Genomic DNA, 72,089 nt, shown 5'->3' on the forward strand with positions numbered 1-72,089 from the left:
ATCAAAGTGCCTTTTGCTAGGTTGTCACTAAGAAGATCATTTTTTCAGGACATTTTTCAAATTTTAGAATTTTTACAATATATCATTTTTTTGGATTTTTTAAAATATATCAATTTTTTTGGATTTTTTTTCAGGATCAATAAATATGTACAAAGATGCCCCTAGATAGAATGGGCATCAAACTCTCAAGAAGCAAGATCACATCATGCAGTCCCAATGTTTAGCAAGGTAGAGGACATGATGGAACAACAATCTAGTGGATATGATGGATAAGTAAGGAGTGTATGAAGCAAGTGAAAGTGATCTTCAAGGACCGAATCCTCAAGAGTACCCAAGCTGTCATGCAAAGCACATTTGGACAAGAAATGAAAGGCCAGCATATGATAATTCATGAAAGCATAATGTAAAGGTGGGAAAGATGCAATCCAAAGGAGTAGACATGTCAAGAGACTTTATAGCATCATATTTTACTCTATTTTATTAGATCAAGACCAAAGGGGTAAATGGGAAAAGGGTAGCGAAAGACTAGAATGAATGGAGGAAAATAGATATGAAGGCTAAACATGAAAGGAATGAAAACAAGATCATCATAAGATATCTCACAAGATAGCCAAATGATTTTCTATAGGTTAACATTGTCAAGATCAAAGAGTGAAGACAAAATGAATGAAAGATGTAGAAGAACTACGCATGATGCCTAATTGTTAGGTTTTCATCATGGTACTTATCCAAGGCACCACAAGGGAGTGGTTTTCACCATAGGATGAATTTATTTCTCTTTACTTTTGCTACCAAGGTGCCTGATTACCAAGTTTTCACCAAGGCACATTTTCAAAAAAAAAAAAAAATTCTTTTTTTTTTTTTTTCAATTTTTAAATTTTTTTTTTGGATGAAGTCAAGCTTTTGAGATAATGCTCCTTGAATGTTTAAACCATGATAGACAAAGGAATTGAAATGACATGCTCAAAGATGCTAATAGGGAAAAGAGGATGGAAGACAAAAATGGAGGATATGGCTTTATGCAAAGTGAGTGAGATTGGAAGATGGAAATGAAGGCAAGATCAATGTCAACACACACCTTGAAGGATGGCGAGAGAATGGAGAAAAAGTGAATGAAGGAATAAGTGAAGGAATATATTGAGTGGATAGAAGAGGTTGTTGTTTAGGTGCATGGAATGGAAGAATACTTTTGGAAGAAGATGAAGTGGAATTCTTTGGAAACTTGAATGTCAACTTCAATTGTTGTTCAACATTAGACTCTCTCTAGAGAGACTTTGGAATCCATATAGCCATAGGCCTCTTTTCATTTATTTTTGATGATTTAGAGATAATATCTTCAATGATAGATTTTGGAATCCATGCTTGTCTTATAATTTTTTTCTTAGATATCTCTTTTGACTTTATGCCCCCATGTCGATTAGATGAGACATGGTGGTCTACCTTTTTATATGGATTCTTGAATTGCTTCTTTTTCTTGTATTGAACATTCAAGTTACTTCCAAAAGACTTAGGAATTGTGGAAGAAGAAGGATGATATGACTGGTTTAGGTGAGTGGGTGGATGAAAAGGATTCAAGGATATGCATCTACGTTGATCTTGAGGAAAGATAGGAGAGGGAGGGACATAAGGACCCAAAATGGATGAAGAACTAGGAGAATTGGGAGGGGAAAGTGAAGGGACATAAGGACCCAAGATGGAAGGAAGATATGAAGCATTTAGTATTGGTGGGGGAGGTCCAAGGATGGATGTGGAAGATGCAAAAGGATAATCAATAAGTTCATTAACATCTATATTACAATCAAGGACATCAGCATCTTTAGAGTGAGCATCAGGATTTTCAATAGGAACATAAACATCTTTAATAGGAGCAACTTCGTTGATAGGAGAACTTATAGCTTGAGAAGACTTAGGAAGAGTAGAAAGTGGAAGGGAACATGGAGTGGTAGAACAAGAAGATGGAAGACTTTGATCTTGACAAGGATCTTTGGATAACATAAGCATAGAATTGTTCTCTTGATTTTCAATAGGCTCAACATTGGAAGTGGCAACATCATTTTTAATAACCTTAATGGAAGTATCATCTTTGGAAGGAGTAAGTGTACTAAGGTCCTTTTTATTGTCAATAAGCTTAGTGCTGCAAGCAGTATCTTGATCTTGCTTAGGAGAAGACTTAAGACATGGTGGACTGAATGAGAAAGGGCGTAAGGGATCAAAAGAACCATTAAACGTATCAGAGACATTGTGAAAATAATTGGATGAAAAGGAGGGTTCTTGATCTTGATCTTTCTTTATATTTTTTTCTTTATCATTTTTACAGTCCTCTTGACATGAAACCACTCCTAAGGAGAAGGAAGCATGTTGGAATTGTATGGAAGACTTTGGAATAGATGATGAAGGACTAGCTAAAGTAGGCATTATAGCACATGAAGGCTTAGGATCTTTAGATTTAGCATTATCAAAAGTATTTGCAGCCAGGTGAAGGTTAGCTTGAGTTTCTTTAAGAGGTAGCCCTTGAGGATAACTATAGGGAACTGCATGAAAAGCATTAGGATCTTTGTTGGATGAAGGATTGGTAGGAGATTTGAAAGACTCTGAGTCTTTAAGAGATGTATGGATAGTGGAGGAAGTAGAAGATGGAAGGGGAGCATTAGAAGACAAAGGTTCAACATTAACATGATCTTGCTCAAGAGTGTAATCTTTATTTTCAGCATGAGGGTTCTTAGAAGAGAAACTCTTACCCCATTGATGTTGTATTTCAGCACAAAAAAATGCTTTCTCTTCGTCAAAATATGCAAATTTATCATTTAGGTATTGTTCACAAAATTTATCAATGTTGTTTTCAAGATTTGATTCATGTGGATTACCATCAATATCTATCTGTGACTCATCCCCTTTAAGCACAAGCATAGGAGTAGGAGGACTTTTAGGAATAGTAGGAATGTAATAGTCATCATCATCATAATCATTGTCATTACAAGAATTATAGATAGGCATATCATAAGACTGTTCATGTTGTTCATTATGATCTATCTCAATAAGAGGAATAAGACTCTTGGTAGAAGTAGAAGAAGAATGATATCGTGAGGAAGAGGTAGGTGAAGACCTACATGAATAATATTTAGAAGAATCATCATAAGACTTAGAATATGAAGAATGAGAATGATATTTAGAAGAATCATGATAAGACTTGGAAGATAAGGAATTTGAACGATATTTAGAAGAATCATGATAAGACTTGGAAGATGGAAAATATTTGGAAGAAGGATATTGTGATTTAATCTTGCACATGATCCTAGCAAAAGTGTCTGACTTATCCATTTTTTAAATCATTTTTGTTGCAACGTTAGCATCTGTGCATCTATTGGAGTGACAACACTTTTCAAATTCAAGAAGGAGGTGGATTTCATCTAAGCTCAAATGAAGATCCCTAAAAAGATATCCAAGATCCATGGTTCTAGAAGAAGAAGAATCAAGTATGGAAGAAGAGAAAGAATGAATAGAAGAAGGTAGACTATATGATAATAGGAGGAAAAGAATCAAGAAGACATGAAGAAGAGGAATGGAAATGAGAGACTAGAAAGACATGGAAGATGAAGAAGAAAGAAGACCAAGAGTCATTTTGAGAAATTTGATACCATTTGAGATCATTTGAATGTTGAGCAACATGTAATAGCACTTGTAATCAACATGAAAGAAAAGGTACTAGTTGATAGGATAACCCTAAGAAACGTTGGTACCAAACTAGGATAGTAAAAGCTCTCACTTGTCCAAAATAGATGTGATAAGATAGAATTTTGTAATAGGTGTAAACCAACACTGCCATAGAGGTGCTCACAACTTTGGGTGAATACCCTAGCACATATGGACCAGGAGGATGATTGAACCAAATTTTAATTAATTAAAATTGAATTTTGATGAAAGTGAATGGACAAGAGATTACTAAGACTCTCCAAGTGCAATATCAAAGGATCCAAGTGTATATCTTTCTCAATAAGGATGGTTTCTAACTTACCAACTCCAAACAAGGTCTCTTGTGAAATCAATTATTACTAATTCAAGAGGTCAAAGCACAATAACCCATAGTGCAAAAAGGCTTTTAACAATGAAAAAAGTAGCCTAATCCAAATAGGACCAACCTAGGGAGACTAGAAATAATGGGATAACAAAGTTATTCGATCGTAAAGTCTCAACTCAAGAACTCAAATTTTTCTCATTTTAAATATCCAACTAGACGTATCAATAGATTCTTTATCATAAACCAAGCACGCAAGATAGAAAACAGGGATTTCAAGCAAATAGTCTTCAAACAATGAACAAGGGGCAAAGCAACCTTGCGCATGAGCAATCAAGTGACTTAGTTTATGGTAATCCCTAGGAGAGCTAATTGTGTATGTTCTCAAAGAATTTCACAATCATTGCATACATCCCTAAAAAATAAAAGTTGGCCTCTCTAAGGTTTTTAGTAATGGTTTGACTCTGCAACTTTTATGATTCACAGGGGTGACCTCCAATCCCGACGCACCGAGGTTTTGACACAGTCTGAGAACTTAATCTTCAAGAGCTGCTAGGGAGATCTAACAACCCACAATGAACCATACCCCATGGAGATTTCTTCCACGAGGACATTTATATAGTGATTGTTGCAACCACGGTAGAAGTGGCTATTACCGCTTGAGGTTCCGTCCGCAGTTTTCCCTGTATAGGGATTGTCTGCTATGGTTAACCCTCTCTAAAGGTGACCGACTCACAATAGTGGACCACAAGGGGACTTAGCTTTCAGATCCAAGGTTTTGACACCTTTTCACTTTTAGCCCAATCAAAGCAAGCAGATTAATCCGACATGCTAACTAAGATTATCTCAAAATCTATGATATCAACCCCTAGTGATCTATCAACCTCTCTGGAGAAAGGATGCCTCAATCACCAAGTTGAAGATCCATCTATCTAAGAGATTCTCAAAGTATCCTCCCCACCTACAAGGAATCCATCTTTGAGAGGAGTTTCACTAGGAACTCACTCCCTCAAGATCCACGAATAGTATTCATGGGCCCTAATTACTATGTGTGTACAGATGTTAATTCCCCAAAAGAAAATCTATCCAAGAATAATCAAAAAGCACAAGGTGGTACACTTAAGGCTTTAACTAATGCAAGGTGAGTCCAAAGATGTGGAACACTTAACCCCTCACACAAGCCCAAAACGAGTCCACAACTCAAAGATTAGTGAGTTCTAGAAAGCACAAGAGGGTTGCCAATTGCAGCACTTAACGCTTCTATCCTGTAGACCCCTCCCCTTTAATGTGGCACTGATCTTGCAATCACGGGGTGGAATGAGGGGTCGGCGGATTCAGCGAGTCCAATAACCCAATATAGCTATCTAAATCTATCACTAATAATCAAGCTTGCTAAATAAAAATCAATGGAGATTACAACCTAGTATCAATTATGCATATGTTTGAAAAATAAAAGCATAAGAAAAACACACAAGCTAGACACATGAGAGGTTCATTTTAAGGTTCCAAATCAAAGTGTTATCAGCCAAAGAAGAATACCTGAAGTCCTCACAACGCGCTTAGTAGATCTTACCTATTTTTAACAACTTTAGCACATTTTTCCAATGAAATCACAACTTGCTGCTATGTTGTTCCAAAAAAATCAGAAAAGACAACAAAACCCAAAACAGTGAGCAGTTAGCAGAAAAAACTAGAAAAACACGAAAATTCGTGCAAAAAAAATATGAATAACCTAGTCAACATGATTAGACCTTTTTTTTGCTATGATTTCGGACCCAAAAATAGAAATGAAAAGAAGAGACCCCTACTAAAAACTAAAGAGCTTTCCAAAAATGTAAGAAATTCAAAAAAATCTCTTCATTTGTGCCCTAGGGACCCAATTTTTCAAAATAGGCCAGATTCATCAAATTGAGTTTTTGATCCTTAATACGGCCTCAAAATTCAAAACACAAAGAAAGAACCCCCCTTAGAATTCAAAAATCTTTCTGAAAATGTAATTTTTTTCAAAAAATACGCTGATTTGCGATAAAAAATGGCTTTTTATGAAAAATAAAGAGAAATTCATAACTCACGCAAATCATGTCAAAATGCTCTGAAAATCGAACTGGGACATGTTGGGCACATACCCAACCCACAAAAAATTTTTTAGAACCAAAATATTAGTGGTTTAAAAGATATGATTGAATCTTTAAACCAACTAGATTTTTTGCTTGCAAACCAATCTATATATGGGTTGGCCTTAAAACCAAAGTGAAAAATTTACAAAAGCACTTGATTAGATCCAATATGCTGCTGTAAAAAATCAGAGATGAAAAATAAAAGCAAATGGAGCTAGAAATTTGATTCAAGCCCCACAGTGGGCGCCAAAAATGTGTGCTAAAATGTTGTCACACTTCTATGAATCATTACATGTAAGAAAACTCAAAAATGAGCCCTCACAAATCGATCCATAGCTCTCTACTCATAGAGTGCAAGGGTTTGCAATGGAGGCCCTCAGTTTGACCTATTTTTGTGCCCATGCAAGTACACCATGAGATGAGAGATTCAAAGAGGAAAAGCAAGAATGCTAGTCTCCATGATCTTCAAATATGCATGAAAATAAGATCTAATCTATGAAAGCAAAATCTAATCTATAAATGCAAGATCTAAGCTAAAAGCCCATGATGGGTGCAAGAGAGAAAAAGACAAGAAAATAGAAGTTCTCCACAAAAAGCTTTTGTATTCAAACTCCTTCAAAAATTGGTCTTCAAACCTGCAGCATAACGATAGCATAATCATGGGTGTCTACCATGAGGAGAGGGCTCTCCCTTATAAAGGAAATTATGGAGGTGAGAGGCTTCTCACAACCAATATGGGATAATAGAGCTTGATTCATGTGAGACAAAATTCCACCAATGAGAAAAGAGGAGTGGTTGAGAAGAAAGTGGTGATCCATGTGAGACAAGATTCCACCAATTAGAAAAGAGGAGTGGTTGAGGAGAAAGAAAACAGACAAATCCCACTTAGATCACATTTTTAAGTGTAGAGAAATTAAATAAAAAGAATTTATTTTATTTCCTTTTTTCATCAAAAGAGATATTTAAGTGGGATTTTTATTTAATTAAAAGGGAGCAAGTTCTTTTTAATTAAATAGAAGATATTTAATTAAATTAAAAGAGAGGTTTTTCTCTTAATTAATTAAATGTGGATGAACTGTTTAATTAAAAGAGAGGTTTTCTTTTAATTAAATGGGAATTTTATTTTATTTAATTAAAAGAGAAGATTTTCTTTTAATTAAATAAGACTTGGAATAAAATGATCAATCTTAGAAATGAAATAAATCGAATTTGATCAAGGAAATTGATTTGAATTGATTTAATAAAATATTACAAACTATTGATTCAGAAAATTTGATAAATTGATAAATTGAATAATGGGGGCCCATAGTCTAGGCGACCATTTTTGGGTGCATACAGGAGCCACATCAATCTATTCATCAACACATGATTTCTGCCATTTTTTTTTTTTTGGGGGGGGGGGGGGTGCTATGGAGTCTCAAGCCTCTATCATGGGGGGTTTCATTGTACTTATGGTTTTGAGAGAATCTCTTGAGACATATCATTTGTACTTTTTCTTTCTATCTCTTTTTGGAGTAGGTTTTTTCCCATGTGGTTTTCCATATTTCTCTGTTTCATAGAGATTTGGTTGTGATTGGGTACCTCATCAGGCCTTGTTATCTAAACCCAAGTTTTGCTTTCAATATTGTAGTTTCCTTATTTTTTCATGCATTGTTTGTAGTTACATTGTTGGTCATTAATGGGGAGTTTCTCACACTTAGAGCCTTCTTTCTCTATCTAAGGCTTTCTCTTAGCCTTCCTAGGGTTCTTACTTGACACCCTACTTCAGAGGATCTTTTCCCAGTCCTCTCCAACTTAGAAACTCACTAATTAATTTACATTCCACTCCTAGTCATTTAAACCACAAATATGCAACTTTGTGCTTATCAATTAGAAAAATTCACCAAGGGCTCTCAATAAGTAAAATTAATGTTTTGATCATTCTCTCAATGTTCTTGATCATTTCCCAACCATCTGCACCATCTTTCCAAGTCCTAGACTTCAAAATCCCAATATTGCTCTTTTAGGCCTTGTAGCCCTATGAGCCCCAATTAGGCCTCCTACAAACAAGGAAATTGAAATAACATCAAAAAATATTTAATAAGCCCTAATGATGTCTTCTAGACTTTGTATCACAACAATCTAGTCTCAAATATTTTCTAGGTTTTAGACTCCCATAGTGTCCGTACGACAGTTTTCCAAAAAACCCTATTTTTGAGGGTTTCTAGTGCAATGATATCAAATTATTCATCACATGCTAGTTTCTTCTTCTCAAACTTTCTCCTTTGGCCTATGGACATGTTATTTATTCTACTTCATCTCCCCTAGCAAGATCTTCTCATACAAATTGAGCAAACTCATCAAAGACTTCTTGCAAGCATCTCAGTTCCTAGCCAAACAACTCCAAGCTTGCCTAGGGCTCTCTTGAAAAAATAAAAAACTTGTTCTCAAAACCTCCAAAAAACATATTTACATAATGTACAAAGGCTACTTCTTTAATCCCAAAGGCCATCGGGTTTTAAGCATGGGCATTCAAGTTATTACCATTCTTGTTTAGACTACTATGTACAGACTGACAGGAAATACAAAACAAATTAATTACCAAAACCTATTAAAATGAGTTCAAAATCCTTAAACAAGAGCATAAAAATCAGTCACATGTTATTAGGTAACTAATTCATGCAAAACAATAGTAGTAGCAATCCAAAACAATAGGTCTTATGCCAAAATGATATTTTTTGTGTATTTTCCTCTTCTTTTCTCATGAACAGTTTGTACAATATAAAATCCAAACCTTAAAAAAATGGTTGATCTATCCTTATATACCTTGTCTATAACTGTCCAAACCCTCAAGTTGAATCCCAGACCTCTTTAGTACTTATTCCTAAATTTGAGGAAAAGTTGTCATGAGCATTTTTTTGCAATTTTTGCAAAGGTGACTTTTAAACACCTCAAACCTATCTAGTTTGATTCAATTCCACACAAATTGATCCAAAAAAACCTATGGACCACATTTTAACAATAATTTCTCAAGTTTAAAGTATTTTTCAACTTTGACCATAGTTGACCCTCTCAGGACCTTATAGCACTAACTAGGTCTTAACAACTAAAACATGACCAACACTTGTACTCAATCTACTTTCACACACTCCAACACACCTTTGGACTTTATGACTAGTCCTTATTTGGTCAATGTTTGGCTAGGTCATTTAAAAGCCAAAACTCCTATTAGGGTTTGCATTTCCTTAAGGTGTTCTTGCACCATACTCCCCTACAAGGAAAATACTAAGTTGTGGGGATAGGAACTCTAGGTTGATTCCATGTTTCTTGAGGTCACCCTTTGCAATCCATATTATTTCAGCTTCATCGGTGTCCTTCCATTTGATTAGGTGCTCTTTGTAGACCTTGTTTTTAGTACTATTTTTAACCTTAGAGTCTAATATTCCATCAGCTTGAGGCTGCAACTTTTTAGGTACTTTTAGCTCTGCCACATCCTTGTTTAGCCTTGTTTGATACTGTGTCTTATCAATATCTGGACCTCTATATGGTGTTAATCTTGAACATTGAAGCTGGGTGAGATTGACATGTCCTTAGGTAGATCAACTTTATATGCATTTGCGCCATACTTCTCCAACACCTTACATGGTCCAATCCTCTTCATTCGAAGCTTAGTTGGAATGCCCTTCTTCAATCTAGACTTATTTAAGAACACCATTATCGAGTCTCCTATTTGAAATTGTAATTCTCTTCTTCCCTCATCTTTCTTTTCTTTCAACTTTTGATTGGCCTTTATTAATGTTTGCTTCACTTGATCGTGAACCTCCTTCATTGACTGAGTAAAATCATTTGCATGTCCACTGATCTTATCTTGTCCTAGTAGCTCTCTAAGCTCTATAATACCCCTTTGATGTGCACCATTTACAACTTGGAAAGGACTTTCCCCTGTGGTTTTGTTTTTGTTGTCATTATAGGCAAACTCTACTTGATGAATAACTTGCTCCTAACCTTGCCCATACTCCTTAGTCAAGCATCTCAGTAGATTGCCTAGAACCCTATTGATTACCTCTATTTTACCATCTTTTTGAGGATGATAGGCAAGGTTGTGAGTTAAATTGGTGCCTAATCTTTTCTAGAGTTTTTTCCAAAAATGCCCCATGAACTTGACATCTCTATCTGCAACAATGCTTAATGAAAACCATGTATCCTAACTATCTCCTTGAAGAATATGACTAGCATCATGTGTGGTTTTGTAGGGTATAAAATGAATCATCTTACTAAATCTGTCAACCACAACAAATACACTAACCAATCATGTCTTTGTTCTAGGTAGGCCAACTATGAAATCCATGCTAATACACTCCCAAGGCCTATTAGGAATGGGTAATGGTCGAGAGAGTCTTGCATTGGATGAAGTGCCTTTAGCTTTTTAGCATGTTCCACATTGTTCTAGGTACCTTCTCACATCCCTTAGCATCTTAGGCCAATAGTATAACTTTTCTACTAGATCTAGGGTCTTATTAAGGCCAAAATGACCACTCATACTACCATTATGTTTCTCTTGAATGAGGTTTTCCCTCATAGACCTTCTTAACACACAAAACTATCACCCTTGAAACAACAAACCATTCTATAAACTAAATTCAACAAATTGACTATGAAAGTGGTTTTCAAAATTGCGACGTACCTTATATGCCTCTGCAAAATCAATATCTTCTCCATATAGTTCTTTGAACTCTTCAATATTTATACTCTACAACTTGACCTCTTCAATAGTCAACAACCTTCTACTCAAGGCATCAACCACCTTGTTGTTGAGCCCCTTCTCGTGCTTTATGGTAAAAGTATAAGATTGCAAGATTTCCATCCACTTGATGTGCTTAAGGTTGAGTTTCTCTTGGGTGTTGATGAAACTAAGTGCTTGATTGTCAGTATAGACAACAAACTCCTTGGGTAGTAGATAGTGTCTCCATTTCTTGAGGGCTTGAACTACTGCATATAGCTCCAATTCATAGGCACAATACCTTATCTTTGCCTCATTGAGCCTCTCATTGAAAAATGCTAAAGGCTTTCCCTCTTGGCTTAACAATACTCCAACTACAGTGTTGCTTGCATTACATTCCAAAATAAACAACTTTTCAATACTTGGAAAAACCAATATTGGTTGAGTGGCTACCTCCTTCTTTAGTCTTTCAAAACTCTCATCAACTACTTTTGTCCATACAAATTTTGTCTTCATGCCTCCTTTTATTGTGTCATTCATAGGAGCACAAATTTCATTGAATCTCCTCCCAAATTTTCTATAAAATTGGGCTAACCCATGAAAACTCCTCACTTTAGTAGCAAACCTAGGAGTAGGCCAACTCAAAATTTCCTGCACCTTACTCTTGTCCATTTTCAAATTGCCTTGTGACACTACAAAACCTAAGTAAACAAGTTCCTCCTTCATGAACTCACTCTTCTTGAGGTTTACGGTCAACTTTTCTTCTCGGAGTCTCATCAACACGATTTCCAAGTGTTTCATATGCTCTTATTTTGTTTTTCTAAATATGAGGATCTCATCCAAATATACTACCACAAACACTCCAATGTAATCTTTTAGGACATCATTCATCACCCTCATAAATGTACTTGGTGCATTGGTAAGACCAAATGGCATTACCAACCACTCATAGAGTCCTTAATTGGTTTTAAAAGTAGATTTCCACTAATCACCCTCTTTCATCCTTATTTGGTAATATCCACTCTTAAGATTATTTTTTAAGAAATATCTAGCTCCGCCAAGACAATCCATTTAGTCCTTTATCCTAGGAATAGGAAATCTATACCTTATTGTTATCCTATTTATTGCCCTGGAATCTATACACATTATCCACTTAGCTCTCTTTTTAGGGGCCAAGAAAACTAGAACAACACATGGAATTATGCTTTTTCTAATTAACCCTTGGTCAAGCAGCTCCTGGACTTGCCTTGTAATCTCCGTGTTTTGCTCAGGTGTCATCTTGTATGCAACCTTGTTTGGCAAAGAGGCACCTAGTATGAAATCAATCTAATGACTTATCTCTCTCTTTTGGGGTAATGTAGGTGGTACTCCATCACATATGATGTCCTTAAACTAATCTAACAATTATTGTACTTCTGCAGGTATAGATGTTTGTTTTTGTGACTCCTCCTCCTTTGGTTTCACCATGATTGCATAACCAATTCCTTCTCTTGGTTTCAAATCTTTTAAGAACTCTTTCACACTCATCAAGAATACATTGGCCTTTAACTTTTCCAAAATATCCTCTTCTAGTAATGAGTGAATCTTATAGGTGACTCCATTCTTCTTGAATGAGTACTTGTTCTCCTTACCACGATGAATTGCTTCCCTATCGTATTGCTATGGTCTTCCAAGCAGCAGGTGACATGCATCCATTGGTAGAACATCACAGAGTATCTTGTCTTGATACTTGCCTATGGTAAACTCAATCCATACTTGCTCATTTACTAGTATGTTCTGCCCTTTGTTTAACCAAGTGACTTTGTAGGGACACACATGAGGTATCTTGGCAAGTTTCAACTTTTGAACTACTTCTTCTGAGATAACATTATCAGTGGACCCTAAGTCAATAATGACTCTACATACCTTGCCCAATATTTTGCATTTGACTCTAAAAAATGCCCTCCTTTTCTTATGTTCTTTCTTAATAAGTTCTTTTATCAACACTCTTCTAGACTTCAGATTATCATCTTTCTTTGAGTCCAAACTTACCTTTGAATGTTTGCAGTCCCCCTCTTGCACATAAGTGATCTTCTTATCTCCTTGCGAGGATGATGGCTTGTCAGGACACTTGTAAGTAGGGTGCCCCAATTGTCCACAATTATAACATTTCATTGAAGCAAAATGTGAGCTTCTACCAAATCCACCTGATCTGCCTCTTCCACCACTAGAAAAACCTCTGCCTCTACTATAGCCTCCTCTATTATTAGAGTCATGAGACTACTCACCTGATTGGAAGTCCTCTTGGTCTCTTTTTTCATTGCCTCTTCCACCAAAGCCTCCTTTATATCCACCTTTGGAATCTCTACCTACCCCTCTACCCTTGTTACCATATTCTTGTTTCTTCTTCAAATTTTCTTCAACCTTGAGGGCTATTCGATAAAAACTATGTAGTGTTATAAGGGAAAAGAGACTCAACTCCTCCTATATGTTTCATGTAATCCCATTTAGATACCTAGCCACTTTGATACTCTCAACTTCTTATATCCTTGACCTAAGGCTTAGTTTTTGAAACTCCTATGTATAGGCAGACACATCTAAGTCTCTTTGTCTCACGTTTTATCTTTTCTTGTGTAACTGAATATCACAATCTCTTGGTAGATAATTTTCTTTTATATTGGCTACCATAGTCTTCCAATTGGTTATAGGCTTCTTGTTTTCTTTCTCTCTTTCCTCTTGCAAGAACTTCCACCAAGTTAATGCATGTCCTCTCAATCTTGATTTACCTATCTTTACTCTTTGGGCCTCTGAAATATCATCACATTCAAAGTATTTTTCCATGGCTTCAATCCATTCCATAACTGCTTCTACATCCATTTTACTAGTGAAAATAGGTATGCCATCCAATGCCTTACCACTTAATGCATTCAAAGCTTTGAGGAAAGGTTCCTCTCCTAATGGAGGATATTGTGTGGGTGCTACTTCCTCATCTTCTTTATCCTTGCCTTTGTCTTTCTCTCCTTCTAACTATTCTTTCATCTTGCTTGCAATCTCTACCACCTTCTCCAATTTGTACTTCATTTCATCAATAGTTTCTTCAAGACCTTTGTTATTCTCTTGCTACTCTGACAGATCCCTTACTAGTTCTTCATTATTCACCATGGCATTTTCACCTATGGATTCTCCTTCTACTGACATCCACTACTCACTTCCCAAGCCTTTCAATAGCTCTAATACCACTTTGATGGGGAGTTTCTCACACTTAGAGCCTTATTTCTCTATCCAAGGCTTTCTCTTAGACTTCATAGGATTCTTCCTTGATATCCTACTTTAGAGGATCTTTTCATAGTCATCTCCAATTTAGAAACTCACCAATCAATTCACATTACACTTCTAATCCTTCAAACCACAATATGCAACTTTGTGCTTATCAAGTAGAAAAATTCATCAAGGGCTCCCAATAAGGAAAAAAAATGTTTTGATCATCCTATTAATGTTCTTGATCATTTCCCAGCCATTCTACACCATCTTTCCAAATCCTAGACTTCAAAATTCCAATATTGCTCTTTTAGGCCAGCCCTATGAGCCTCAATTAGGCCTCCCACAAACAAGGAAATTGAAATAAAATTAAAAAAATCCTTAATAAGCCCTAATGATGTCTTCTAAACTTTTTTTCACAACAACCTAGCCTCAAATATTTTGCAGGTTTCAGACTCCCATAGCCTACGTATAAGACTTTTCTAGAAAGCTCTACTTTTTAGGGTTTCTAGGGCAATGATAGAAAATTCTTCATTACATGCTAGTTTATTCTTCTTAGACCTTATCATCTAGCCTATGGAAACTTTATTCCTTCTACTTCATTTCCCTTGGAAATATTTTCTCATACCAATTGAGCAAACTCATCAAAACCCTCTTGCAAACATCTTAGTTCCCAGCCAAACAACTCTAGGCTTGCCTAGGGCTCGCTTGAAAAAATAGAAAAATTGTTCCCCCAACCTCCAAAAAGCATTTTTACATAATATAAGAAGGCTACTTCTTGAATCCCAAAGGCCATTAGGTTTCAAGCATGGGCATTCAAGTTATGGTCATTCTTGTTCAAGCTACTATGTACAAACCAACAGGAAATACAAAACAAATTAATTACCAAGACCTATTAAAATGAGTTCAAACTCTTCAAACAAGAGCACATAGACCAGTTACATGTTATTGAAGGATTTGAGTAGTACATAATACAAATCCACAAAGCCCTTGAATACTTGCATGTAAAAACCCGTCATAGAGAAGAAAAAGACAAGAAGAGGCGAGGGTTTGCTCTAAAAATATGCAAATTGTATTCTTAGAAATGAAAAAGGTGTAAGATAGTTACAAATGATCTATCCTTATAGAAGGAAACCAAAACCCAAAAAGGGTAGCCTAAAAGGTAAAAGGGTAACCTAAAAGGTAAATGTTATTTAATAATCACTAAATAATTATTAAATGAGAATGCAAAAGGCGTATAAAGTGAAATATTAAGAAGGGGGTAAAGCAAATTTAATAAATGAAATGAAATTAATGCTTTACTCTAACACCCTTCCTTAAGATGAGCAACAATGCAGCTACAAACAATGCAGAAAGAGAAAGGAAACCACAAAGCAATGCTAAAAGCAAACTTGGGTCCCGACAACAAGGCTTGATGAGGTACCCAATCAAAATCAAATCTTTGTGAAACAAAAAAATAGAGAAAACCCAGTGGGAAAAGCTCTACTCCAAAAAGAGATAGAAAAGAATGCAAAAATGAAACATTTTAAGAGAATCTCTTAAGACCATAAGTACAATGAAAGCCTCCATTGTAGAAGCTCGAGACTCCATAGCCCTCCCAAAATGGAAAACTCACATGTCGATGAACATACCAATGTGGCTCCAATCTGAAGGAAGCAAAGGCAATAGACAAGGATGATAAAACCCATGTATGTAAGCTGCAGCTAGAAGTCCTAGCTGATGCTTAAAGGAGAAAGTGTGAGAATCCTAAAATGGAATCTCTAATGGAGGTGGAATAATAGGTGTGTTGAATCTGTCATCTAAGAGGAGATGTTTGTCCTTTGATATATCCTTAACAACTATAGTAGGTGGCTTGATGACTAGAGCTGCAATAGTAGGCAATGTTGAAGAGTAATCTTGTGTAAGAGATGGAATTTGAACAAGAGGTGGAGGTGTAGAAGTAACAATACTAGTCTTAGGAACAACACATAAGTTCAAGCAACCTGACTTCACCTCAATAGACTCGTGAAAAAAGAGAATGAGTCTCTGGTAGTGGAGATGGTGGACCAAAAATGTGAGAAGGAATATAGGTGGGAAGCATGATCCACAGTCCCTGTAGCAATAATATTTCCTGTCACACTATCACTGATGTGCATTGGATCCTATACAAACTCAACTATCTTCCCTGTCTCACTTTGTGTAATATGATACATAGAGAGAAGGTTAGAGGACAAAGATGGAACACAAAGTACATCATGAAATATATCGTCATCAATGTCAATAAAACCTTTCGCACATACAGTCATAACAATGTTATTCCCATCAAAAAGTGTGGAGTAGGAGAAGCCTCAAAAGAAGAGAACAAATCCTGAGAAGATGCCATATGGTGTGAAGCACCTGAATCTAGTAACAAACCAAAAGAATGAATGATAGTAGTTGTACATAGTGCATGAACCTTTCCCATATCTTTAGCATCTGATTGAAGTGATGATGATGAAGAAGGTCTATAACAAGTAGAAGGAATAACAATGTTGCTCTTCTAAAGGAGAGTGGTCAAATCTGAAACCCGTTTTGCATAGCCATCTAACTTATTCTCATAGCAATGTGACTCATCATGATTAGGCTTATTACAATAAGCACCCTTTGGTCTTTTTGACTTTGATTTGCCCCTTTTAGGAGGAGGTGGCCCGGATGAACTATGCTAGAATCAATTTGAGACTCTATAGAATGAAATTTTTGAGTCTTCTCCCCTGTCCTTGAAGATGGCTAAGCTACCAATGCATGAATTTTTGATCTTGTGAGAGAATCCAACTGAGAGAGCTTAACTTGCTCTCAAGTCAATTGATCACAAAAAACCTCAAAGGATGGCATGGTAAATATATTACCCAAAGCATCTTTGGTGGAATAGAAGGTAGAAGAAAAAATTTGAAATTTTCCACAAAGTTTAGAAAGAATCAGGTAGATACACTTAGTGTCAGTCTTCATCTTTCCGCAACCCTGCAATAAAGATCTCAGTTGTTTGAATTTCATTAAGAAGTCCTTAATTGGGGAAAAGAATATGGTATAAAAGAGGTGAGCTCTATCTCAATCTAAAGTTCCCTAAACTCATTCACTATACCAAACAATCCTTCAAGCTTGGTCCACATAGCTAGAGAGATATTGCACCCATCAAGATGAAACTATAGACTATCGAAGACTTGTAAAACAATCAATTTTATTGCTTCATCCATCTTGTTCTTGTGCTGGATGACCTCAAAAGGCCTTTGTAAAACTGGTTGCACTGCATCTAAACAAGACCACAACCCTTTTGACCGAAGAAGTTGTGCCATTAAGGTCTTCCATGTGTGATAGTTATGAGGGGTCAGAAGTTAAGATAAGAAGAGGTCTCGACCATTGTTTTAAAAGGTGTTATATTGTTTTTGAATGAAGTTTTGGTTTACATAAGTAAATAACATAAACAATATCAAAAAACACCCACCACAATGCAAAAAACTGAATCAAGATTTGTGTTTTTTCAAAAAATTAAAAAATAGAGATCACAACCAACCTGCACCAATGTGTAGAACAAGAAATTCTACCCCAAAACCAAAAAAATTGCTCAAAAAAGGAGTCCATATGAGTGAGATATCATATTTTGAAAATCACCTCTATAATTATTTATTTTTAATCGCTGTCGTCGCACCTTCAAAAATCAAAGAAAAATGCCAAAAAAATGTGAGATCTATTTTGTTAAACCCTTGTTCTCCTTTTTCTCCAAATACTGAACAAGCTACAACAGATTTGGCTTCGATACCATGAAGGATTTGAGCAATATGCAATACAAATCCACAAAGCCTGCGAATACCTGCATGTAAAAACTTGTCATAGAGAAGAAAAAGACAAGAAGAGGCAAGGGTTTGCTTTGAAAATATGAAAATTGTATTCTCAAAAATGAAAAATATGTAAGATAATTACAAATGATCTATTCTATAGGAGATCGATACTCGAAAAAGGTAACTTAAAAGGTAAAAGGGTAACCTAAAAGATAAATGTTATTTAATAATTACTAAATAATCATTAAATGAGAATGAAAAAGGTGTATAAAGTGAAATCTTAAGAAGAGAGTAAAACACATTTAATAAATGAAATTAAATTAACACCGTACTCTAACAATTATTAGGTAACTAATCCATGCAAAACAACATGAGAATCAATAAAAAATAATAGGTCTTATGCCAAAATGATGTTTTCTATGTATTTTGCTCTTCTTTTCTCATGAACAATCCATACAATACAAAATCCAACCCTTCAAAAAAAAATGGTTGATCTATCCTTATATACCTTGTTTATAACTGTCTAGATCCTCAAGTCAAATCCTAGACCTCTTAATGCTTATTCCTAAATTTGAGGAAAAGTTGTTATGACAACTTTGCAAATTTGCAAAGTTCTCATGAGCAACTGTTTGCAATGGTGACTTTTAAACACCTCAAACCTATCTAGTTTGATTCAAATCAACCCAAATTGATGCAAAAACACCTATGGACCACATTGTAACAACAATTTCTCAATTTTAAGGTATTTGGCAATTTTGTTTTCAGGACCTTGTAACACTAACTAGGTCTTAACAACTAAAACATGACCAACACTTGTACTCAATCTAATTTCAAACACTCCAACACACCTTGGGACTTTATGATAGTCCTTATTTGGTCAATGGTTGGCTAGGCCATTTACAAGCCAAAACTCCTATTAGAGTTTGCCTTTCCCTAAGGCACTTCTGCACTAGTCATCTTAAGGGGGGTGGGGGGGTGGGGTTGTGTAGTTGGCACCCTAGAAAGGCCCAAGAACTAAACCAATTGCTAAAAGTGATTTTAATGTCTTTGCATAGGTTTCAATCCACATAACAAGAGCAAGAAGGAATTTATGCAAATTGAAGATTAAACCACTGTTGAAATAATATTAGTTCTCAAAATGATAAAATCAAATACATAGTAATGTATTCCAAAGGCCAAACCCCAAGGGAATGACATCTAGAATGTTACAAGAGAGGATGAACGTCCTCTAATGCCAAGACAAAATCTCTAACTCACACCTCCAAGCTTTTATCAAATGCAATTCACAATCATCTGATGCCAAACAAGGAAGTTCCCACCTCTATTTATACTTTTCCTTCACCATTCTAGAAGAAAATCAAATATTAATTAATTGCAAGTACTTGAAGCTTCCCCCTTCCAATAATTATTGCACTCTCTAGAAACTCCTCCCTTGCAATACAATAATTAATTATGCTTCTAGAAAATTAAATTACTAGAGGCTTCCCCCTTTCCAATAATTAATGCACTGTCTAGAAGCTTCTCCCTTGTAATACCATAATCAATTAAATTAATTAAATATAAAGTCATCTTTTAATTTTTTATTTATTTAATGACTTTATAGGAAATTAATTTAATTTCCTCTTATGCTCCACTTAGCCTTTGGAGAACGTGAAGGTTAAGAACTCCACTTGATTGCTAAAAGATGGGGACATTACAGTACGCCCTCCTTGAAATTGCTTGTCCTCAAGCAATCCAACAACATAATGAACTCCAACCCCCATCCGGATCCCAATTGAAGTAGTATGTGACATCCCTGTGGACACTAATTCAACTACAAACTAGCATCATCAAGATCAACCACATCTCTTGCAGCCTAGCACCCAAAACTTGTGCTGATGATGTAGAAGTTAGAATGCCACTAGAAGGCAATTCCGTAGAAGATCTATGAAACCGCTTTTGACCTGTATCCATATATTTTGGATTAGAATCCTAATCATCACCAACATGCATTGAAAAAGATGTAGCTATAGGTGAACCATATGCACTCATGCTAATTGTATCAACAATAGGTGCAGTCGCATCGAAATATATGGACATAGGAACAACACTAACTACTGCAACAAAAAATTGAACCGAGTCTATGGTTGATGAAAACTCATAATCAACATGTGTGCCATCATTAGAACACACATCAACCACTTCATGCATACTGCTAAACTTCTCATTGGATGGTTCAACTAACACAAAAGTGGTTGCTGATATGACAATATCCCTACATTCTTCTAATCCCACTATTGCTTCATTGCCATCCCCCAACAAAGCCTCATATGTGGACTCCTAACTCTGCACAGATGACTCGATGCCAAAGTGTGCATCAATAATACTAGAGCACAAACCCACATCTATTGACTCCACTGAAACATCCACGTCACCGACATAATAGCTCTGGGTGGCTCTATACGTGTCTCGATCCCACCTGAGGAATCAAGTACTTCTTGCATTGGAGCAACATACAGATCATCAATATTGATGCCCATCTATCTAGCCATAAGCTATAACATCATATCCATTTGTCTATTCTGCTCATGTTGCATCATATCCATTCGCCTATTCTGCTCTTGTTGCATCATATCCATTCACCTATTCTACTCTTGTTGCGTCCACTGCCCCTCCTATAATGTACCCAGTAACTTGAACATTACATTTTCCTGATCTGGATTGGTATTCCTATCATCTCGGTCACCCATACTATTGTCTTGTTCAAAGAATATCTCCTCTGTGTTTGTATGACCCTCTGCATGGATGAACTACCCTTTTCATTCTGCAAGTTTGAACTCCTACTTTGTCTTGCTCTAGTATTGTAGAAATTATAAAGCCCCTGTCGCATGCTCAAACATAAATGCTTAAGATCTCCGTAGGATGGTAGGACTTATAGCTCTGATACTATTGTAATGGGCACCTTAGATTATAACTTCTTGTTAAACACTTTGTAACTAGGCTCTGATACCACTGTAATGGGCACCCTAGAAATGCCCAAAAAACCAATTGTTGAAAGCGATTTTAATGTCTTTGCACAGGTTTCAATCCACATAACAAGAGCAAGAAGGAATTTATGCAAATTGAAGATTAAACCGTTGCTGAAATAATATTAGTTCTTAAAATGATAAAATCAAATACATAGTAATGTATTCCAAAGGCCAAACCTTAGGGGAATGACATTTAGAATGTCACAAGAGAGGATGAACATCCTCTAGTGCCAAGACCAAATCTCTAACTCACACCTCCAAGCTTTTATCAAATGCAATTCACAATCATCCGATGCCAAACAATGAAGTTCTCACCTCTATTTATACTTTTCCTTCACCATTCCAGAAGGAAATCAAATATTAATTAATTGCAAGTACTAGAAGCTTCCCCCTTCCAATAATTAATGCACTCTCTAGAAACTCCTCCCTTGCAATACAATAATTAATTGTGCTTCTAGAAAATTAAATTACTAGAGGCTTCCCCCTTTCCAATAATTAATGCATTGTCTAGAAGCTTCTCCCTTGAAATACCATAATTAATTCAATATAAAGTCACCTTTTAATTTTTAATTTATTTAATGACTTATAGGAAATTAATTTAATTTCCTCTTATGCTCCACTTAGCCTTTGGAGAACGTGAAGGTTAAGAACTCCACTTGGTTGCTAAAAGATGGGGACACTACAGGTTGTTAGAGTAAAGGGTTAATTTAATTCAATTTATTAAATTACCTTTACGCCCTTCTTAAGATTTCATTTTATGCACTTGCACTCCCATTTAATAATTAAATATTAATTGTTAAATATCATTTACCTCCTAGGGTTTCCTTGTTAGGCTTTACAATCTCATTCTATAAGGATTGATCAATTGTAAATTTCTTTCATTCTTTCAACTTGATAATATAATTTCCAAATTTTTTGAGAAAAATAATAATGGATAATGGAATGCCTAATATTTAGATGCGTACAATGTACATGTGCCTGAATATATAGGCAATGCTTTATAACTAGGAGTGATGCAAGTAATAAGCATGACGACTAAGCACATGTTTACTAAAGGTAGATTATCCTCTATTGCACATAAAAGTATGTGCAACATTGAGATGAGAAGAATGCAAAGGTGCATTAGAGAAAGAAACGTATGAGACAACATGTGCTAAAATAAATTGCAAACTCCTAGGTGTCTACATGATGACTAATATAAAAATGCATTATCTTAAGTAAACTTAAGTAAAGTGCAATTAGTAATATTTAATTAGACCAACATAAGTAATAGAGTTAGAGCTACAATTAGGGTTAGTATTAGACTTTTCGATAACACTTATTATGATTATCATGAAGGACTGCATGTAGCCTTAGTTAATATTATTATTAAGGTCTCTTTATGAATTATGTTAATCTTATTCCAAAAGTGGTTACACTTATGATGTGTATTAAAGTTTAGATTCATGTAAAAGAAAATGTTCATAATGATGTAAATACATCACATAATCTTAAATGATGAAGAGGGTATTGCGATATTTATTCGATGAATGATCACATAATCCTCAACAATGAAGAGGGTGTTGCAACCTTGATTTGAGGACACAATTAATGATAATAGTTAAATTTAGAAATTACAAGAATTAGTATGATGAAATTTCAGCCAAATGAATATAGCAACCATAAGAAAATTAAAATAATGAGGTAATCATGTTAGATTGAACATATGCAATTTTACTTGTCATTTAGAGTGGAATAACATATATGTATGTGTGTAATAAGATTAATGATATAATAATTGAGGATAATTATAACATAATGTATAATGAAGCTCTGGCTATCATCAACGAGGAAACGAATGTCCTCCAAATCTTAGTTTGAGCCTTTATAAATAATGGTGATATTTTAGTAAGTTGTGAATCCAAAATAGCCATGTTTGGAAGATGATGAATGTCCCACTACATTGAATTAATAGGGGCCATAGATCTGGTGATACAAATATGACCAAGAACAATTAAATATAGAGATTGGGTTTCGATGCAAGGATCAAGATTTGGGATATAATTCTTTAAACTATTAGAACATGAAAGACTTGTGATATACTCAAGCTTCTCCAAACTATCATCGTTAAAGGGTATACAATTTGAATGTACAAGGGGAATGAAATAGCTGACAATAGGATCCTCTAGGATTGGAGAGATATGAGGTCTCCGCACATATCCCCAAGTCTAGACTATACTGTGTGGGGATAATTGATGTCTAATACAACACATATAGTGTCAATATTAACTCTCAAACAAATATTTCTTATAACATAATCATTAGTAATATGTCAAATTGATCTACTCCCTAGTGTAGCTAGTTTGAGTTTGAGTTCACAAAGATATAGTAAAAGATTAAGCCACTTGGATGTTAAAGGATGTCATTTTGCCAAGACCAAAGGTATTCTTTGCTAGGATGAAAATATACGGACGAAAAGAACCTCTAATGCCTCCTCTAATGAAAAATCAAAGATCGATAAACCCAATGCATGCAAAGTAGATAAGAAGTCACCACACACAAATAAATTCTTTCTAGGTGCCAAAATAACCAAGTAATCGATGAGAATGTGAAGATCAAAAAAATTGAATTAAGTTTATCTAAGACAAATTACGGAACATCGTAATTCATGGAATTAAAGAGCTCTAAACTACTTTTTCAACATTGCAAGAATCACAAAAATCACAAATAATGTAATAAATGTTGTGAGTGTGGTAATAAAATAAGATCATCTCACTTCAATCCTTTTCTACTCTCAAAGAGCTAAGCACTAAGAGACTTGACCAGTATTGCAAATTTAATCTTTAAACAAGCACATTCATAAAAATTCAATTAGAACAACAAAAGAGAAATATTAAACCTAACACAGAATAGTTAGTGTGTACAATTTAAGATGCTTCAACATATAATGAATCCTTTAACATTCGTTGTAACTACCAAAAGGCTAAGGCTAAAACAATAGCTATATTCGCTTAATTATATATAAAATACATATTGTAAATCAAATTCCAACTTAAAATGTGTAAATTCAACTTTAGCCACTGTTCGTATGCTTCCCCTACTTCCTTTCAAATACAACAAAAATTCAATTAAAAAAATCTCCCCAGTCCCCACAAATGGATTATTACTTACCACGTTAGCACGTGCAAGAATGCAAATTACAACCACCATTGTAGAGCTATGTTCATATAAATTATTATGTCCTAAAATGGAAAATAGTATAACCCCCGTTGTGAACACGCTATATGAGGCGTGCGTTGGCGTTCCTTGGACATCAAGCAACAGGCTATGGCAGGTCGATTTTTCTGAGCATTTTGTAACTTTTTTCGCTAAGCAATCCAAATATTCTTCTTCTTTTGTACGTAACGAGATCAGATATTCGAATCAGCACGTCACATTTGTCAAACAGCAACCTTCATTTTGTGTCTCAGCGAAAGAAAATTTCTGCAGCATTTAGACGATCCAGCAAATCAAGCAATCGTTTTTGGCTCAAGGAAAATTTAGCAGAACCAGAAGAATGAAAGCCAAGAAACCCTCAGGAAGAAAAACAGGGGTCTGAAATTTTTTTGGAAGGATTGGATTTCTGAAATTTGTTTCTGTGGTTACTTTTTTCTTGCAAAATCTGCGTCTTTATGCTACTAATTCGACGGAATAATTTTCTTTCCTAAGAAGGTTAAAGAAGCTGAAATTCTCGGTATCAATTTTGAAAAGGCCATGGCAGTAACATCTGCTGCCCGAAGAGTTGCACAACAGGCATGCCAACCCCGTTATTTTTTTCGCTCAGTTTCCTCCAATGCCGATTTGATATCAAGGGAAAAAAATAGGGTACATCCTATGTCGCGGTTGTTTTTGCCGGTGTCCGTTGACAGAAGTTGTAACGGGAACTTTTATGTGAGATTTTCGTCATCTTCGGCTGGATTGCAAAATGGAGGGAGTAGGAGAGCCTACGAGCGGCAAATCTCGCAGCTTGTCAAGTCGAATGGAAAACGGGCTTTTCTCGTGGATACTCTCGCATTGGTAGAGTGCTCTGCATTTTAAGATTCTTCTGAAATTGTTAAAAATGTTTATGGGAAGACTACGGAAACCAATTTGATGATGCCATTTACCATGTGATTCTAAATTTATTTCAAAATTTACGCTTCATGGAAAGCAAGCCTTACAGAATCTGTGAAAATGCTAAAGTAACTACCGTATGAACTTCATGGAAAGTAAAACATAATAGAATATGTGAAAATGTTTAACCTACCGTAATCGAATAGCGTGGCAAATCTTTTGATTCGTATGCCATTAAATTCTTCTGAAAATATTGATGTTTAAGAATATATTTAAATGGAAGCTTGCTTTTGAGCGACTTTTTGGCAATGTGATGCTCCTCGGGTCCCGTTTTGTGGAATCATTGTTATAGTGTTTAAGTTTATTCATGGCCTTCTGCAGAATGCATTATTACTGTCAAGAAATAGGCAATTGACTGGGTATTTATGGGGGTGGTATTCATAAAATTAAATCTGTTTCAATGTAATTATTTGTGCACACGCGACAAGGAGCAATTGGTAGGTAGCAATTCCTGTGTGATTTCTAGGAATATGGTCAATTTGTTGGAACCTGAATTCATAGAAGTTATGAAAATGTATGATAAACTTGTTGGCTTGATAATTGCGGTGATTCATTTCTGTCAGATGTCTCTTAAGGATACTGCCCCATGGAAGGGACTTTTTCTATAATTTTAATTGTGATATTAGTCCCATGAAAAAGGCTTGTGCTCCTAGTTTTAATTTGATGACAGTCTTATGGAATTGAAAAAAATTAGTTTACAGGAACAAATGAATCTTGTCTTGAAAATAGGAGCCCTTGCATATGAAGCCTACAAGCTTTCAGCTAGCGCTGGGGAGGGGGACTGAGAGTCCCACCTTTGGGACTTTTATATTTAGCTGGAAGCTTTCTGGTATGTCTTCTTTAAAGTTTAAAATTTTGATAAACTACGGGCCACTGATTTGCATATAATTTTTACAATTTGTCCTCACAAGTTGGTACAAATTGTAGAAATCATAAAATCATAATTCTGCGCCGTACTACTTAGTCAGAAATTAAATGACAGTTTAATTTGGAAGAAATAATTTATTTATTAATTTTTATATGGAGGTCTTCCACAAAATATTTATATCTACCCGATGCAGGAGCATGAGCCTTATGGCTGAACCTCTTCGGCTTAGAGCCAAAGACTAAGGGGTATCTATTCTGCCAAATTTCCCCAGGGCACGATACTGGCGTCATCCCTTTTCAATGTCGGAGCGGTTTGATTCCTGTTAGCTCTTTAAGAACCTTTCAACTTCACTAGTAGACCAATGGTCCACTGACGAAAAAGGAAGAAAATTAATACATAATATTATTCTAGAACCCCTCTGTAGATAGAAAAACTATACAGTGGCAGTAGCAATTGTCTACTATCTGTACTGTGTTGAGTAATCTCTCCCTTATTCCATTCAATCATGACCTTGGCTATGGATGTAATCTGCACCTTGCTTTAATAATTGTATATCCCCCTTATTAACTTATGCTTCTATGCTCCATTCCTTTTGCTTCTCATCTTTTTGGAAACACAACTCACAAAGGTTCGCCTCAATTCTAGAAGAAGAAGATGCAACAAAAAATTACGTTCTGTCCAGAATTCTGGATGAAAAAGATGCAACACACGATAGCACTCTCCACCCCTCAATCTAAGTAGTTTTAACATACGATTGTGCTTTCTTTGCCTTTTTGCAACCCCTAATACAAGCATGTGCTTGAACATTCCTAAATACATTGGAGTTCTCTCTGGTTCAAGAATCATTTCTACAGTAACAGTGATGAGTTTTAGCTCAGTTTGGAACTTCTGCAGAGGCTTAGTGTGTAATGTTTCACAATCAAAGCTGGTCAACCATCCTTGTCTTTGGCAGTGTTAGTTTCATCCGCCCATTTCTGAATACTTTTAGACTTAAAGTTTGATTAGCATTCGATTATTAAATAATTAAATTATAATAGAATAAATGTATAAACAAATGTAATTATAAAATAAATTTTAATAGAAGTCCTTGGGCTGACTTTTGTCAGCTGGTCCTGAGTTAGTCTTACTTGAGGTTGGCTCGTACTAGAAAGATATTGATAGAAGGGTGGCAGAAGGTTTGATCAGCAAAGCGCTTCCATTGTTCTGGCATTAAACAAATGCTAAGGATACTCAGATGACAGCCTGGATATCTTCTTCTTGGATCAATGATTTGTTTCAGTTTGGTTTACAGATGCAATTTTAGTTGCTATTTTTCAATGGTATCAGAGCTTGGCATCTAGCCAGCCTGAAGGTGATTGATGAGTGATAGAGACTAGCACTACCAACAGTGTGAGAAGAAGCAGACTACCATGGGTGACCAAAAAGATGATAATACTTAGGAATTTGTCAGGGAAACTAAAGAATTATACAACAGCGTGGAGTCATTCATAAGAGAGATGGTCCAGCTTTTTAGGATATTAAATCAACAGCGGAGTGCTGTTAGGTGTGTACAAAATGGGGCTGAAGTGAGCAGTTATGGTGGGGCAAATGCTCCAGCCGGTGGTGAGAAAGATTCAGTGAATACAAAAAATTTCAGGGCTATATTTCTGGAAAAGGGTGCAGGTAGTAGAGTGGAAGGGCAAGCTGATCATGACGATGAATGGATAGGATTCATGATGAATACAATGCCCTAAGCATTCCCATCCACAGGGAGATGTCTTTCACATAATTATATGAGATGAAGACGAGGAGTGGGCATAGGAGGAGAAGGTATGAGGAGAGGAAATATATTCAATACAGTTTGGGAAAGATCACCATCCCAGATTCTGATGGACCTGGTAGCTCATCAACAAAACTTAAAGCTTGGTTGCATAAATTAGACACTTATTTCTCATTGAATCCAACATTTGAAGAAGAGGCTATCAAGTTTTCTATATTTACATCTTGAAAGGATAACTCACAAATGGTGGTATCACAGCATGATAACTTAAGGGTATGATTGAATAATCACTTTGGAAGACTTCAGTCGAAGATTGACAGAGACATTTGAATGAAGGGATCCAGTTGGTTACTATCAAATGTAGAAAATAACTACAACATGACTGAAAGGGAAGTGCTAAGCATGGTATATGCAGTTCAAAAGTTCTGACATTACCTCCTTGCCACACCCTTCACTTTCTACGTAGATCATCAAGCATTGTTGTACCTTATTAGCAAGCCAATTATACAGGGAAGGGTTAGTAGATGGCTCTTCCTACTGCAGGGATTCACATTTGACATCATTGTACGACTAGGCAAGAGCCATGTTATGGGGGACCACTTATCAAGAATAAAATCTGGCGAACTGACAAAAGGAGTGAACGAGGACTTCTCGGGATACCCACCTTTTCCAGATTGCTGTCCTTCCTGAACACCTGTAATGCCACCGAATGAAAGAAGGAAGTTAGCCTTAAAAAGAAAGACATTTCAATTGATCCAAGGACTGCCGTACAAAATGGGGCTGGACCATGTCCTCTGTAGGTGCGTCATGGAGGAGGAGATCCTTAGTGTACTATGTGAGTCTCACGAGGGCCTGACAAAAGGACACACAAGTCTTGATGCCACAGTTTGGAAGGTGCTTCTAGCCGGATTATGGTGACCAACACTGCATACAGTTGCAAAGGAGTTGGTAATAGGTCGTGACATATGGCAAAGATTAGGAAAACCTCTCAAAGAGGATTTTATGCCTTTGTTCCCTTCACAACCCCAAGAATTGTTTGAAAGGTAGGGGTTGGATTTTGTGGCTCCCCTGAGGACGAATATGACTAAACTTGCAAGTACATTGTAGTGTCCACAAAGTACCCGACCAAATGGATAGAGGCCAAGGCACTTCTAGATAACACAGTAATAAGTACTGCCCAATTTTTGTATGAACAAATTGTTACCAAAATCGAGATTCCAATTTCAATTACTAGTGATAGGGGCATATATTTTGTGAACAAAAGTAGTATGGGAGTGACCAATGAATTTCACATATTTCATTATTTGTCCAACTTGTACTACCCACATGCTAATAGGCACCCTGAAGCCACAAATAAAATATTTGTGTTAGTGCTATATTAAACATGTGGTGTAGAAGACGGCGATTGGGAGGAAAGGTTGCTGGCATACTTTGGGCATATTGAACAACCTACAAAGCAACAATAGGGCTTACACTTTTCCAAATGATGTATGACCAGGAGGTAGTTGTACCAACATAATACATAGTGCGAAGCTTTAGAGTGGTAGTTGAGAAGAGATGGGCGGAGGATGATAGCCTCATGGAATGATTGAACAACTTGATAAAGTTGGAAGATAAATGCATGACAACCCAACGGGCAGCTGAAGTAGCACAAAGTCTTAGAAGATATTGACACGATAAGCACCTTCGAAAAATGAACTTCATACTATTTAAAATATAACGACCGTAACAAAATCAAGCCTGGGAAGTTCAAAGTTCATTGGTTGGGACCCTATAAGATTAGTGAGATAGGGAACAATGGGGCTGTTGACTTATTGACATTTGACGATAGAATCATCAAGTAACTAGTAAATGGATCTAAATTGAAGGCCTACCAAGCAAGGACGACTCACACAGTGGGGATCAATATGTTGGGATATGCCACTGAGGGTGATTGGACCATCAACCATGGTGGAGAATTAGAGGAAGACCTAGCAATCAATGAAAATCCTATAAGCTAGATAGTGACTAGAACAAACTAATGATGGATCTTGAAGAACGACTCGTAAGGAAACAGGTAGAAGGAATAACATTCCAAGAATCCACAAACACCTTACAAATGCTCTTTTTGGTCTTCCAACATGTTGGGTGAGGGTTAAAGGCTATTGGAAGCTAAAAGCACCCTACGAGGGGAGAAGAGAAGCATTTGTTGCATATGACATTGATGAATAGGTAGAGAAAGAACAAAATAAGCAACAACCACCAAAAATGGATGAACCTGGGGAAGATACAAAGGAAGAAATTGACTTGAATTAGTAAAGTGTGACGCTCGGGCCACCTCTCAAGGGAGTAGTAAAGGCGGATGACCTATTCATCTATGAAGGAGACAAATGTGTGAATGAAGTGATTGAAAAGTGCTATAAGGAAGGGGAAGAAGCACTCTATAAAAAGAAATTCAATTGTTATGGTGGGTAATTCCAAATCTAGCAGATGCACCAATAGAAGGAGAGGAAGCATTATGGTACTAGAAATATGGGGGAAGGTATGTAGATTGTAGCTATAAAGGTGTAGGGTCCGACCCCCTAGTGGACAATTTTTGATCTTGAATATCTAGGAACATGTTGTGAAAACAAGTGCTTATAGACAATTCTAGGCACTTGCATATGACAATATCAGTGGAGGTAAAAGTAAGAGATAAAGAAGTGCGAGGAAAAAAGGAGGTTTGTTGACGAGGAAGGATGAACAAGAAATTAAGAAAAAAACACAAGATGAGGCAGAGGTAAAAGTAAGAGATAAAGAAGTGCGAGGAAAAAAGGAGGTTTGCTGATGAGGAAGGACCAAAGAAGAAATTAAGAAAAAAACACAAGGTGAGACAATGAGCAACGGGGGAACAAGAAAGCAAGAAAATGTAAGCCATGTAAACAAATTAAAAAGTGCAAGGATTAAAGTGGAAATTACTTTAGGAAAGAGAATAAAGGGGAAAGTGGGAAAAGTAAAGGAGAAAAGATGGGAAATAAAAGGAAACCCAAGGGATGGAAAGAGAAACATAAGCCACCTAACCCTAATGAGACAAGATTATAAGCTCATTGTGGCTCAAACTAGGAGGCCATATTCAAAAGAGGGGAGTGCACAAAGGGAACAGGAGGATCTATACGAAGCTGAGAAATTGAGCAAGAGGCGAAGTGTGAAGACAAAGAGGAGAAGTCCATATGGAAAGGAAGCAACCTACACATGTATGTTGTACGTGTAACAACCGGTTTTACAGGTCTAAATTAACATCTATTATACAGTTATAACTTCGATTTCATAAGAAGGTAGTTACATCATTCATGTTTATGTGAAGAAGATTACTGTTAAAGTCAGTTAAATAAAATTCCTTAACTAAATACTTGAAAAACCTTTTAATGAAATTACTTCAGAAATTGAAATCACATACCTCGGAAAATTGAGATTGAAAATCATCTAAGTATGCTTCTGCAACCATTCGGGTTAGTCCACAAATACACTATAAAAAATTTCTCAAATCGACTGCTATCTCAAAATTCATTTGATGATTACAACTATAATTTAAATTAGGGCATCACATATCATCTTACCAATTAGGGCATCAATTACCATCAATTTATTTAGGGCTTCTGATACCACTTTACCACTTAGGCTTCCGCGACCACGGAATTCAATTAGGGCATTCGCAACGACGGATTTCTATCTAGGGTTTCTACGACAACAAATTCAATTTAAGGCTTCTGCAACCACGGATTCAACTAGGGCTTTCAATACCACAGATTCAGTTAGGGCTTCCAATACCACTATATAAATTGAGGTTCCAGCTGTCACACAATCAATTAGGGCCTAGAATTTCTTTTCCTTTGATTGCTTATCTGTGACAGTTTCTCACGATTAAATAAATACTTGAATTCAATATTCATTTATATGAAAGTAAAATGATCATAACAATGAAATACTTCAATTAAATCTTACCTTCTTATAAACAAAAATGATGATACCTATTTCTAATAAACAATTGAATGCACGACTTATCTCTCTCTGACGCATATCTGACATCTTGAGAGAGGTGAAACATTGTCAGGAGCTTTAACCACCCAACCTTGGACCACAACATATTCCTACACAATCTTTAACGAGAAAGGCCCTCCCTACCCGGAATTGACAAGGAATAACATACCATCCACTAGGCATTATGATATATAACACGCCATACGACTTGGTAGCAAGAAATCACCATAACAAGAATATGTATGAGCTATTATTTAATTCTTATTAAATGATAAATATTGAAATGTCATAACTGATATGGATTCAAATATTATAGATTCCTCTTTATCACCTCGTCACCCTATACTGGCATTTACACCAGGTGAATTCCTTGGTGTGCTGTTTTCTATATCTCAATATCAGTTATTTGTACTATATCAAGATGTATTTGTTTACCAATGGAGATAATAACATTTTGGCCATTGACCTTATATGATTCTGAAAGAAACCACATATTTGGATGTTTATATGAATAAAAGAAAACGCCAGTCTTATGTATAAATCTAAGTAACAAAATTACTAAGGAAATTGATTGTTTTTACAAGATATTTGACAGGCTTGTGCATTAGTTATTGCCAGACTATCACAAATGATAAATGACTACTTGCAAGGGTTAGAGTAGTCTTGAAGAATAGTTCGGTGGTCAATGCTATTATTAACGGTTTACGGGTTAACTTTTGCATTCATCTCTTTAATAAATAAAATAAGGATTATATGGATTGTTTTTAAAAGATTATATGACTCTGTCACCAAACTTTGCGGAGAGTCCCGTGCTTAGAAGAAATCGCCTAGCTTGCTGTGTGACCTGCAAATGTTAATACTAAATTGGTTTTAAGGCAGAACAAAATCGACCCAGGGTTGATTAGTTATATATATATATATATATATATATATATATATATATATATATATATATATATATTTATGCAAATTTATTTTCGAAATACATTTGGTTCAATCTAAAATAAATTCTTCCTTGTCATTGCTCAAAAACGTTTCAGAGTATTACTCACATAATCGGATATATATATATATATATATATATATATATATATTTGCAAATTTATTTTCAAAATACATTTGGTTCAATCTAAAATAAATTCTTCCTTGTCATTGCTCAAAAATGTTTTAGAGTATTACTCACATAATCGGATAGAAGGAGAAGTCGACAGATTTAATGTATAGTTTGGCATCATAATTCACATGTTATCACTAGGAGAAACCACGATCAAAATTAAAGAGCATCAGAGTTATAAATTTCTATGCAACAGTAATACCAAAAGACTTACGACTGATGCAAAAATGTGGATAGAAATAAATATAAAGAAGACCCTGCGGTAAACGAGTTTGCAATCTTCATGAATCAAAACAAACTTAGCATAAAAGGATATCGTGATTCAATAATAGTTTGGCGTGACACCTTTGTGAGATAATCCAGAATGTTCTGAGTGGGTAAAATGGACTCCTCTTCCTATTGTGGTTTTCCACGGGTGACACTCCATCTGCTCCTGATCTCTCACGGCAGAAAGTAAGACTCCACTCCTGACTTAGGGTCGTGGTTATGAAAGCGTGCCAACAGTATTGTTAGCCAAATGTAAAGAAATAAAAATCTGGAAGTATACTCAGTTCCTTTTTTAGAGATGAATGCTAAGAGTCACCAAAATTAGAGAGCGAAAAAGATGATCCCCTGATACAATGATAAGACTCTAATATAAAAGAATAACTTGGCTCATCAGCTTCCAACAGTTATAAAGAAAACCGTTCGAATTCCCAAGATGACTATACGAATACATCACAGAAAAAATTCAAATTTAAAAAAAAAGAAAAAGAAGTTGGAAAGATTAAAACTCAAATTGCCAAATGTTTAAATCGATCAATAATGTCAAGTGTTTTCATTTAAAAACAAATAATATTAAATTGGAAGAATAGAGTTGGAAAGTTATACTTCGAGAATTATAATAATTTTATTATAATTCTAACGTTATTAAAATCTTATAAGTACAAGCAACAATTATTTAATTAATTATTAAATTATAATGTACCAAAAATCATTTTATTTATTAAATGCACAAATAAAAATTATTATTAAAATAATCTGACGAAAAAAAATTTAAATTATTAAATAACTCATGCAAGTCCCGCAGATGTATTCTGGCTAGGTTTTTACCCGTCTACCTAGTGATGGTGATGCTCTGCCTAATTCTTTTCTGACAATGCTTCCACCCCTTCGACAAGCTCCTTGCAAGGAATTCCTCGATAATTAAATTATAAATTATAAATAATTACGTTAGTTAAAATTCCATGAATTTGCGATTAACGAATAATTGGTATGTCATCTTCACTTGAAATCCTAACGACTATCTTACCATTTCGCCAGATTATATCAAATTAAACTGCCAACTGACTTCATGTGAACTTCAACATCTATATTTCAAGCTAGGTCAAAAATTGGGATGTAACAGTGCGTCATACATGCTACAGGAGTTGGTATGCCATGCGAACAAAGGAGGGGAGGTGGAGTCTGTACATGTACGACAAGGAAGAAACTCGTATGTTGTACGCTATAGCATTGGGGGAGGGAAAACACCTGCACATGCACGGGTCACTTGTTGATGAAGGGTGCTCTCCTTAATACCACAAACACATAATAGAAACAAAGAAACAACAACAACTTGCGAGAACAAAATATGCGCTTCTTAGTATCTCCACAAATGCAGAATTATAGAATTTTGAAATAAAATATGCAAACCCACATGGGCATTTTCCTTACAATAATTTGTAAGACAGAGTTGCGAACTATCATCCGAAGCTGCCCTAAACAATCTATGAGCATTCCTTGTATAGGTAATCTTCCACCGACCATGAAGTTTCTAGACATCAAACCTAATCCTTGAGGTCAACCAACCCTAGAATTACATTTAGAGTTGGCCCAAAACAATTATGACATTTATTTTGGAATTTTTGGTTGGCCCAACTTCAGAAGACCATAACTTGCAAACTGTTGAACCAATTGACTATTATAATCCCATTTCAAAATCCTCATCTTTTGATTCAATAGGGCTTGACCCGTGTAAGCTCAAGTCAAACTTCGTTTCAGAGCCCATTCGGAGCCTCTAAGGCCTTAAAAATTGAGCCTGAAGGTTTTATACCAAAATTTCACACAAAATCCACAGTAACTACACGAATATTCATGATATGGTAGTCGACCTCAACTGGCAAGCTGATATATCCAAGATGAACCTCAACCTTTGAAATTAGGACATTCCGAGCTTGTATGACTGGCTTACTAAGTAGAAAACCTCCACAAATAACAACTTTGCATTGAGACAACCCTTATTCAAGAAACAAAAAAGAAATATTTTTGGGTGATGAAAGATTACTCTTACACCCAAGATGCTCCTGCATCAGACACCCGATGTAATTTGAGAAGTGACCCTGTCACGTCTTAGGTGTTCAGAGGAAAATTGAGATAGTCAACCTCCTCCCTTGCTAGCCATGATGAATCTTTTACTGGTCTCCTTTCCATTTAGCAAGATACTCTTGATATGTTTTGTTCCTTGTACTTCTACCAACACGACTGTCCACTATCTCCTCAATCTCCTTTGTAGCTAAAGTAGCTGCTGGAATTCTCCATTGCACTTCTGTGACTTCATCTCCATCACCTCCTTCACGATACTTTGTCACATTTGAAATTTTAAAAATTGGTGTAATATTCAGTTCAGTAGGCAACTCTACTTCATAGGCATTGCTAGAATCATGCTTTTGCAGTATCTTGCATGGTCCAAATTTCTTCATTTTTAGCTTATTATATGTACCTACTGGAAATCTCACCTTCCTCAAATGAACCTTGACTTCAACTTCAATTTGAAATTCCTTATACCTCCTTTTTCTTATCTGCCTTAGCCTTGTACTATGTATTCATCCGTGTAATGTGCTTCCTTACCTCCTCATGGATGTTCTTCAAATGTTCTACAAAATCCTTTGCTTCAGCACTACTTATTTCTCCTTTATCCAATTGCCTCAATTCAGAAGCATTTATGGGATTGCTCTCATATACAATCTGGAATGATGAGTAACTAGTACTCATATTGACAAAATTAATATATGCAAATTCTGCCTGTGGTAAAATCAGATTCCATCCTTTTGGGTCATCTCCAATCAAACATCTCAGCAAGTCTCCCAAACTCATATTTACAACCTTTGTTTGTCCATCAGTATGTGGAAGATGTGATGAGTTGAACTTCAAATTTGTTTCCAATTTCTTCCATAACATACACAAAAAATACTCAACAAATTGGTATCTTGGTCTGAAAATATGCTCTTTGGTAGGCCATGTAGTCTCTCCACTTCTTTGAAAAACAACTCTGCTACATGAACAGCAATACTAGTCTTCTTGTAGGGAATGAAATGTGCCATCTTTCAAAACCTGTCAACCATCACAAATATCAAATTATGCCCTTACTGAGTCCTTGGAAAACCAAAAACAAAATCCATGCTGGCATCTTCCCATAGCTTCTTTGGTACATGTAATGGCTGCTACAACCTTGTATTATGCTTTACTCCTTTCGCCATTTGACATAATCAGCAACTTTGTACAAACTTCTTAGACACCTAGCTGGGACTGTGGCCAATAATAATTCTTAGCAACCAAAGCAATAGTTTTATCTATACCAAAACATCCAGTTAATCCTCCACTATGCTTTCCTTGATGAGATTCTCCCTCATAGAACTTTTTGGAATGCACAATTGACCTCCTTTAAACAACATACTAGCTTGGATTATGAAATCCAACCACTTTGTCCTGTCAAGTGTTATAGTTTCTATACAAGTTTTCCAAGCTTCATCAAAATTAGGATCTCCAAGATACAAATTCTTGAGTTCCTTGAACCCAACCACTTCAATTTGCACTTCTGTCAGCAAAAGTTGTCTTCTATTAAGAGCATTTGCAACTTTGTTAGACTTCCCACTCCTGTGTTTCAAAACAAATGTATAACTCTGCAAAAAGTTTCCTTGACTATTCAAATATTGCAAAGCTTGATGATCCATATATAAAACAAACTCCTTAGGAAGAAGATAGTGTCTCCACTTCTTCAATGCCTGAACTATAGCATAAAATTCCTAATTATAAACATAATATTTTCTTTTGGCATCATTCAACTTCTCACTAAAATAAGCTACATGCCTACCTTCTTGGCTCAAAACAACTCTTAATTTCAAAACCACTAGCATCACAGTCTACTTGAAACACCTTATTAAATTCTAGAAGTGCTAAACTAAGCTATTTTGTAACTTTCTGTTTCAACAAATTGAAACTCTTATTTGCTCCTACAATCCACATAAATTATTTCCCATCCCCTCTCATTGTTTCAGTCAATGGCCCACAAATGCTACTAAAACTTTTGATAAACTTTCTATAAAAGCTACTCAAACCATGAATAGATCTTACCTCCTTAGCACTCCTTGGAGTAGGCCATTCAAGGATAGCCTTCACTTTGTCAAGGTCCATTTTTAGACCTTTTGCTGAAACTACTAGTCCCAAGTACACCAACTCCTTAAAAACTACACTTCTTTAGATTTATCAGCAACTTTTCTTCCATAAATTTCTCAAAAACCCTGTGAATATGCATGATATGCTCCTCCAGTGTCTTACTAAAGATCAAAATATCATCTAAGTAAACAATGAAAAACTTATAGTATCTCATTCATGAGCGGCATGAAATTGCTTGGTGCATTGGTTAGCCCAAAAGGCATGACTAACCACTCATACAATCCTTCCCTTGTCTTGAAGGCAGTTTTCCATTCATCCCCTTTTGTTGTTCGAATCTGATGGTACCCACTCTTCAGATCTATCTTCGTGAAATACATAGCTCCGCTTAAATAGTCCATGATATCATCCATCCGTGGCAATGGAAATCTGTACTTGATTGTGATCTTGTTGATAGCGCGAGAATTTGTACACATCCTCCATTCTCCATTCTTCATTGTTGCTAATACTGCTAGTACAATACATGGGCTCAGACTCTCCCGAATCAACCCCTTTTGCAATAACTCATGCAATTGTCTGTTCAACTCTTCACTTTTTTTCGGTGTCATTCTATGCGCTGCCTTGTTTGGCAAATTGGCTCCTGGAATCAAGTCCATCTGGTGACTGATCTTCCTCACTGGTGGTAATCCATCAGGCACATTATTAGATACAATATTTGGAAACTCTTCTAACAAATCTACAACTTTTGTAGGTACCTCTTCTTCTTTACCATTTTTTGGAATTATAGCAAAACACATATGCTCATGCCCTATACCCTCTAGGAACTGCTTTCCATCAACAAAACATACTCTGACAACACTACATACCTTTTCTTCTTCCTCCTTTAATGACTTCAGCTTATGTTTGACTCCATCCTTTGTCAAAGAGTAAGTATTCGCATGACCATCATTTACAACATGCTTGTCAAAGTGCTACAGTCTACTCAACAACATGTGACATGTCCATAGGTATGATATCACAAAGTACCTCATCCTAGTAGCTTCCAATCTTGAATTTCACTAAGCTCTACTCCTTAAGCATGACCTTATGGTCATCCTATGCTCATGCAATACGGTATGGACGCGGGTGTTTCTTCTTCTTGAGCTTTAATTTTGTGACCATCTTTTATGACACCAGATTATTAGTGCTTCAACCATCAACGATCACATCACAACACTTATCTTCACATTTGCACTTTGTGTGAAACAAGCTCCTCATTTGATCAAGTTCATTCTCACCACTCAACAAGACTCTTTTGTTAAGTAGAATTTCTCCTCTTTAAACATCTTTAGAATGTGATGATTTTGCATTTACATCAACATGCGCAGCTCTGGCCTAGCCTTTTGTTCTCCTATCTGTCCCTTAGCGTTGAGGACATTCGAATGCCCTATGCCCTTCTTCTCCGCAGTGAAAACTTGTTCCACGAAAAAATCCTCTTCTAGATCCTTGCCCTCTTCCCTTTCCTCTCTAATCTTTGTTATTTAGATCATGGAAATGATTGGAATTGTTTCCCCTCTGGTTTTGACGGCTACTAGTGGCCTCATCCTTCTTTTGATCTTCATTTCGGCCTCATAAGACCGTCCGCTAGATCTTCCATCACAACCTCTATCACTGTCCTTGTTATCAAACTTCTTGTTCATCTTTTCCTCAACTCTTTGGGAAAATTGGTATGCTTCTTCAATACTGTTCATTTAGACTAGACTCAATTCCTCTTGGATGCTTGGCCTCAGCCCATTAAAATAACAGGGAACTTTTTCGTTGTCAATTTCTGCATGGCCCGTTCTAATGAGAACTAAATAGAACTCTTACGTATACTCTTGAATAGATCTTCCTACTTGCTTCAACCCTTGCATTTTCTTGAGCAGATCTAGCTCATAATCCACGAGAATGAATTGTCGCTTCAACTTAGCTATCATCCGATCCCATCTTGTGATTTTATCCTTCCGTCTTTCATTTCGCTTCAATTGAATCTCTTGCCACCAAATCTTTGCACGACCCTTTAGTTTGGCCTTTGCAAACTTAACCCTATCAGGATCCTTAATATCTTCATACTCAAAATATTCTTCTACTTCATTGATCCAATTGATCAATTCCTCAGGGATAAGATTTCCCGAAAATTTAGGAAGCTCAAACTTAGGTCTTTTTCCAATCTTGGAAATGGCCCTAAAAGCCTTTCTTCTTTTGTGTTTTGAACTACCTCTTCTTCAACATTTTTTTGTTTTTCTCCTACTTATCAATTGATGAGCTTAAGGGGCTTTCTAATGAATGGTTCATAAGGCACAACACTTGGTGAAGGTTTTGCAAATGGGGTTACAAGCAGAGTGGGTTTGACAATGGATGAAACTTCATAGTTAAGCATGCTCAAGCCAGAGTAGTATTCGGATGGGTGACCTCCTGGGAAGTCTCGATGCTTCACCTCTGTGAGCATCACCTAGATCCAATGAGTGCTAAATGTTTCATTTATCCCCATGAAAGATGGATTCGTGTGAATCACTACTCATAAAACATGGTTCAATGAGTTTGACTCAAAAGTTGCATAGTTAAATGCTGAGAGCATATAACTATTTGACTTGCTATGGAAAATATCTCCTACTTATAAATTGATGAGCTTAAGGGGATTTCTAATGAATGGTTCATAAGGCACAACACTTGGTGAAGGTTTTGCAAATCGGGTTGCAAGCAGAGTGGGTTTAACCTTGGAGGAAACTTTGTAATTAAGCGTGCGCAAGCCGGAGTAGTACTGGGATTGGTGACCTTCTAGGAAGTCCTAGTGCTTCACCTCTTTGAGCATCACCTAGATCCAATGAGTGCTAAGTGTTTCGTTTATTCTCATGAGAGATAGATTCGTGTGAATCATTGCTCATGAAACATGGGTTAATGAGTTTGACTCAAAAATTACACAATTGAATCTTGATATCTGTATCACTATTTGACTTGTGGAAAATGTCTCCTACTTATCAAGATTTATTCCTCTGCTCATTTGTTCTTCCAATGCCTGCATTTGTCTCTAGAGGGCTCTGAAACCCTCAGGTCTAAAACCTCTGACTCTTCCATCTTGTTCTCTTTGTTGAGGCATTTTCGCGCTTCTGTTGAAACCCTAGTGCTAACCACCTTACAATCGGTGATTTGTCTACACACGTAGCCTAAACAACAGTCCTGGTGCAAACTGCCTCACAATCAATGTTTGTCTACACACTCAGGGACTCTTGCTTTGATACCACTTGATGAAGGGTGCTCCCCTTAATACAACAAACACATAATAGAAACAAAGAAACAACAACAATTTGCGAGAACACAATATGGGCTTCTTATTATTTCCACAAATGCAGAATTATAGAATTTTGAAATACAATATTCACAATCGGCGATTTGTCTACACATGTAGCCCAAACAACGGTCCTGGTGCAAACTGTTGCATAATCAATGTTTTTCTACACACTCAGGGACTCCTGTTATGATACCACTTGATGAAGGGTGCTCCCCTTAATACAATGAACACATAATAGAAACAAAGAAACAACAACAATTTGTGAGAACACAATATGGGCTTCTTATTATCTCCACAAATGCGGAATTATAGAATTCTGAAATGCAATATGCAAATCCACATGGGCGCCTTCTTTACAATAATTTGCAAGAGAGCTACGACCAATCATCCAGAACTGCCCTAGACAATCTATGAGCATTCCTTATATAGGCAATTTTCCACCGCCTGGGAAGTTTTTAGACATCAAACCCTAGCCCTTGAGGCTGACCAACCCTAAAATTACATTTAGAGTTGGCCCAAAACAATTATGAAATTTATTTTGGAATTTTTGATTGGCCCAACTTCATAGGACGCATAATTTGCGAACAGTTGAGCCAATTGGCTATTATAACCCCATTTTGAAATCCTCATCTATTGACTCTACAGGGCTTAACCTATGTATGCTCGAGTTAACCTCGTTTTGGAGCCCATCTAGAGACTCTGAGGCCTTCAAAACTGAGCCTGAAGTTTTTGTACCAACTTTTTATTCTAAAATTCCGTAATAACTTCACGAATACTCATGATATGGTAGTGAACCTCAATTGACGGGCTGATATATCCAAGATGAACCTCCACCTTTGAAATTAGGACATTCCAAGCTTGTATGACCGACTTACTAAGTAGCAAGCCTCCACAAACAACTCTGCACTAAGACAACCCTTATTCAAGAAACAAAAAAGAAATATTTTTGGGTAATGCAAGATTGCTCTTACACCTAGGATGCTCCTGCATCACTTGTAATAAGGAAACTGCACAACAAAGGAGGGAGAACACATACACACACGACAAAGGAGGGAGAACACAAACAATCCGTACGAAGAAGCCCGTATGACATATCACCTGTATAAAACCCGTACAAAGAATGCCATACAACATAATTGCTTGGAGTAGGAGGCACATACAACATATCGGGCAGGGAGAATTCATACGTAAAAAGCCATAAAGATGTACAATGTCTGAGATTGCCATATACACCACGATAAAAAACTAGTGCAAGGTATTGGTAAGGAAAGTATATACTATGGTGAAGGGCAATTTTGGAAACCCTAGTAAGGGAACATTTGAGGTAGGCTATAAAAACCTAGGAGTAAGCAAGAAGACAACAAGAGGAAAATCACAAGTAAGAGAAAAAAAAGCAGTGCGAGGTAGAAGAAGTCTCCATAGCAAGTATCACATTCGAATGAGTGGGAAAAAACTAGTGGGAGGGCACAGAGGACGACAAGCACCCATTGAAGGTTGCGTTGAAAAAGGCTAAGGTGGAGAAAATTATTTTTATGCCCATTTTCGATTTAAAAGAATTTGAACTATTGTTGAGAACTATGGTACATGGCTATGACAAGAAGACACATAAATCCACCTTACAATATTTTCAGGAAGAGATGGTGGTGTCCTATTCACCAAAAGATTTTTCTACAGTGTTTGGGGTACCTGGTAGAGGGCATCCAAACAAAAAAGTCTCTTCTAAAATGACTCTAGATGAAAAGAAACAGTTACTGAAGCTCATATGTAGGACATATTTGCCAAAGAAACAATGGGACAGTATTTGAAGCAAGAGCAATAGCAAAGGCCTAATGCTAGCTCTTTCCCTGCCTACTGTGGTTGCTTTTGCACCCCTGGAAGATTGGCCTGTTGCCAGGTCTTTACACCTTCCTAGGTTTCAACTGTATCCCATTTAGTTCCTGTAGAATAGATCCCACATGCCAAGGTAGTGGACATTAGGACTACAAAGAGCATGGCCCATACTATACACATCACTACCTTGTAGAGAGTGTAGACAACACAACCTATTGCATTGGTAGTCACACCCATAGGAGTACCTCCAACATAGGCCACTCGAAGGGTTCCCACTCTTGCACCATCACATATCATAACTCCAACAATTATGGCTATGGCTAATCAGGATATAGAGAAGGAACAAGATGCTAACAAGGATGCTGGGATGGATGTGGAGGAGACTAACAACCTACTTGCCAAATTTCAAATGGGAGTAGAAGATGTACAGCCACCCTCTCCAAGCTTGATGAGAGAACACGAGGACATAGCTCTATAGGTGGAAACTTTTGGGGTGGTTGGTAAGAGTCAGCATGTGGGAGAAGGTGGAGCTATGGGAAGTAGAGAAGGCCCGACACACTTTGAGGAGTGCACATAGTGATTCCTAGCGGGGTTAGAGGCCATGCCCTGTGCCACACATAAAATAAGGAGAGGCAAAGGAAGCATATATGAGAGTAGTGGTCTCTGCAGCAGAGTCCCTATTACACTTCATTAAGGAAGGTTGTTACAAAGAGTTCAAGAGAATTTTCATAGAGCATAGATGACCCAATGAGGACATGGAAGAACATATACAAAAATGGAGAGCTGCATTAGACCATGCAAGCATCTAGCACACAAACAACTACGATGACTATCTACTTGCAAATGGAGGAAACTTTTAGGTCCACTTTTGTAGAACTTCAAAAGGTAACCTGGGAAGTGGCTAGGATAGAAGGAGAATGGGTTATCTTGGAGACTAGGGTGGAAAAGTTAGAAGCGGAACTAGAACAAGAGAAAACCATGCGTGCAGAAAAGTTGGCCTCCATAGAGAAGGATAATGGATGCGCTGAGGCTTCCACAGACAACACAAACCAAACAGTTGATAGTAGAAAGGGATGTGAAGCTCCTTTGACAACAACTTGCACGAATGACAACATCTACCACTCCAAGGACGTCTGCTCACTCGTCTCAGTAGCCCACTAGCCTAGCTATTTTGTTTTGGTTGTCTGGAAGATGATTGCTTATTTTTGGGGCATAATGTAGGCTAGTAATAAATTAGTATTAAACTAATTAAGGTATATAGTAGAGTTGTTATGAGAACATATGTACAAAAGAGTTGCTACAGTCGGTTTCCATAACCATCTAGAGTGCTATATGTAGGGATTATTGGGAACTAGGAAGATATGGTAATTTGAAGATCATTGGTAATACTGGTAATGTAGTCCCTTGGTACAATCAATACAATGATATTTTACCATTTCTGTGTGATTCATATGTTATTGTTATTGGTTTAGTATTTTGCTTGCATTGGTACATAGTTGCTGGTATATAACTTCCATACTTGGCATGTGAAGCCCTCCATAGTTGGCATATGAATATTTCCATACTTGGCATGTAATTACTTCCATATTTGGCATGTGAATGCTTCCACCTTTCGCAGATAACACATCTTTCCATCCTTTGGAAATGATGGGCTCCCTTGTTTCGACCCCGTGGATCTCTTAGGGGTCCCAATGACTACTTTGCAAGCTTTGCCTCTTTTTCCATTTATGTCCTAGATACCCTCTCTAAATCAGGGCCTGTACCGTTTTGAAGCCTCATTAATTTCTTTCCCCAATTGCTAATATGGTGAATGAACAACATTGAATGCCAATCCATTTGCATGGACTGTGAATCTAGAATGGATTTACCATTTTTCTTGGACAAGCTTTGATGCCTAGTCTAAGGATGTTGCACAAAATGACCATTCACACAACTATATGAGCTTGAATGTTCACACCCCTTACAAATCCAAACATAACTCTGACCACATACATTTCAACATATTTCCAAAGAGAAGAGTTAGGGTTTGTTTTGAAGTGGGTTAAGCCCATGGAGCTAGGAGTAGGTGCCATCTTAATATCAATGTGAAGAAATTTAATAAAAGCGTATTCAAAGATATGAAAATTTAATTCATAAAAAAATCAAGCATGTGTTATAGGTTCATAGAATAATATAAACAAAACGAAAACTTCAAAACAGAACAAGAGAGTTCATTAGTAATAAGACTAATGTAGGAAAACCAAATCGAATCCTTGAAAGAAACCTATCACTTTTGTAGAAATCTTCCTCTACAACAACAATTGACTCTTGCAAATGCACTGGAATAGCAAACCAAACACTTTGCAATGTTCTCCAATCAATCATCAATTCTCTTCGTGCTAAGGCAAGCAAGAATGGAAGTTCAGCAAGGATGACTAATATTTTTGTTTTTCATTCGCAATATGAGAAATGAGTTTTTCTTTTTTGTATTTAAGATGTCTTGGAACCATGTTTTAGGGTTTGGGGAGGCAAGTTCTGCTTTCTGGTCAAAATTAGAAGCAAAGAATTTGTTTTTGAAAGTGACGAAATTCTCTGCTCTGGTGTTGGTCCTTGCCAAATTCATTGCATGTTTGTTCCGTATGGACCCATGGGCCAAATCCTGGACCTTCGGCAGCGTCCAGGGTGGATTGGATCTAGATTCATTTCTTGCTCAATTGTATCAAACCAAGGGGTCAAACCCAACAAAGTGATAACATGGTAATTTACTGTCTTGGTAACAAGGGTAAGGTTTTCCAGTCTCCATCTCTTTTGAATAGTCTTCTCAATATATTATTAGTTTTTTTTTGTATGATAGTTCTTTTTGTCAAGTGCTATTTTCCATGTAACAATACATACCATATATAGAAATGCATTTTAGTGGATTTAGGAGAGTGCATATTAGCTCATCGGCTTAGCAGAACCTCCTCAAATGGAAAATACCCAATTTTCCCCTTAAGGTCTGAGAAAAAGATGTACTAAAGGTGGATTGATCTTTCATGGTCGTTAAATCTGTTGAAATATCTTTGGGAGATGTTGCAAATGGAAAAGATTCACATATTAGAAGATGTTTAGTGCAGCATTAAAATAATTTTATCTTTTTGTATTGGCCTTCAATATATTTGTCGTAGGATTGGATTGTTTATTGCTATGGTGCTTTTGATTTGGGTATATTTTTGTTCCGATACATTTTTTTTGACTCATTCATACTCGTCAACTTGCTGCTTTTCAATAATTCCACAAAGTTTCTTATTTGGATGAAAGATATCTTTCTTTTAGATCATCAGAAAAGTATCTGGATGAAAAATATCTTTTGTGTTTCAATTGCTCAGGTTGAAGTGGCAAATGAAAATAATTGTTCTTGTAGGTAAAAAGTTTACTACGAGCTTTAAGTCTTTGAGGTATATTGCTTAACCAATTCATCATTTTGTAATCTCATTGGAATGTTACGTACTCTAGTGCATGGAGGTTTTGCTCTATTCAGGTTAAAATGGAAAATGAAAACAATTATTTTTGTTGGAAAAAAAGTCTACTTTATGTCTTGAAGCAAGTGTAACCAATTCATCTATTTGTAATGTGATTGGGATGTTACACTAGTGCGTGGTGGTTTTGTTCTTTCTTTTTGAATTGAGATTTTCAGTCACATTTAGTTGAAAATGTTTCTGATTAAGAAAGTTCATGCATCAGGTGAGACGATTGGAAGCTCAAGGCCTGACTTCGAAACAGGCTGAGGCAATAACAGCTACCATCACAGAAGTACTGAATGATAGCCTTGAAAATGTAGCACAATCCTTTGTTTCAAAAGCAGAAATGCAAAGAGTATGTTCAGGTTCACTTAGTTGCTTTTTATTTAAGTTGACTGTGTTAACTTTGTAATTATGAGAAGCAACTATGCTTATGAAATTTCGAAATCAACATTAGATGCTTTGATGTAAGGTAGTAATTTTCATTCAGATACTTCCAATTTGGTAATCATTCTTATTGAGGTAATAAAATGTACGGTTTGTTTTGAGCTGTTATGTGCCATAGCAGGTCCATGAATTGTATGCTTTTATTTGTTTGCTTTGTACTTATATTCTGAAGTTTTTAGATAGAACTGAACCTTTCTTGAACATGGTTTAACCTTATTGTAGCTGTGGTTGTTCATAAGATGATCTGTTGTGATGTGTTTGTTGCAAATGGCTGTTACTAGTATATTTTTGTAGGCAATTGAACAATTTATTGCATACAGATGTGTGACAGGGTGATCTGCTGGACAGGCACTATGGGACCGATCATGCAATACCATTATTTATGCATAATTGTATGTGCTTTGTTTTACAGAGTGAAATGACACAAGACTCTGCACTTTCAAAGTTTAAGGCAGAAGTTCACAGTTCCCAGGTAGGTCAAATTTTGAAAAAATATCACCTGTTTCTATATGTTATGTAGTTAGCTGAGTTTTGAAAATGACAAAACATTTTTGTTTATTCTGTTTATGCAGAAGGAATCTGGAGTTATGGATCAAATTTTATATTAATGATTTCAAATTTGATTTAGTGATAGATGTTACACATTAGCAATGAACATACGTAAAATTATGAATACGAATGGTGGAAAATATCCTCTTTCTTTATGATGTCCCTAAATTCAAATCATTTGCATTCTGTATAAATAAATTAAAGAATCTCAAGGAGTGACAGAACTTGTCTCTTGTACATAATATGCATTACATATTTAGAAATAAACAAACCACAGTAAGGTTCCTGATTATTTGGTGGTTGATGCACTTAGACAATCACTATGGCATCAATGATTGATGCAGCCAGCACTGTCATGATGCAATTTAATTGTGATTTATATGATCACTCTTAATGGCACCATGCCATACTGACTTCATGAAGGACCGGTGACATGATGGTCGGCTGAGTCCACCCATCATCATGTGACCATCTTTCATACTTGCATCCTGTAGCTAGATTTGTTAGATTTTTTACAATGTGCACTCTTGTGTTTTTCCTTCTCAGGTTTATACTCTTTAGAAGAGGAGGTAGTGCCCCTAGATTCTACCTTAGGTTTAGATAACTTCTTTGCTTCACCTGGAATTGATTGTGCAATTAATGCCTAATTCTTTGAAGTGTAGCAAGGGTAAGCTTAGCTTGTTTTCTAGTCATTTTATCAAAAATGTCTGAAAAGAAGGCATAGAAAATGATTTTTCTAATCCATCTGTGGTAGAATAAAAGTAGAGAAGTATGCAAATGAAACTCTCAACTTAGACAAAATCAAGAATATACATCCCTTAGTAATTATATCCTTTCCACAACTAGCAATTGAGATCTTAAGGATTTAAAATTTACCAAATAGTCTTTAATGGTAGGAAAAGAATCAGTTGAAAATGATGCCAATTCTGCCTCTAATTGCAAAGCGTGAACCTCACTCGTTGAACCAAACTAGTCTTTGTAGTTATCCCATACCTCCTTCGGAGTAGTGTGCTTCTCAATGTGGAAGAACAAGCTGTCAGAAACATGCATATCAATCAAGCCCATAGCCTCATTGCATTTGTTTGTGTGAGCAATCTCTCATATTTTTTGAAAATTCAGGTAAATATTTTGTCCATGACATCCCACACGAGGAGGCTAGGTAGCCATTTCATAGGACCACCCTTAGGTTGTCAATATATAAGCAAGATCTTGGCTGAAGAAAGCAAAATTCTCAAGGCTTAAACCATAAGGTAGACCAATTAGAAGAGCTCCCAAAAACATCTGCTTGTTATTGCCAACTGTCCACATCCTGGGGTTGCTATCATCCTCAGAGATGTCATCCACATTGTACACCACTTTAAAGGTGATGATTCTTACAGAATCCATTTCCACACGAGCCTACAGCTCGCTCTCTAAACTTCTGAGCAAAGTCCTCCGAGATTCAGTCCCTTGTACACTTGACAATTGTGTTGCACAAACCATCTGCTTCTAGGATATCTTATACAAAAGATAGGGTTGCAAAATCAGAGTGACACATAAGCTGAAACATACTTTTGTAAACATATGCTTAACGACATGGTTCCAAATCACTTTTCTGTACAGAACCTATGGTAACACCTATAGTCACTGGCAAAGACACAATCTCACGAGTGACAGAAATACATCATGTAGAAGGGAAGTGAAATTTGGAGATGTATGGAAAAGGAACCACACTTTCTGTGAGTTTCATCAATTGACATTAGTTCAGGACTCATACTTGTCCAAAAAAGCAATTGAGAAACTGCCTTGTTAGGTAAAAGCAGTCTGCTACATGGTTGCATTCCAGAACAGTGGCCAAAATGTGTCAAAGCTGCTGCCTTGCATAAGCACTTGTTCCAGAATATCTACAACTTCCATTGTTCAAACTTCTACTGAAGTAGCCCAAAACACTAAAGACACCAACTTCTGCCTCAAGGAGCTTAGACCCCTGTGATTTCACCAGTTCAATCCCATTTAATAATACTAGCTTTTACTGATTAACAATGTGTTTCTGTTTAATATTAAATAATGTAATCTTTTCTTAAAAATGCCATATTTTCGTTCTTTTTTTTAGACTGCAGGAATTGGGTATGGCACCCGGTCTAAACTGCAGTGCACCAGGTAAACTTCTTAATGTTGACCGGTGAAACTGGTCCAACACATCCTCTGGTACCGTGTGGGCTAGGAGGAGACTAGACCTTGTGCTTTACCACAAGAGGCTCTCGCCAGTCGAGCTAGGTCCCCAGCCCCACATTTCCGTTCTTTCATAACAATGTAAAATTGACTTAACACATAGGGACCAATCTTAAATTTCTGTTTTCTTTTTAGGCATTGATTTCCCTTCATTGTTAATAAATAATTAAATTTAGTGACAGATTAATGCTGTAAGTTGCCCCTCACAAATACCTAGATTATGTTCAAAACATTATCACTGTTTAATGCAATCTTTCGCTGGAAGTCAGAACATGTCTGAATCAAGGGCTGTAGTGGGATCCTATGTCCATGTTCTTCTTGAATGTTGCACTGCAATCTATTATTATTTATTTATTGTGCTGTTTTGAAAGTGTTTTTTAAAGTCTGTGTATTCATGTTTTGCTTTCTTAGGGTGATGATTAATGTTAATCAAGTCCATAAAAAAGACATTTTTGTTATGTTATGTTGACAAGTAGTTATATGCTTACTAATTAAAGATTGGTATTTGGTGACTTGTGATATTCCAGGAGCACCATTTCTCTTCATTGCAACGCGAGACAGAAAAGTTGCGAACTGACATTGACAGAATGCGCAGTGAATTGAGGTTTTATGTGTTACTGTGGCATTGGATTTTTCATCGAGTTAATTATTTTTTCCCAAAGCTTTATTTGATTGTTTTTAACTCAATAGGTATGAGATCGACAAAGTCACTGCTGGACAGCGGTTGGATTTGAACTTAGAAAGAGGGTATGTGTGCCTTTTTAAACTGGTAATGTATTTTCAAAGTATCTTTTCTCTGATGAGACAAAAGGAAATGGAAATTACAAGAATCTCAGGGGATTCAGTTTTGTAATTTTGTTAGCGAGTTCAGTTATTTTGCTTGACTATACATTACCAAAGTGTGTTTTGTTTGTCTATGTCAGGAGATTAATGCCAAAGTGTGTTTTGTTTGTTATGTCAGACGCATTCGTGATGAGTTGGCTAATCAAAGTGCGGAGACATCAAATCTAACAAATAAGCTTGATAGGGTATGTCACTGTGTTGTATTCACATTGGTATGTGATGAATTCTGTTGTATTCAATGGAAAACTAAATTATTTCCCTGTAATTATTTGATGACAGGAGATTCATTTGCTTAAGACACAGTTGGAGGCTGCAAAATATGATGTGATAAAGTATTGTATAGGTATGTCAAATGCTTGTGGTGGTTTTCAAGATTGCTTAATGGACGGTATAGGATCTTTTTGCGTAATTGAGAATGCTGATTGCTTCTGCAGGTACCATCGTTTCTGTTACTGCTGTTGGGTTGGGTTTGCTTCGTCTTATCATGTGAAGGTCCTGGTAAAGAAATCTGAAGTTTAACAAACGTTCAACATTAATCTTTTTTAAGAATTCTTTGGTGCCTGATATGGGACACCCAAATTCTTTTCCTGGTCCATTAAGTCAATTGTGGTTGTACCAGTGAGGCTAGGAATGCCAGAAAACAACAGCACTGAACAAGCTTCTGTTTGTCAATACATGGCCTGGATTATAAGGGCAACTTGTAAGGGCCAAATTTTGTTGGCAATTATTATTTGCATTTTGGTCGGTTGATGCTAAAGCCAGCTGAATGTTTTGTCTAATTTATCTAACCAATTTCTGAACTGAATGTGGGCAATTTTCCTTGATGTTTGCCCCATGCGAAAATTTGTCATATTTTGGCCTTGGAAAATTTGCAAGATAAATAAAAAGATATTGATTGTTCCTACATGGTCTAATCTGGGGTCTTGGCCAGTGTGGAAATAGATAATTGTATCATGCTTCTATAGATAGCATGGTCTACGGATTTTCCAGGAATATAGATCAGCAAGTTACATTCTGTATCGTATTGTCTGCCATGGTAAGCAAAGCTGGGGATTGGCTGATTTACCTCTTGTATGTTTCTTGAAAGTGTAGATTAAGCTCTGCGCTCATTAAAGCCAGTCAAGCTGTCATTATCTTCTAGTATTTTCGTCTATTAATCATGCATATTCTTTTAAAGGCCATAGCATGGTAGTCGTTGCTTATTAATTTGATTCCCAACTTTGTTGCACTCCTGTGGCAGATAAGCAATGTTAGGTTTAAAAAGAAAAGAAAAAGCTTGCTATTATATTAAATAAAAGCCCATCCCATCATTTGATGGAATGCTAGGATATATTACCTGTTCCTAGTTTATCCACCTTTTTTATTTAAACCTTTTAAGACAACATAGTTGTGATTCTGTCATACAAACTTCAGACTCGATTTAAATGGATGTTATTCAGATACTTCTGACTAGATCTAACTCCATATTATTCAGACACTACTGACTCAATCTAACTTGAAATTATTCAGATAATTATTGCATGTTCACAAATCGTTGCCCACTGCAATTGGCATCTTTTGCCTTTGGAGGGACTCTTTGCTGAGGTTTGTTAGATGCTCTACTATCGATCTAGAAGTTTTCATTTAACCCTAATTAGAGAGCCTTTAGAGTTGCTTATGCTTATTTTAGAGAGCATTTACCAGTTTTTTTTTTTTCATTTTGATATGCTTCCATATAGAAATTACAGAAAAGATCAAGAGTTATCGGAATCATTGGGAGTTATGATTCATTCCTGGTGGCGAGTTCCATTGTTGTTTTCTGAATGTAAGTTGTCAGCTCAATTGATAAGTTTGTAATCTGATGTAGGAGACAGGTTCACTTGATGTTCTTTATTTGGCAGAAATAAGTGCTGAGTCGATATGTAGGTAAGTTCATTGTGTGGAAATTGGCTTGAACAGGGTTTTCGTGCCTCCATCTGAGAGTTGCAACCCTTCATGAATACAAATGTTTTTTTTATTCAGTGAAATGCACTGCAATATCTATCGGATGTGATACACAACAATAATAGAATACTTTTTCAGTTCAGTTGCCCTCCACCTCTAGATTATCTTTTGCCCATTTTGTGGCGTAGAATCTGTAGATTATCTTCAATATATGTTGCTCATCCCTTTGGTTCAGACTGAAAAAGCCACATATCCTATTCAAATGTTGAGGTCCTGTTGAGTACTACTTCCTAGATGTCTCATGCATTTGACAATGCAACATCATGCACCTTTTATGCTCGATTTCTCTTTTTTTACAGAGCTAAGTACATGCATTTTTCTTTATATATTTTTCTCTTCTTATCTCAATCAAGCAATCTTCTTTGCATATGCATCTCAGATTGTTTGTTTTATTTTCAACACCCTGGAGCTTTGATAAAACTAGTCATCTAGGATCCAAGATGACTCTTTAAATATGCCAAGATATCCATGTCTCAACCTGTGCATGCATGTTAATGGTGAGCAAAGTTCTCCAGATTGTTCTAACCTATGCATGCAAGTTATTTGCAAGCAAAGCTCTCCAGATTATTCTGTCTTAAACTGTGCACGCATGTTAATTTTTGAGTAAAGTTCTCCAGATTTTTCTGTCCTAACCTATGCATACATGTCAATTGCAAGCAAAATTCTCAAGATTATTTTGTTTTAACCTGTGCATGCGTTTTAATGGTGAGTATGGTACTCCAAATTGTTCTATCTTAACCAATGCATGCTTTTTTTGGCGAGAAAAGTTCTCCAGATCGTTCTGTTGTAAACCTGTCTTAATGGCCAATGATTATATCATTTGAGCCTTTTTTTGAAAGGCGCTTCTGTTTAAATCCAACTTTCATGATAAATTTTAGTCTGGTGTTACAGTGCATGATTTTGTTCCATTAGCTTCGGATATTGGAGGTGTCCTAATTTGTTATTTTTTGGCCACTTGTTTTGCTGGCAGAGTTCTTATTATTCCTATTTGTCTGAATGTTTATCCATACTATGTCAGCTGCATAATTCTTTGCTGGCAATCTAATTGACAGGGTTTCTTTGTTTCCTGTGGAGGCCATTATTTCAATTCTTGCCAAGCATTCTGTTCATATATCTTTGAGCTAGCTGGTGAGCAGACCATTGTACATTCCTGGAGCAGACTGATGTTCATTTTGATTTACCTTGTAGGGTGGCTTACCTATAGACGAGTTTTTAAAATGTTATATCTTCATATTTTGATGATGCCTATTATCCATAATTCATTAATTCATGTCTATCTGGTGTTGTTCTTATTACCCGAATGATCACCTGTATTATTGTTGGCAGCAAACTTCTGTGTTGCTAACTTTATTTTGTTTTGGGTCCCTTACGGAGTTACCTTTTCATTTCTGTGTTGATATGCTTACGCCTCTCTGAGTTTGTGAATTGATAGAATATTCACCCATCTTGGGATAGCTTGATGCCTATTTTGACATCCCTTGGCAGTGATTTTTACTTAGTTTAATCTAAAGTTCTTAATCGCTAGTTTATCTTAATCTAAGGTTGTTACTTGCATCTCTTATTCTTGAAAGTCAACTAAATGGTTGGAAAGCGCACCCTTCAACAGCCTGCACTTTTATCAAATTAGAACTGGTATATTTCACCTCTATATTAAAAACAGTGAGGTGCGTTTCATCGTATATGCAAGAATAAGAATAGAATAAATAGAATATCTAGAAATCATGCTCATTGCTATTCGAGTTTGTCTCTATTTCGTTGAGAAAATATGGTTGACAATTAGTTCTTAAACATTCAGCTCTTGGATAAATTATGAAAATCAAATCAGACTTGTGTAAATCTTAGAATAACCGGGTAGATCAATTTTTTAGAAGAAGTCTTCAAATTTGGACAACACCACATCCATCATTCTATGCTTTATGACTACCATAAAAAGTAACCTTCTTCAGAGGATTGCATTGATTGGAATTGCCACCGGAGTCAATTGTCACTGTATGGAGGACCATGGGACGTAGGTTTGGGGTAAATACTATTACTTAGGCAAATTATCATCAGTAACATGATTTAATCCTCGCTATTGCTTTCCCAGCATGGGATTCTTGGTGTCAGTAAAAAAGTGGCTATCAATAGCTAGGTTTACAAGATAGTCAGCTGCCTTGTTCTTGAAGAATTATCTAGTAAATAAATAAAATGATTTTTTTTCTTGGACTTTTTATATAATGAAGATATTATTTTCTGGGATATAATGGGGAAAAAATTAGGAAAATAGGGTACCCAAAAAACAAAGTAACGAGTCAGGTTTTGTTGCATTTTATGTCACCATAGCTGCATAGAGTGTGAGAAAGTGAAAGCAAACGAGAACACGTACCATAAATTTTATAAAATGTTTTGTTCCATTAATTTTGAGATTGCTGATTACATATAATTGTAATATAAATCTGCATAGTAATGCTAACTGTTAGCCAAAAATGCCCCCCTTCCCACACCACCCCAACTGCCCCCCCCCCCCTTCACCAAATATTTGCATTTTAATGTCTCAGCCCACCCAACGGTCACCTTCTACCTTTAATATTAAATAATGCCAAAAAGAAATGCGAAATAAATGAAATAAAACCTTCTCGTATTTCCCCATTTTCTTGAATTTATTTCCTGACCCCGCAATTTTTTGGACTGTCAGATCTTGCATAGATCTACGGTGGGCGCTTTCTCGCATTATGGAATTGCTCTATCTTTATGCAATGTGGGCAAGCGACTTGCTGCCATGTGGTGTGTGGGTTTTGTTTCTTGTGGGTCGCAAGCGAAGTAAAGGTGTTAGGTAGGCTATCAGGTGAGTTGGCATACGACTAGATTTCTATTGGTAGTCGCTTTCCTGCATTTTGTATTTTGTCAGAATTTCTAACAATACGGGGAAGTGATGTTATGACATGTGGATTGGTGGGTTTGTCCTTCCACGTGGACTGCTAGGGTTAAAAGGTAGTGCCAGAGGGGATGCCAGGTCGTGCTGAGGTGGATTTCCTTCCAGTTGCTTCATGTTGATTCGCTAGGAAGGGTGACGTGTTATCGTACTAGATGTTGAGTAGTTAGTGGGCCCAAAAGTTTAGAGGGGCAAGCATAGTAATAATGAAGGTTTTCCACAATTGTTGATCTTTTGTAGATCGACGATCAATGCTTTCTTGCATTATGGAATTGTAAGGACTTTAAGCAATGCGGAGAAGCACTTGAAGGACACGCGTCTTTGCAAGCTTGGGTGGTAACAACGACAATAACATCACAGTTAAGTCTCGATTTCTCGGGTAGTCACGGTGAGTGATGACACAACTATGATGGACAAGATGGTCAAAACACGAGGACTTTGCAAGGTGGCAGAAAGATAAAGGGCTATTGGTCCACGTGGCTTATCCCGATTGCAGAACTTAGTTACCCTGTTAACTTATGTTGATTTGTTGGGCCAACTATGGGAAAGAGATGGTTTTCTTGCATGATCCAATCTTCATGATCGATTCCAACCACTCTCGAATGAATGCCATGCCTGGTAAACAAAGGAAACACTCCACCACCTCTGGTTTTATCCATCTACCTCATCATAATGATTAAATGACGTCATTTCTATCTTCTTAGGGTTTTGTTTTGGGTAAAATATTGGATTTCATTGCATCTGAATTTGTGCCAAGATCAAAATTTTCTCCAAATCTACATGATTGTTCTCTGCAATCTTAAATGGTAGTGGTTGAGTTTGGTAGTGAGATCAATTTATGAGAAGTTGTCTTCAAATTTGTACAACGCCACATCCATCATTCTATGCTTTATGACTACCATAAAAGTAACCTTCTTCAGAGGATTGCATTGATTGGAATTGCCACCAGTGTCAATTGTCACTATATGGACCATGGGACGTAGGTTTGGGGCAAATACTATTACTTAGGCAAATTATCATCAGTAACATTATTTAATCCTCACTATTGCTTTCCCAGCTTGGGATTCTTGGTGTTAGTAAGAAAGTGGCTATCAATAGCTAGGTTTGCAAAATAGTCAGCTGCCTTGTTCGTGAAGAATTATCTAGTAAATAAAATGATTTTTTTTCTTAGATTTTTTATATAATGAAGATATTATTTTTTGGGATATAATGGGGAAAAAATAAGGAAAATAGGGTACCGAAAAAACAAAGTAACGAGTTAGGTTTTGTTACATTTTAAGTCATCATAGCTACGTAGAGTGTGAGAAAGTGAAAGTAAACGAGAACACATACTATAAATTTTATAAAATGTTTTGTTCCATTAATTTTGAGATTGTTGATTACATATAATTGTAATATAAATTTGCATAGTAATGCTAACTGTTAACTGAAAATGCCCCCCCTCCCCCTCGCCAAATATTTGAATTTTAATGTCTCAGCCCACCCAACGATCACCTTCCACCTTTAATATTAAATAATGCCAAAAAAAAAATGAAATAAATGAAATAAAACCTTCTCTTATTTCCCTATTTTCCTGAATTTATTTCCGGACCACACAACTTTTCAGATTGTCAGATCTTGAATAGATCCATGGTGGGCGCTTTCCTGCATTATGAAATTGCTCTATCTTTATGCAATGCAGGCAAGCACCTTGCTGCCATGTGGCGTGTGGGTCTTGTTTCTTATGGGCCGCAAGCGAAGTAAAGGTGTTAGGCAGGCTGTCAAGTGAGTTGGCATATGACCATATTTATATTGGTAGTCACTTTCTCGCATTTTGTATTTTGTCAGAATTTTTGACAATGCGGGGAAGTGACGTTATGACATGTGGACTGGTGGGTCTGTCCTTTCGTGTGGACTGCCAAGGTTAAAAGGTAGTGCTAGAGGGGATGCCAGATCGTGCTGAGGTGGATTTCCTTCCAATTGCTTCATGTTGATTCACCAGGAAGGGTGACGTGTTATTGTGCTGGATGCTGAGAAGTCCGTGGGCCTGGAAGTTTAGAGGGGTAGGCATAGTAATAACGAAGGTTTTCCACAATCGTTGATCTTTCGTAGATCGACGATCAATGCTTTCTTGCATTAGGGAATTGCAAGGACTTTAAGCGATGTAGGGAAGCGCCTGAAAGACACGTGTCCTTGCGGGCACAGGTGGTAACAACGACATTAACATCAGAGTTAAGTCGTGATTTCTTGGGTAGCCACGGTTAGGGATGACACAATTATGATGGATAAGATGGTCAAACCACGAGGACTTTGCAGGGTGGTAGAAAGATAGAGGGCTAGTGGTCCACGTGGCTTATCTCGGTTGCAGAACTAAGTTGACCTAATAACTTTTGCTGATTTGTCAGGCCAACTATGGGAAAGAGATGGTTTTCTTACGTGATCCAATCTTCATGATCGATTCCAACCACTCTCGAATGAATGCCATGCTTGGTAAACAAAGGAAACACTCTACCACCTCTGGTTTTATCCATCTACCTGGTCAGAACAATTAAATGGCATCGTTCCCATCTTCTCAGGGCTCTGTTTTGGGTAAAATATTGGATTTCATTACATCTGAATCTGTGCCAAGATCATATTTTTCTCCAAATCTGTATGATTGTTCTCTACAATCTTAAATGGTAGCAGTTGAGTTTGGTTTAGGACATAAAATATCTTTATTATGTCTAAGTTATAAAGGTAGTTTTTGTAAATTTTGTTAAGGTTGATCTTTCTCTGATTCTTTAGTATTGCTTCTATGCATACTACTATAATTTCTAATGCATCTGAGCCATTGCAATCCTCTGCCGAGTCTCTTTTAGCCATTAACACATTGTGCAAGATTTCTTTGCCTCTGGTTAATGTTTTTGTCTATCTTTTGCAATTTGCATGATTGTATCTATTTTTGGCATTTGAATGATATTAAGTGAAGTTTCTTCTATAACATTCCCTTGTTTGATCTACATGTGGTTGTTGAATTAAGCAAAGTCTGAATTTGTATTTTTTGAGGTTATAACTGGATAATTGTGCATTTATGGGCAGAGATAAGGTCAAACACTCTATTTTGGTGCATCACCCTTTAGGTTAGAGTAGGTAGATTTGCTTTCATGCATTCCTTCTCCCTTTTTCTCTCCAAGTGTAATTAGGTGCACCCTGATAGCAAAGGACGTCGGCCTTCTCTGAAGACTCAACCTCATAGTTCAAGTTCCACAGCTTGGAGGTTGTTTCCATGTTTCACAAGGTTGTCCTTAGGTAAAAACTTTGGACAAGGGTGCAAACTTTTGTGACAACACTAACCTTTTCAATTAGCTCTTAACATTTAGTCAATGACAACAATTGTGTCTAGTATATTAGGACAACAATGTCCAATCCTAACAATTTTGCATGTTAATTATTTTGGTTAGCATTATCTCCCATCAAGTTGATGGTAGAGTTGATGCACAATAACATTGCAATAATAGTCCTTCTGAACACCATTTGACTAAGAATGCAACAACTCAAATAATGGCATTGCTATTTATTGTTTGTGGTCGTAAGAAGGTTAATCATACGAATATGGGTTATGTCAAAAGATAGTGAAGACATCAATTCAACTTGTATGCCATCATTAACAAGTGATATGTAGCAACGAAATATGCTCAAACAATAAGATGTCTCACAATTGTTTTGAGGTAATATTGACTAATTGTGATATTACAATGATCTATATTTAATGATCTTGTGATATGTTGGTGAAAATTTGTAACATGCTAATTTTTCGTACTCTATTTAACTATCAATTAAATGAAATACCTTTACAATCTTAATCGAATGAAAGGAGTGACAGTTATATCAATTATTCTACTCACTCACATGAATGGGAAAATATGAGTTAACTATGATTTATAATTCATATGACTAAAACTACCATATCCTTTGCATTTCCATGTAATTGAATCTTGACTAGTATAAAGAAATAACAACTAGTATAAAGAAATAATATAATTTGAATACATGACTAGGTATATATAAATCAAACGAAATGCAGAAACATGGAATAAATAGAAGAAAAAAATGCAGATAACATCCCTGTGTTGTGCAAGCCTTGACATTTGGAAGAGAGGAAAAGTATTGCCATGAGCTTAACCTCCCAACCCTGGACCCTTAAGTATCCCCACACAATCTCTATCGAGAAAGACCCTCTCCACCTTGAGAGTAGGCTTGGGACACCACTGTCCTGCCATTGATCATCTTGGTGTTAGGGTGTTGGCTAGTTAGCTGATGAGGCTGTGAACACCTTCCATCAACCTATCTTCTAACTGCTAGCACTCTGATCTCTAGGGATCACAACAACATTCATGCTACTAACCTACCTTTGCCAAGGATTTTGGATGGGCATCATATAAACTCGATCACCCACGGCTCGACTTGACAAAAGGAAAATATACAAAGGATTACCATGAGTTGACTTAGTTATTTAGATTTGATTATTATTACCGATTTATGTTTACTCTTCCTTGCAGGGATATTCCCATTCACACCCTTCATCTCAACCATGTTGGTTCTCATGGATGAATTCTTGGGTGATTCCTTAAGTGATATTTGGTTATGGGATATAAACATTGCCATCTTATCATGCCATGCCCAAACTGGCCTATGACATTAGAAAAGTGAAATATAATTCCTTTTAGATTAATTCATTATCGTACAAGTGCTGCACTCATTTCATAGGTATATTGACCATACCTTTGTACGAGTTGGTACTTTTGACAGAGATTCTTTAAATATGCACAATCATACTCAAAATGTTGTCATGGACATACTCTATCATTAACATGATGGCTCTTTCTTATAATAATACAAATGAAGGTACATCAGAAAGAAAATATGCAGGACGATAATCATACCAATCTTTGAACTAAAGAAAGAAAATAAAGAAACCTTCTTTGATAGGCAAATCAGATATTCTAATGCTCGATTTCGTAAGGATATAAAGAGAAGTCAGCTTATAGTTCATGACGGGAAGGTTGATATAACTCGACTTGACAATGAATTCAATTGGTGTTAAAGGTGTTGGCTCTCCCATGCAAGATTAATGTTATGTCTCTGTCTTGTATAGGGATGCTACATTCCTTAGCCAGTAATCGACTCTTTTAGAGAAGTTGCCTTAAATGATCACACAATATTCTTTAGAAAATACATAGCTATGAAGAGAACAATGATTCACGACAAGAAGAAAAGGAGATACTTGGATTGCAGACCGAAATGGTAAGAAGCAATAATAAAAAACTAATGTTGAGGGCGAGCGTAGATATGCAAAATGGCTCCTGCATGTGTGCTTAGTTACGCAAGAAAATTATGTTGTGGCAAGATATTCATCAAGGGCATTGGTTCAAAATATGATTAAATTATGATGACTCAAATATAAGGCCCGATGTCATTAATAGAAATAGGAAAGGTGGCCGCTCAAGGAAAAATAAATAAGCTATTGCCAAGGTCCAAAATAATAAGGATAGCAACAAAAAATAATTTTCATTCATCCCTTATATAATGATATCGCTCTTTATATTCATGCTTGTATGAGTAGCCTTTACACACACACACACACATTTTATACCCATACAAGTATGAGTATAGATACAATATTATTATAGTAAGACATGACATAATTGCAAGATATATCAAGATCATCCACATTATGAAGGCAATCTTTTCTTATATGAATTTTAATGTTATAATTTAACTGGTTAGCTAATGTATGTCCTTTGCACATGCTTGCTTGTGTAGCCATTTCATCCTTGATCAAGGTGGTTAGATTTCATACTTGATGGTCTAATAGTGGATTTGGTGCCTCATTCCTAACTCCCATTTTGGCAATACTTTCCCCCTGTGAGCATCACCTAGATCCCATGAGTCCTAAGTGTTCCATTTGTTCTCATGAGAGATGGATTCATGTTGAATCACTACTCATGAAACATGGGTCAATGAGTTTGACTCGAAATCACATAGTTAAATCCTGATAGCAATATCACAATACTTCCCCCCTTCATCATGTTCCTACAAAAGGGAAAGGTCCCAGAGTAATAACTTATTTCCATGATTTTCAAATATCCATTAAATCTCAAAATATCACATAATCATTTTCCAATTTCCATAATATTCATTTTTAAATTTAATTCATAACGATTAACTAACATGTCATATGAAATTCAAATATAAAAATTAACTAACATGTCTTATGAACTAATAATGATCAACCAAAATTTTCATTTCACATGATCAAATATCTCACCAACTTTACTCGTCAAATAACTTCACATGAATTCTCAACAACTAGGAGATTATTTTAAATTAAGCAAAAATTTGGGATGCAACATACTCTTCTTTCTCACGTTTCATCATCCTTGATGAAATTTGCAAGATAAACAAAACATTCTAACTAAAAACATAAATCCACAATACATTTAATTTAGAGTTCTTTCATAGTTCAAGTTTTAGGGAAAAGATGAGGAAACTTTTGGAAGATCTTATTATAATCTTCCCAAGTGGCGTTTTCCTCAGTATACTGGTCCCATTGGACCTTGCATTGGGTTATATCTCAATTCCGCAAGCAAAGCTTACACACCTTGAGTAATCTGAGTGGCTCTATTTCCACCACCCCTAGGTCTCGCACTTGCAAGATTTTTTAATCAATAACATGCTCATTATGAGTTATATATTTATTAAGGTATGACACATGAAACACATTATGCATTTTGGAAAAGATTGGAGGTAGAACAATTATGTAGGCTATCGAGTTTATGACCTCTAACACTTCAATTGGTCCCACATATCTTGGGGCTAGTTTTGAGTTTCTATTGAGCTTGATAGTGATTTTTTATGGTTTAACCTTTAGGAGGACCTCTTCTCCTATTGAGAACTCTCTAGGGATCATCTTTGCATCTGCATAAGTCTTGTCAGTCATTTGCCTCCTTTAGTCTTTGACGATTTTGAACTACTTGTTCCTCTATTTTTAGAAGCATCTCGGGCTTGACGATGATTCGGTCCTAAATTATGTTCCATCTCACAGGGGTTTTGCACTTACTCCCGTATAGAGCCTCTAAGGGTGACATCTTAATAGCAGATCAATAAGTCTTGTTATAGGCAAATTTCACCAATGGAAGATACATTTCCCATTGATACTAATGATCCATACAATATACTCTTAGGAGACCTTCTAATATTTGGTTTACCCTTTCTATCTGACTGTCAGTTGCGAGATGGTAGGCAAAACTGACATTCAATTTGGTTCCCAAGGCCGAGAATAAGGTTTTCCAAAATCTGGATGTTATTTTGGTATCTCTATCAGATATAATTTTCTCTAGGATTCTATGGAGGTTGAAAATTTCTCTTACAAACTTTCGAGCAATTTTTGGTGCTCCATCTGTTAGGTTAACTGTTATAAAATGAGCCACCTTGGTTATAGTATATCCATAACTACCAAGATGGTATTATGTTTGTTTCAGGTCATGGGTAGCCCTTGAATAAAGTCCATGGTGATTATTTGCCATTTCCAATTTGGAATCTCATTTGGGTGTAATAGTCTAGTTGGATAACGGTGCTCTACCTTGACCCTTTGACATTTGAGGCATCCTGCCATGTATTTTTCTGTTTCTCTCTTCACCCCTTTCTAAAAATGCAAAAGTTTCATATCACCCAACATCTTAGTCACCCCAAGGTGTCTTGTATATAGACCAACATGAATTTCTCCTAAGATCATCTTTCAGATTTCTAGATCCTTGGGTATATACATTCACCTTTATATCTCAAGAATCCATCCTCTTCTAGTTGGTATCCTCCATATCTAGGGTCCTTAGAATCCCTCTGAAGTGCTTGACGGATCTTGTACAACCTGTTGCCCAATTTTGAATATCTTGTACAACCTTATAGTATGCACATGTGATTAAACTAAAAGTAAACATAATAGTAACACAATGCAACTCATAGCACCATTATTTGTTAACTAGGGAAACCCTGGCCAAGGGAAAACTTCGGTGGGGATGGTATCCCCAAAATGATCCACTAATCAAAAGTATCTTGTGAAAGATATTGATCATGTTAGGAGTCTATTACATTTGTATAGTGTCTTGGTCCTTGTTAGAGGATTAGGCCTTCTTATAAGCCTCAACTCTAGTAGGAGTTGGTATTACAACTATAAAAGATATGCAAGATGAACCCATTGCCCAAACATGCAATTAAAATGATATATTCTGTACACAAAAGGAATAGATCAAAAACCTCTTGACAATGCTGATATCTGCAATATCTGATTTATCCTTTGTAGGTTTTTGTACACAACTTCACATATATTGTCTCTCCTCTTCTCTGACATAAAGTTCACATATATATCAAGTATATTTCAATGTCCAAAAACATCACACTACTTCACATATTCAAATATTTCCTTTATACCAAATTATTATGTCTTGTTGGCCTTCATGTCTTAACACTTGTCTCAAATTATAAAATTATCCTTTGCTAAGTTAGGGTTAACATCTAGGATGTCATCCCTAATTAATTAAGTAATTATGTTGGCGAACCAAAGTAACTCCTTAACACAATTGATCATTTTATTGCCTTTGCTATGTTTTTCATGTACATGATTGCAACTGGTAAATCTTTAGTAACTCTATCCATACAACTCATGATGACTTGCAATCTGACATGTAGTATCCTTATACCTCATTCTATCTTCCCTCAATTGTACACAATCTAGTTCTCCATCTATAAAGCTCACAAAACCAAAAAGGTATCTCTCCTGACGGTTTGTCTTCACAACACTTAGACAATTTTCTAAATCTTCAAACCAAAATTTATTCTTCACAACTTACTGACTAAATGTAGATGATATGTTTCCATAAATGAAAACCTCAATATATTTTCATAGTCACCTCTTAGCCAAATTGACAACAATCTCCCCCTTTGGCATTGATGGCAACATAAGGAAAAATTGGCTAACTCCCAAAATTACAAAATTTTAAATTTTGTGAAGTTCTTCACATGACCATACAAAATTTTTAAAATGTGGATCATTTATATTATATACCATCTAACACTTAGTCTTCACAACTTACTGACTAAATGTAGATGATATGTTTCCATAAATGACAACTTAAATATATTTTCATAGTCACCTCTTAGCCAAATTGACAACAATCTCCCCCTTTGGCATTGATGGCAACATATGGAAAAAATGGCTAATTCCCCAAATTACAAAATTTTAAATTTTGTGAATTTCTTCATATGACAATACAAATTTTTTAAAATGTGGATCATTTCAATTATATACCATATTTTACATTATACTACCCCTTAGTCTATACTCTACCTTATATCTCCTCATATAATTTTTCATACAATACACTCCCCCTTTGACATCAATGACAAAGGTGAGTCAAAATTGTTGTGATGTGGAGCCTAATAAGACTTAGAGGTTTATTCGACGTAGTTTCCCCCTAGATTATTTCTACGGGGGTTTGGGGGCAGCACCCCCAAGACAAGGTCAAGGGGTAGTGCACTAGGTTCGCTCCTTGTTGTAGTACAAGGGGGGGTCAAGGGGCAACACCCCCGTGAGGGTTTTTTGGGGTAGCACCCTTGAAGCCAAAAATGACCTTACTATTGTAAAGGGTGTCGACTACTATTTTTCTATTGGACAACTTATTCTAGCCCTAATTTTGTAAGTGACAAAAGCTTGTATAAAATGACTTAGGGTTAGGAATTTCATAATGCATGGTGATATTGTAGTTTTTTGTGGTGGTATTGAGCTATAAGGGATTGTAGATTGTAATCAATGGATAATAATAATATTTGACTTGTTGTTGGTGGATGTAGCCCAAGGATTGGGTGAATCACGTTAAATCTTTGTGTCTTGTGTTCTCTTCTATGTGATCTATTATTTTTTGATATTGGTTATATTTGCATGTAACTATTATTTCTATCTTTGGTTAATCCTAACAAAAAACTATATACAAATCAAAATTTGGAAGTTTACCTTTACTATGCTGATGAATTGGTTGGTAATGTAATACAATCAACAAAACCACTCTTCAAGCTGATTAAACCTTTATTCCATGCATCTTTGACTGAATTTGATACTGTGATAAGTGTGCATAGTCCATAAGATGCTAATTATGTGGCTTGAAAGTTTGGATAAGAAAAGTGCTCATAAGATATTTTGGCTTTTAGACAATCATCAAGCTGCTTCTGTACTGGGTCTATACTCAAGGAAAAATGCTCTCTTAATAAAGAGAATCTCTGCAATATCTCCTCTTTGTTTACCTCCAATATTTTGTGCTCATCATGTATTTTTCTTATTCTTTGCTCCAATTCAATAACTTGAGCATATCTATTCTTTAGCTCAATGATCACATTCTTCAACTCATCTTATTTCATTCCAACCTATGTGGTGAAGGGCTGAATATAATCATGTGACAAGGCACATATTTTGTATAGCTCCTTTCTTCATGTACATGTCTTCTTTACTCTTTGATGCATGTTTCTAAGTTTGTCGAATCATCCTTAACATTTTTAAATACCTTGTTGAAAAGATTTGAATCATATTCAGCTTGGACTTTTACAGTGGAAACTTCTACTAAGGTTTGGAATTGATTGTCAAATTCTTCCAATAATTTGTTTACTTTCTTTTGGGGATCACTTTTATTGACTTGTACACTTATTAGACTTCGCATTTTTCTAGTCATCTTCTCAATTGTCTCTCTAGTTCTTTTGATTCCCTCGCTTTTCTTAATGATCTTGTTAGTAGCAAATGCTGATAACTTGCTAAACATTTCAACCTTTGGGTCTTCTATGGCTGCCAGTGGTGAACTACTTATCATGCTTGCCAAAAGTTATTCTAATGGAGATTTTTATGAACTAGGAGTCTCTCTAGTCAATTCCTTGATGGGAGTAACCAAATGATCTTGCACATTCTGGGTGTTTTCCTTTTCTTTCTACTGCATGGGTTGAGGTGTCATGATACCATCTATATTGACCTACTGCTAATTTGACTCATTTGGCCATTGATTGTCCGTCATGTCATTTTCCATCTCAACATGTTTTAGCTTGGGTGTGAAATGAGATGTTTCTTGTACAATAATTCTCCAATCAGTTTGTTGTTTAGGGTCTACATCTTTAAGAATTTCTTCCAATGTGGCTAGATCCTCTGATTTTTCATCCTTCTTTTCCTTTTCTTCTTTCTTTTTACTCTTATCCTCCTCATCTGAGCTAGAATAATCAACTAAATTCTCCGTGGCCAAATTATCAACAATATTGTCTTGATCCTTTTCTCATCCATAGTAATGTGTGTGCTATCAATATTCATTGTATCGTTATCAATTGTGATCTTTAGAGTCTCATAAACTCTTCCTTCAATATTTACTTCCTTGCCAACTTCTACTTTTGCCATCTCAATGTCTTCTTTTCCCTTTGTTTTTGTCTTTGGAGTTTTGATTTCTGCTGCTCCCCCATTTATTGGGGTTCCTTCCTCTTCATTAGGCTTAGGTACATTCAACATTATTTTTTTCTTCTGAAGTCTCTGCTTCTACTACATGAATTTCCAACTCTGATGTGCTAGGTGGCTTAATTATAGATGAAGGTGTAATTATTTCTCTTCCAACCTTTTCTTTGTAGGCTTTGCTTACTGCTTCACTGAAGATCTGATCAATAAGCATTTCAATACCTTTAATTACTTCATCTCTAAGTCCTCCAATGAGTTTGATTACTCTCATTGTCTCTTACTAGTGGGTTTAATCTTCTTGTCATTGGAGCATTGTTCTTCACCTCATAACATTTCTGATGACGTCCTTTCTTAAATTCTCTTCTTCTTTCTTGGTCCTCAATCTAGTTTCATTCAGTGTGTCATATTAGCTCTTTAGGTAATTCTCCATGTATTATGAGCAGGGTTTCTTAAACTTGACCATGAATAACTGTAACATCCAATTTTTTTTTTCTCATATATAGGGTAGCTGTCATAGTATTGTTTTAGCTTCTTAAGATTACCTTCATTTTGTAATCACCCAAAAATGGTCATCTAGACTATGAGCCCCCTTTCTAGCATTTTTGCATAATTTATTTAATGATTATCCTTGATCAAATCTCCAAAAATCCATTTATTTAATTTTATCCTATAGTTTGATCACTTTATCCTAAGTTCTTATTTAATTAAAAGAACATGTCCTCATTTTTATTAAATAAAATTTTCCCATTCATCTCTCATCCTAAGTTGCACACACAAAAGCATTTCCCTTATTTAAAAATAAAAGAAAATAAATTTTTGTCCCACATGGGGGACAAAAGTCAACTCTTCATCACAATTGGTGGAAGCTTATGCACATGGATCACTCCCACTTTCAAACTCCACCCTTGATCACATGCATCTTGCCTCATGATCTCTATTGTCCATTTCTCTTTAAAAGGGAAAGCTCTCTCCTCACTTCACAACTCCACTCTTTTACTAATGTTATGTTGCAGGATTGAAGATCTCATACTTGTGGAGCTTCTCTTCTTCTATCTTCTATTCTTCATTCTTCATGCTTCTCATTCATTCTAGTTTCTCTCTATGTTTATAGCTTGAATCATCTAGTCTAAATAGGGGTTGTAACACTTATTTTCTAGTTTAGCTTGCATTGTACTTTATCTCATTTAGCTTTCATTTGCATTACATTCATTCTCGATTCTTGGATGCTAGCATTCTTGCTCCCATATTTGAATCTTTCGTTCTATGGTGCACCTTGCAAGGGTTTCATAGTTTGGTTCATTTGAGAGCCACCATCTCATAGCCTTTGCACGTCATAGATAGAGAGCTATAATCCACCTCTACTTTATTCTATCTTTACTATTTTGTCAAGTGAATACTCTACCTCTCTAGTTTGGACATCAAGTTATCTTGTGTCACCTTATTAGATTCCTCGAGTCACCTTCATGCTTGATTTTCTATCTACCACCATGGGTTTAAAACCTTGTTCTACCAAACCTCAACCAAGTCTAGATGATCATTAGTTCTTCCATGCTACTAAAGAGTTTCAAGACCTATACACTCAATACAAAGGACTAGAAGAGACACATGATATTGCTTACCTTCATCTCACTAAGCGTATGATATAAATGAAGTCTAAAATTGAGAAAAGGTTAGAGGAAAGAATGGAATCATCACATGAGCTTTGCTTAAGCTCTCACTATGCACATGGGTCATCTTCTTCTAGGTCTACATGCTCTACTCCAAGACATCAATTTTCTTCATCTTCTAGATCCAAAGACCTCTTTAGAGAGCAATCAAATGATATCTCCATTGAGTCTATGCCAAAATTTCATGATAAACCTATCTTTGACCAATATGATGAGGACATGAATGCATGATATTCACTTGAGAAACAACAAGAAGATCCTAGACATACTTTTGAGAGGAATTTTACTCCCTTGGACTATTCTTATGATGACATTTTGCAAATACTTCTTGGCAATATGCTCATCACATTGCCCAAGTCTAGCTCATATGGAAACCCATTCTTGGATATCTATTGTGGTTATCATCAACATAATGAGCATAGTACTTCATATTGCATTGATTTGAAACATAAAGTCCAAGATCTTATTGATGATGGGATTGTTGATACCTATAATACTCATGTGATGAGGATACTTTTGTTGAGCAAGATCATGTTGATGAACCTATGTCTAGTGATAGTTTCCTTGATACTTTTACTTCTTCCGACACTCATGCATCTTCCGACACTTCAAATCTTTCTAACATGACTCCATAAAACAAAGAACTTAATGCTTTCCATATAGACTATGTGTACCATCAAGGGCTACCTCTAAAAGAAACTCAAGCTAACCTTCACTTGGCAGGAAACCTTTTCCATGCTACTAATCCTAAAGATCCTCAACTTTCATGCGATTCTATGCTTACTATGCCCACTTCATCTAATCCCCCATTACCTCTTCAAGAGCCTATCATGCCAACCTCATATTTTTCCATGTCCTTAGAAGTGGCTCCATGTCAAGAGGACTCTCAAAAAGATAAAGCTGTAAATGTCAAGAATGATCAAGATCAAGAATACTTTCATCTCCTTCAAGATGTTACTCTTCCATATCCTATATCTTACCCACCTCCTAACTATGATGAAGACACCACTTCCACTATTCCCTTGAGTTTACTAAAAATTATGAGAACACTTCTATGCTTATGCTATCTAAAGAAACTTATCAAGATCAAAGTATCCCCTCTTGTTCTACTTCTCCATATCCACTTCAAAATGTGCTCAAGATTTAGGATCTCTTATCAAAGAAGTTTCTCCTATCAAAGCTACTCATGAGTCTATTGATGGCCTTGGTCATGTTTCTCACTCTAAAGATGTTGATATCCTTATCCACTATCCCTTTGCATCTTCTAAATCTATCCTTGGTCCTTATCCATCTAAACTGAAGTCCTCAAACCTTCCATCCATATTGGGACCTTATTTTCCTTCATCTCCTACACTTTCTATTAGAAAAAATAGTCCACCAAGATAACTGAGAGGGTGGGGGGGAGGGGGGTGAATCATTTGTTTGATAATTTAAATATTTATCTTCTTTAAACAATCTTAACCATTCAACCAAAATAAACAACAACCATAATAAAATGCACATAGACAATTATGCTAGATATGTTGACTAGGGAAACCCTTGAACAGAGGAAACATCTTGGTGTAAATGATGCCCACAAGATGATGTACTAATATAAATATTCCTTGTTAGAGGATGGACCCTGTTACGAGTCTATTACAACATTTAGTACATAGAGTCCCTATTAGGAGACCTTGAATCCCTATTAGGATATTCCAACCCTATTAGGAGTTGTAGTATAATGTATGCAAGAAGAGCCCACTGCCCAAAGATGCAATTTTAACTACAAGAAGAGCTCACTGCTCAAACATGCGATTTACTATTACGCTCTTTTTTTTTTGTCAACTGAACTAAACACTATTATACCTTGTAGACTAGGTCACAAACCTCAAATCCAAATATCAAACCTCGGATCACTCAAAAAAATCTCATATCACTTAGCAAAACCTCGATAATGAAGTTTCCTTCACTTTCGCACTGCTCTGCTCAACTTCACATTCTGCTCTCTCTCTGCTTACAATCTCTGTGCATCAATATAATTCATGTCACACTTGATAAAGGAAAATGTCCTTCCTTTATACTGAGTTCTCAAAAAAATTCCCTAAGTCGGCTATTAGACCTTCTCAATTAATTATTATAGGACCATATTAAGAACAAGTTATACTTAGTGATAACATAAATCTTTTTCCTTGCAACTTGAATAACTTTCCATATACACAATATTATGATGAGTGATCTCACTCATGTCATCATCAACATGTCTTCTACATGTCCTTAATCTCGATTCTTAGAATATCAACTTTGCTAAGAGATATAACAAGTTTACCAGAACATGCCTCTATAAACTCTATCTTAGAATAGACATCACCAAAACTTACATAACTTCTTCTAGATTTATCCTTTCTTAGTCCGACGTTAATTGCATATACCACATACTTATAAGTATCTCCCATAACCTCAGATGGTTAGAATAGTCAACTAGCCATCCATACCAACTTGATCTTTCTGCTGTTCTTTTGTCAGATACCACAAAAAATTGCTATGTTGACATCAATGAAAAACTTAGTTATGAATGTAACATATCGTCATAGTAACATATCTACAATACTCCCCCATAGGATTATCATCAACATTCATGCTTGCAACACTTTCCAGTTCTAGCTCTCCTATTATACCTCAAGATCAACAAAGACATTCATCCTTGAAAAATATCCATCCAATCAACCATCTAAACTAGTCATATCAACCTTATTTGTTGTGATGTGGAGCCTAATCAGACTCAAAGGTTTATTTGACATAATTTTCCTCCAGATTATTTCTACGAGGGTTTGGGGGTAGCACCCCCAAGATGGGGTCAAGGGGTAGTGCCCCTGTGGGGTCTTGGGGCAACGCCCTAGGTGCGCTCCTTGTCGCAGTACAGGGTGGGGTTGAGGGACAAGGCCCTCACAAGGGTTCTCGAGGGTAGTGCCATTGAAGCAAAAAATACCCTTATATTGTAAAAGGTGTTGGCTAATATTTTTCTATTATTCTAGCCCTAATTTTGTAAGGGGGAAAAGTTTGTATAAAAAGGCTTAGGGTTAGGGATTTCATTATGAATGGTGATATTGTAGCTTCTTTCAATGGTATTGAGCTATAAGGTATTATGAATTGTAATCAGGTTGTAATCATTGGATAATAATAATATTGGACTTTCTATTGGTGGACTTAGCCTAGGGATTGGGTGAACCACATTAAATCTTGGTGTCTTGTGTTCTCTTTTATGTGATCTACTATTTTCTAGTATTGGTTATATTTTCATGTAACTATTATTTCTAACTGAGGTTAATCCTAACATTATGCATCCATAAGTTCCAAGTCTTGTGGAAGTAATTTGGATGTTCAACATAAGAAATACAAGAATCTATTGAAACATGAAGATCACTATGTCCCATCTAATGAATATGTGGATACTAAGAACAATCATTTAAAAGACCACAAAGGTCCACTATTAAAAAAGTGAAATCAAAACAAATATTGTTTCCTAAATCCATCATTGAAGTGATGCAGGAGCATCTTGGGTTTGCATGGTGACTACTTTGGAGTTCATGGGAGGAGGCTTGGTAGTTTCTTTGGAGGGTGCTTGGACTGGTTCTTGGCATGCTCTGGGAGATCAACATGGCCTATAGAGCTTGACAATGGTCTTGGAGCTCAGCATGGTCTAGGAGCTCAACATGGTCTTGGAGCTCAGCATGGTCTAGGAGCTCAACATGGTCTGGGAGCTCAGCATGGTCTTGGAGCTCAGCATGGTCTTGGAGTTTGGCATGGTTTGTGGTGCTCGACATGTGTTGGAGCTTGATAGTTCTTGTGGGATATCGACGATGCTTGGGAGTTTGCTATCACTCGGTAGTCTATTAATATTGATTGGAGTTCTTGGTGCATTTAATGCATGTAGAATATGATCATGTCATCGATCGATCTGGGAGTTCGTGTGGACCTATTTGTGGTCTTCATTATCTCTCCTATGTGCATTTAGATCTATATTGTAAACTTGGGGCTTGTTCTAAGCATTTTGTGTGGTTATTATGTGTTAATTATAGGTCAACGTTTTATATTTAATGTTTGTTGTGAGTTGACTTGTGGCTTAAATATGCATTTAATGCAAGGGGTTTATTTAATTTGTAATTACTAGGCCAACTTGTGGCTTAGTTGAGTATAAGTAGGGGGTCTTGTGGAGTCTTTTACTCATTCATTCATGGAATGATTCATTCATTTCA

The 72,089-nt window shown here is 36.2% G+C and overlaps 1 protein-coding gene across 1 annotated transcript; it reads left to right on the plus strand.

Annotated features, from left to right (window-relative positions):
* The first annotated feature begins 24,099 nt into the window (after positions 1-24,099).
* LOC149575915 (protein FMP32, mitochondrial-like) lies at positions 24,100-50,712 on the plus strand. Its single transcript, XM_089815961.1, has 8 exons — positions 24,100-24,899; positions 45,982-46,113; positions 46,618-46,677; positions 49,493-49,569; positions 49,656-49,712; positions 49,927-49,993; positions 50,088-50,151; positions 50,243-50,712. The coding sequence occupies exons 1-8, from the start codon at positions 24,597-24,599 to the stop codon at positions 50,296-50,298; spliced, it is 816 nt and encodes a 271-aa protein (XP_089672087.1). The 5' UTR covers positions 24,100-24,596; the 3' UTR covers positions 50,299-50,712.
* Positions 50,713-72,089: the final 21,377 nt, after the last annotated feature.

Source organism: Cupressus sempervirens, chromosome 1 (assembly GCF_028749045.1).
Source record: "Cupressus sempervirens isolate cs-2001-9-10 chromosome 1, ASM2874904v1, whole genome shotgun sequence".
NCBI classification, from domain to species: Eukaryota; Viridiplantae; Streptophyta; class Pinopsida; order Cupressales; family Cupressaceae; genus Cupressus; species Cupressus sempervirens.

Excerpts from the sequence above, each read along its gene's own strand:
- LOC149575915 (XM_089815961.1), top strand. The coding sequence starts at position 24,597 with ATGGCAGTAACATCTGCTGCCCGAAGAGTTGCACAACAGGCATGCCAA. Across the intron at positions 49,570-49,655 it reads AGAATGCGCAGTGAATTGAG|GTATGAGATCGACAAAGTCA; the intron begins GTTTTATGTGTT and ends TTAACTCAATAG. Across the intron at positions 49,713-49,926 it reads GATTTGAACTTAGAAAGAGG|ACGCATTCGTGATGAGTTGG; the intron begins GTATGTGTGCCT and ends TTGTTATGTCAG.